This window comes from Epinephelus moara, chromosome 20, assembly GCF_006386435.1.
Source record: "Epinephelus moara isolate mb chromosome 20, YSFRI_EMoa_1.0, whole genome shotgun sequence".
Lineage (NCBI taxonomy): Eukaryota > Metazoa > Chordata > Actinopteri > Perciformes > Serranidae > Epinephelus > Epinephelus moara.
This window is the reverse complement of record NC_065525.1, coordinates 12033128-12105216: the sequence shown is the minus strand read 5'-3', so window position 1 is coordinate 12105216 and position 72089 is coordinate 12033128. Positions and strand designations below refer to the sequence as shown.

At 39.1% G+C, this 72089-nt stretch overlaps 3 protein-coding genes across 7 annotated transcripts in view; all 3 read left to right on the top strand.

The window, feature by feature from the left end:
• The window catches only part of calb2a (calbindin 2a), a 25032-nt gene extending 3981 nt beyond the window's left edge, over positions 1-21051 (top strand). The window contains exons 2-11 of the mRNA XM_050074190.1: positions 887-963; positions 1055-1144; positions 2820-2900; positions 5929-5985; positions 9106-9183; positions 12263-12318; positions 12445-12484; positions 12691-12744; positions 17024-17095; positions 20242-21051. Coding sequence (XP_049930147.1) covers positions 887-963; positions 1055-1144; positions 2820-2900; positions 5929-5985; positions 9106-9183; positions 12263-12318; positions 12445-12484; positions 12691-12744; positions 17024-17095; positions 20242-20355 — 719 coding nt within the window. The 3' untranslated portion in view covers positions 20356-21051. The remainder of the gene's footprint in view (positions 1-886; positions 964-1054; positions 1145-2819; positions 2901-5928; positions 5986-9105; positions 9184-12262; positions 12319-12444; positions 12485-12690; positions 12745-17023; positions 17096-20241) is intronic.
• A 17758-nt stretch (positions 21052-38809) lies between these two features.
• On the top strand, positions 38810-46456 carry si:dkey-12e7.4 (uncharacterized protein LOC558132 homolog). Its single transcript, XM_050074179.1, has 6 exons — positions 38810-39060; positions 39707-39758; positions 41142-41329; positions 44138-44311; positions 44645-44755; positions 45812-46456. The coding sequence occupies exons 1-6, from the start codon at positions 38908-38910 to the stop codon at positions 45923-45925; spliced, it is 792 nt and encodes a 263-aa protein (XP_049930136.1). The 5' UTR covers positions 38810-38907; the 3' UTR covers positions 45926-46456.
• Positions 46457-47937: 1481 nt separating this feature from the next.
• On the top strand, positions 47938-66107 carry syt19 (synaptotagmin XIX). Of its 5 annotated transcripts, none has more exons than XM_050074124.1 (10): positions 47938-48004; positions 51203-51437; positions 51549-51622; positions 53186-53305; positions 59298-59483; positions 59722-59871; positions 60036-60155; positions 64274-64385; positions 64487-64736; positions 64890-66107. In XM_050074124.1, exons 2-10 carry the CDS (start codon positions 51236-51238, stop codon positions 64990-64992), a joined length of 1317 nt encoding a protein of 438 aa, XP_049930081.1. In that variant the 5' UTR covers positions 47938-48004; positions 51203-51235; the 3' UTR covers positions 64993-66107. The 5 variants fall into 5 exon arrangements, with proteins under 5 accessions (XP_049930081.1, XP_049930082.1, XP_049930079.1 ...); XM_050074125.1 differs by lacking the exon at positions 47938-48004 and adding an exon at positions 48469-48660 and having other exon boundaries at positions 51573-51622; XM_050074122.1 differs by lacking the exon at positions 47938-48004 and adding an exon at positions 48469-48660.
• The last annotated feature ends 5982 nt before the right edge of the window (positions 66108-72089 follow it).

Genomic DNA, 72089 nt, shown 5'->3' with positions numbered 1-72089 from the left:
ATGGCATAATAATCTTTGTTAGTGTTTAATGAGGCAGCTCTGCCTTCCAGGGTTTTATTGAAGCAGCTAGTCACATCGTTTGGAGCCATCTGTCCAGCCATTCAGCGTGCTTGTTGATAGAATATTGGCACGCGTTCACAGACTACCTGGGTGAAGCGCGCATACTCGCTTGTCTTCTGAATAGGTACTGTCAGGGCAACAGAACACCGGGGGTCACAATGAAATAACATCAGAGGAAAATCAACTTTATTGTCCCCAAGCTAAATTTGTCATGACAGAATCCAAAAAAAATGTGACAGACATCATCTCAGTTAAGGCAAAATTTGACAAAAGTGACTCTCAGTCTGTCAAAATGACTGACAGCATTCAGTAAAAGACATTTTTAAAAAGTTAAGCTTTTTAGTTTTTCATGACAAAATTTCATCAGTCTCACAAGTGTAGATCAGGTAGAAATTGTCACAGTAGTGTTATCCATATTGATTTGTCCCATTTGCTTAACTCCCTGCTGAAAGCAGTATTGATCTCCGTGGAATAAAAGAAGCTGCCGGTGGATCATCACCTTCAAAAGCCCAGAAAAGCATTTTTCCATATATAGCCTCTCCTTGCGTACAACCCTGTGAACACAGTCTTTGAGGAGTGATCAGTTTGCATTGTGTCAGTCAATAGTCTAATCTATTGAGCCAGAGGGGAAGGAAGAGAGTTACTGGTAAAAGGCTCATGTTTGAATCAATACTTGGGGCTAAACCGAGCCATGCTGGGATCTGTTTGACACTGTGACAGTGTGACCACATCTGTGCTGATGAGGTTTTTGCATGTCAGCAATACTGAAATAAGCCCTTTGTGGTATGTTACAATGACATAGGTTTATGGTCTGTCTGTCTCTCAGGTAATGGCTACATCGAGGGGAAGGAGCTGGAGAACTTCTTCAGGGAGTTGGAAATGGCCCGGAGAGGAGCAGGGGTGGTGAGTTCAAGAACTAGAGATTAAACATCAGATACACGTAGGCTACTAAGCACTCAGATTTCACTTGTATTGAATACAAAATGTTTTCTAGGACCCTTCAAACCCCACATTCAGAGAAAAGATGAAGGAGTTCATGCAGAAGTTCGACAAGAACAAAGATGGACGAATTGAGATGTCTGAGGTAAGACCTTGAAGGTGCTCCTTCATTAAGGGAATAGACTGACATTTAAAGCATTATTGCCTTCTTGCAAAAAAATAGATGAAAACATTGATAACACTTTCCAGGGGTGGAGTCAAATGTTGTAAACATTTGGGGTTCAGCGAAACCTAGGGGGGTCTGGGCCATGCTCCCTCTGGGAGATTTCTTTCCCATTTCCTGCAGCTATATGCACCATTTTCAAGCCATTTGAGATATTAGAATGTCTAAAAATCAGTAGGTCATTTGGGGGAAAAACACGAGAGTTGCCAAGGTTAAAAAAAAAAAATCCTCTCAAGCCTACTAGTGTTGTCACTGCACTATAATTTCTAAGTTTAATACAATACCTTGAAAAATATTGATATTTGATCACCCTTTTCAAAAAATATCATTAAAGGAATAAAAATCTAATTTGAAAAGCAGAATGACTGTAGAGAATAAGAGAGCAACTGATATCGCTCACTGACATTGCGAAAAATGAGTACTGATACCTTTTCAAATATTCAGAATGGATACGTATTGATAAATCAGTATTTTTGACAACACTAGAGCCTATCCTATTTTGCATGTAATTGTTCTCAAACTATTTTCATCATTCTGAAACCATAACTAATGCCCTGTAAAAGAGGCAAAAATTCTCTGATGTTTCTTTTTTTTACGTCACATAACATAGGTAGGGTAGGAATTGGGCATGAAGACCAATTTTAATCTTGAAACCTGTATTGTTTATACCATGTTGGAGTAGAGTTCTCAGAATGAATGTTTAATTGACGAATCTCCTACATTTGAATCTATCCCATAATAATCTGGGCTGCTCTATGCAAATCAAGCTTTCTAAACAACGTCAAGTAAATGTGTTAATCAATACTCCTTGACTGAATTTTAGCCCAACAAAACATTCACTCAATTATATTACATTTCTTGAGGGGATAACATAATAGAATAAACAACATGACACAAAGTTAAAGGCATTTTAAACACCTAAAAGATTGGGGCCTTTTGAGAAAATATTTGGGTTCAGAGCCCCAAAGGCCCCCACCCACTCCGCCCCTGCCACTTTCATATTTGTGGCTGGCTATCTTAGCTTAGCATAAAGACTGGAAACAGGGGAAAACAGCTTTCTGTCTGATTTCCACGGAGGGTGAGAAAAAGTTGTTTAGAAGAAAAGCCTAAGATAATTCAAGGAGCGAGAGGAATACAGTACAAGTGAGAGGCTTCAGAGGCTTGGTCAATACTCAGATCGATTGCATAAATACAGTCTTTATGATAGTCTGAGTGGAGCGTTAGTTTGGGATATTGCTTTCCCTCGATTTTACCATTGTCAGAGCCTGTTTTGAAAGAGATGCAAGATGGAGGACTTCTGCAATATCAATAATCTGCTGGCTGCATGGAAAATCTGCAAATGAGTTTTAGGTTCAGTTGTTGGTCAAGAGTCAGGTGCAAAGATTTTGTCTGATCCAAAAACATGATTTAAAAAAATATTTATAACTTAGGCATAGCCCGGCTTCTGAGGTTACGGCTCTCTATTATTTATGTCCGAGTTGCCCATTTGAGGCTTTACAGACAAAAAGCTCCCCAGTCTCCATCCTCTTCTGTCCCGGCGTATCAACACCACCATCTTGTGTTCTCACTCCCATTTTCCTGTCATTTCTCTCTCTAGCTGGCCCAGATTCTCCCAACTGAAGAGAACTTCCTGCTCTGCTTCAGACAGTTTGTCAGCTCCAGTGCTGAATTTATGGCGGTAAGAGTGTGTTTCTGAGTGTGTGTGGATGGGCTGGTATGTTTTTGATGTGCAAAACTACTGTCCCCCCTTGCTGATCTCTGTCATTAGATCAGTTCTTCGCAATACTTACAAATCCTTCTTGTTCACTAAGCAGTGCCATTAGTCAGGTAACACTTACTCTAACCAACCATACATTATTGACCAGAGTCAGTCAAACATGGAGGGGAGACAGCCTGCATGTTCTCATTCCTGCCTACTAGCTAATTTCACGGATTAATTCCCTGTCTATGGTAGAAGGTGTACTAATTAGTGAAATAGACTGGAGTAGTCTGGAAAGAAAACCGCAGACTCCCTGCCTCCATTGCACATGGCTGCCCATTTCTGCCTTTGAGATCTAGCAGTTGGATTACAAATGGAGTGACCACACCTGGCTCATCATGAACATCGACTGTAGAATTAGCAGAGCACTAATAAGGGCTAAGTGAGCAGGCAGAGGTCTTGAGAAGACAGATGTGGTGTAAATCCCTTCAGCAGAGTTAAAAGGAGGTGTGAATAGTTTGAAATGGCTCCCATTTTATTCAATGTTTTGGTTACTGGGATACAGTAAACCTTTCTGATCTTTGTTGTGTCAGCCGCAAAACACTGGTTTGGCATAGGAAGAAGGAACTAATTTAATGTGAACCATTAGCTTTGGTATTTTATGCTCAGTAACTGTGTGTGACAGTGTTAATTACTTATGCTGGAAATGGCTCTCTAAAGATGCATGGGAATGTCTCCGCTGCTGGTCTGCAGAGAAGTTATGGGTTGTTATGGGAAACCACAGGTCACAGAGGTTTGAGGACGAGCTGATATGTACAACTCCCAAATCTCAACGCGCAGTGTGGGTCTGAACTTCAAACATGATTGATTCAGTTCAGAAAAACAAAAAAACATGTAAACTTCATCTCTAAAGTCTGAAAAAGTGGAAAATTAACAGCTACATGAATGTATCTGATTATGCCTGGAGAAGCAGGTGTAAAATCACCTTCGGCTGTGGCTCAGAGGTAGAGCGGGTTGTCCACCAATCAGAAGATCAGTGGTTCGATCTCTGGCTCCTCCAGTCTGCATGTCGAAGTATCCTTGAGCAAGATACTGAACCCCAAATTGCTCCCGATGATGCTTCTTGTATGAGTGTGCTTAAAAACTGAGTCGCAGGTGGCACCTTAATGGTAGCCTTGGCCATCAGTGTGTATGTGAATGGGTAAATATGACTCGTAGTGTAAAAAAACGCGCTTTGAGTGGTCGGATGACTAGAAAGGCACTATACAAATGCAGGTCCATTTACCTTCGGTAATCACCAATCACCTTTGGTGCCCCCAGTGGCATTGCTTGAAGATAGCTGAAGGATCCAAGTAGGCACTTAGCGGTACTTTTGAACCAGCTGTACTGAAGCCAGTCTGAGAACCTATTGGCTATTGGTCTGGCAACCAGTGGTGTACTGTTCAGCAAGATAATCTTCACAAATGAACACCACTTTTACAATTTTTGAAGCATAAATGCAATGACCAGCAGTAAAAAGCTAACATTAGGCTACAAATGAACAACACTGTGCTTACATAACTCATACTCATATATAACTGCTGTAAAGCTGTGTTTGGTGGGATGACATTCTGTAGTCCGATTTAGCCACTTGTTAGCAACCACCTTTTTTAAAACAGGTAAAGACTTACAACACTTTTATGTTGTAGAGCAAAACATGAAAGTCTCTTAAGCTTGTGTTAACCACAACCCAAAAACCAATTCAAAAAGCACGTCTTCAAAATGAGAAAACCAAAAGTGTTGACAGACTCACTAATTTCTTTAACTAACCTGAGTCCATTATCACAGTCTTTCACGTGTTTATTTCGCAAGATGACTATATCGATATATTGCACAGTCCTATGAGCAATCAGACACACACACACAAAGCAAATATGTGTCACTCTTCTGTTGCTGTATAGCAGCCAGGTTGTGTGTTTAAGAAACCATTTATGTTCAAAGAACAGTATAAACAAGTTTAGTGCTGCTGTGAATTATGAATAATGAATGATTGTAGGAATAACAAAAAGCCTTCAGCGGAGCAAGATGTGTGTTGAAAGGTACCAGAAAAAGGAAATCATTTATTCCACAAAATACCTTTAGGAGATAAGAAAATGGCAGATTTCATGTTAGATCTGCCGCAATGAAAGATTGGAGCCAATTAGAAACCAATTACATGTGGGGAAGAGGCTGTCCTTGTCTCCTGTGTCATATTGGAAAAGGAATAATGAAATGAGAGAAGGAGGATGAGTGAAAGAAGGTGAGGAGAGAGAAGGATACAAAGGGCAAACCAGAGAAAGTGGGAACAGAGAGGACGTAAATGAAATGTTGATGGGAAGTTGAGAGCTGGAGTTTGAGAACATAAAACAAGAGAGGGGGATTAATCAGTCTTTGTTGAAGGGTGCGGGGAGGAGGAAGTGGGCAGAGAGGTTTTTAAAGGGTTAGAATGAGGAAGCAGAACCTTCTATTTTCAGAGTCATATATAATGGATAACACCACTGTAGCTCCTCTCTGCAGAGCCCAGAGGAGGAGCAGAGGGGGAGGAGGAGCAGAGTGGAAAAGAGGAGAAGGAGAAGGAGAAAGGCCATCCATCTTTGATAAGGAGCCCTTCTTTGGACAGGGACAGCTGCTAGATTAAAACATTCATTAAAATGACTTTCTCTCCCTCCCTCATTTCTCTCTCTGTCTCTGGTTGCCCTCTGCTCTGTATGCGGGCGACTTGGATTGTATTGAAGACTGTGTGATTACAGTGATGGCCCAGCCTTTTGTGGTCGTCCCCTCTGGAACGATTTCTGCTGTGCACCAGAGAAAAATCAAACCCTTAGCGCAGTTAAAGAGCAAACTGGGGCTCGATCAGAGAGGATTTATGAAGGTGGGGGGGGAGAGAAATGTAAATCACTCTAGGGAAGAGTGTCTTTGTGCTTTGTGCATCAGGGCTGGAAAACTGCTTTCGATCCAATATTCCTTTTGTCTCGTTGATTTCTTGTAGGCATGGAGGCGATATGATACAGACCGCAGTGGCTACATTGAAGCAAATGAACTGAAGGTATGTTGTGAATCAATGACTCTCAATGACAAAACATATACAACTCATTCATGGCTCTTATGTAATATTGCATCCCAAAGGCTTGCTTACTTGGTCATACTTATTTTTATTTTGTTGTGTTTCTCCCCCCCCCCCCCCCCCCCCCCACACACACACACACACACACGCACATCGCACATTTAAATGCACTTTCCCATGCTCACCATAGAGCACTTACCCTAAACTGTAATTATCAGTTTGTAGTGGCAAGTAGCCATTTAAGTAGCTACTTAAACCACCACATTCCCCGCTCTAATCATTTACATTTTAATTACACATTAACATATATTTATACCACTGTAATTTGAAGTGTAAAAGTGTAGACAAAATGTCTCAACATGTATGTTTATTTCTATTTATCACCTCCTAGATTTTCTGTTGTGTTGTACCAATAAAAAGAAAGACAAAAATAATCTTTTACATTTTCTGTGTTATGATCAGCAACTATCCTACTATCATACTGATTCTAGTAATTACTTGCTGGCACCATAGAGTCTTTATATAAAGAGGATAACGTGTCTCCACCGACCTCTATGGAGCAAAAATTTAGCCAAAATATCCTGGATACAGGCTCTGCCATCTTGTACTGTTGATGTCTTTGGAGCAACCCAGCTGGCACCAGTCACAAATAATTATGATGTCAGAAATATTTTGGACGCTGACATTAGATCGATGTTAAATTTTGGTTGGAATGAAAATTAGATTGACGATATTTTAAATGTCTAACGACATTAGAATTTTACGTCGTGTAGACGTAAATAGTATGCCGTTTTGCAGATGTTGTGTTTTGTTCTACATACTTTAAGACTAAAATTAAGTAATTATTCTATGTCAAAATGATGTTGGCATAAGACATTTGGAAGATTTTGAATATTGGTTACTTAGCAACATAACTTGAAACCAAGCAGCAACTTCTGGTGCTCAAAAATGAAGGCATCACAGAAGTGCCAATTCTCCACAGACTCCCATGTTACAATGCCCAAATTTACAGCAGAAATAATCATGTTTACAGCCAGGTTCAAAAAATGGTTTTGGTCTTTATAACTAATTTCCACGTTCACGCAACTGTAGGGTGATACATTTTTATGTAACTCACCCATTTATTTTTTATTAAGGCTTCAAGTTACTCACAATTCCTCATTTTTTGCGGTGTCAGCCTCTCACCTTAATATGTTCCTTCTGGCTTCAGAAAACCAGGATGGCAACAACTGAAATGCCGAGCACGAAGCTCCAAATGGGAGTCTAGAAAACCCATTGGTGATATCATAGTAGCTATGTGCATTGTGTTTACAGTCTATGCTCAAAACCAACAAAATATCAGTGTCATCTGTCGTAGTATTCTACATGAAATTGACATTGGCATTAGATGTCCTGACATTGAATTTTGGTCACAATATAAATTCTACCAAACAACATCTAACGTGGACATTGGTGTCCAGCTTGGGGAATCTGTGTAGCAGAAATCAGGAAGTGGAGCCACGCTATTGAGTTCCCGCCCATACACCTGCCCGATTCAATTGCGAATAGCGCTATTGTCGCCGAACACACTGATTGACACACACAGCTGTCGATCATGACATTACATTCCCTTTTTATGGAATCACATAACTCATTAAAACCAAACTTAACAGAAAAATTAACATAAACATACATCAGTATTATAAGAACTACCTAAAATGACAGCAACCATCTTTGGGGAAAATCATTAATAATAATTCGTTAGAATTATTTGACATGTGCCCATATCCCATTTACTAACTTTGAATGGGGTTTATGGCCTGTACTGCAGCCAGCTACTATGGTCTGATAGAGATGTGTGACTTGACTATTGGAGAGCTGTCATTTCATCTATCATTATGTACAGACATTGGTTGGCAGTCACTTGATATTCAGAGTTGTATCAATGTTCTCTGCTAATTCTCAGCAAGGCGGCGAATAAGCTTATCTCCAGAGGTCAAACTTTTCTTTGAAACGATTCAAACATCTGTTAAAAAAATGATCACGCCTGGCTTTGAAGAAACCGCTAAGTAAAGATAAGTAACTGATATAGTGAATATGATTTAAAATAATAGTCTTTGCGCTGTTAGGGCCATCAAGTGACATATTAGCTAAAATGTTAATGGATAATCAATATTTCAAAAATATTTGTCACTGGGTGTTTCGATGTGATTCACCTTTTTTTTTCCCAATACATGTTAGCATATGAGTCAGTAAAGCCAGGCAGCAGCTTTGACAGAGAAGAGTTATGTGGCTGCTCCACAGGAAAAACCCCAGTGACCATGAATGTTTTTTTCAGGTGAGGATTCAGATGCAAAAAAGCTTTTCAGTTTGCACAAATGTTATTCACTCCAACACCTCTAGGAAATTATATAAATGAAAGAGCTCCACACTGGGGAGTTAAACATAACTGGGGTCAGTGATTACATGTCATGTAGAGATTAGGCTGCTTGGGTTGTTGTGGGATCACATTTCTTCCAGCTGACCAGGTGCAGATGAGTTACTCAGGTGTGGCCTTTTGAAAGTGTTGGGAAAATGCAGATGAGATCGCAGGCAGCAGACATGTGTTTCACCTCATTTGACTGTGAGCAGACGTGGTAAATCTGAGATAACCACTGCACTACATTTACTGTACCTAATGGCTGTAGTTACCCTTTACTTTGGAGAGTAGATTTTACATGCAGAACAAAAGATCAGGTCATGAATTAACACTGATATCATCTCCATCCTTCTTTTCCTTCTTCAGTCTTAATGTTCTTCCTTCCTACCCTCCTCATGTCCTTGTTTCTTTTATCTTTCCTCTTCTCCATCTTTCATTATGTCAACCTTTCCTTTATTTTCCATCTTTATTTGTTCAAGTTTTTTATAGGCCTACAACTAATCTGAAAACATGGAAATCCCCAAAACTAAATAAACCAAACTGCGCAGTATTTTAAGTTCACAAGAGAAAAGATTAAATAAAGCATATTTGCAATTTTTAAATGGTGAAAATTGAAGACCCTGTATTTGCCAGACTTCTGCATGCTCTTCCTCTTCTTCTTCTTCTTTTTTTTTTTTTTAAACTGTGTGTGTCTCTGTCCTCAGGGCTTTCTGTCAGACCTGCTGGAGAAGGCTAACAGACATTACGATGACCAGAAGCTCCAGGAGTACACACAGACCATAGTAAGACTCTTGCTCTCTCTCACACGCACACACACACACACACACACACACACACACACACACACACACACTCAACCTCATACTTCTATCTTTGTGAGGTCCCTCACTGACATAGTGCATTCCTTAGCCTTTTACCTGAATCTTACCCAACAAAAAGTCATATGTAACCCCAAACCTTACCCTTATCTAAACGTATTACTAACCTGTACCTTAAAACCAAGTTTTTTACTCCCAAACAGGCCCTCAAAGACATAGTAACCTATTAAATTGTCCTCACTTTCCAAAAATGTCCTCACTCTGTCGGTTAAAAATATGTTTCGGTCCTCACTATGTAGGAAGTACAAGAACACACTCATACACACACACATAATGTGGAATCCTAGATGCATAGTGTAGTTGAACAGTTATCACAATTCTGTTGGGCTAAACTTTATCTTCAGTATCAGGGACATTGGACTGATTATTTTCATTTTTATTGATTTTCACCTAAATTCACAGATTTTTGGCTTAAAGTTTGTTTTGCCCAGATTTTAAGTCCCAATCCAAAGGTTATTGTGTTCAAAGTTGTAGTAAGCAAGGTTCAATCAGTTAAAAAACTAACAAAAAAGACAATTGGGAGAAAACACAAATTAGATGACTAAACTTAGGGCTGGGCAATGTGTCAATATTTCATCGATATTGTGATATGAGACTAGATATCATCTTAGACTATATATATAGGATATTGTACTATTGTAGGTATTTTCTTTTTCTAGTTTTAAGGGCTGCATTGCAGTAAAGTGATGTCATTTTCTGGACTTACCAGACTGTTCTCCACATTACTGATAATATTTATCAAAAACCTCATTGTGTAAATATTTTGTGAAAGTACCAATAGTCAACCAAACACTATGGTCACAATGTTGTTATTGGATGTTTGGTCAAAAACATCATGATATTTGGTTTTCTCTATGTTGTTCAGTGGCTGAAATAAAAATAGAATAAAATAAAGTAACATAAGATAAAAAGTAAAATCTTAGAAACACTAATGAATCCTGCAGAGACTCTGTAAGCCATATGCAATCTCAAAGTTTTATGTTGAGTGTCCATCTGGCCTGGAGGGCCTGAGAGGCCTATCGTGTTGGTGGCAGTGGTGCTCCGCTGCTGAATGGTCGTGGCCCATTGTGCCCTGCAGGTTGTGTGTTTACAGCACAGATGTCCTATTATCCTAACATCTGCTTCTTCCTGGAAGCCCCAGAGCTGACCTGACCTGATTTTTGAAGCAGTTAAAGCAACAAACTCATAGATACACTTGGTCATTATTGTTTCTTTATGCCTTTATTACATAACATATTTTTTTCACATATAATCAAGGGACTGCAGCAAGTTAGTAGAGATTTGGCCAGTTATTATAAATAAATAATCATTAATACATAGGCATCAATATCTCTCAAGTGTTGCCTGTCGTGAATTATATTAGTACTTACACACAACACCTGGAATATCCTATGCTAATAGGAATACTCTGGTGAAAATTAGAATCTGCAGCAAAGATAAATAATGAGTAATTTTAATTCACATGCAGCTAAAAAAAAGGCAGTTTACTTTAGGGGATGTAGACTGTGAAATGTAAAACACTCAAAACAAATATTACTTGGGAAATTGGGGTGGTGGTGGGGGGGGATAAACAAGAAAGAAACAAGAAACAAATAAACAAGACAAAGCCATCTGTTTCATCTTTCAGTAAAATATTTATTCACCTTTCCGGTGGAAAACACGGTGATCCTCATTGTCGACTTTATGCTTCTTTGCTGCAATGTCTGCTACCTAGCAGGAAATGTATGCTGTTATCTAACTGTTCTGTTTCCTTGTTTCTGTCTGTTAATGAAAACACATTAGTTCCGCTTGTGTAGTTCCTACTTAGTGCATGTCTACAAACTGTATGATAGTCCTGCCATCGTGAGGTGATCGGAGAAAACGCTGAGTGATTTTGCTTTGACTAACCAATTTTGTGTGGCGGGCCACATGTAATAAATTTGACTGTCAGGCTGACTGCCATTGGAAATTGGCCCCCAGGACAAGATTTTGGACATGCCTGACCTAAAGCATACATTAATCCTAACCTCGCCGTACAAGCTTGACAAGAAAAGGGCTAAACAATGTTCCAAAGTTGAGAAGGCCTGTTCTCAGTAAATGTTTTGTTTCTTACAATGAATATACTCCTTTAAATTAAAGCTGAATGTTTATCTTTCTAAGGAAACGGACAACCAGCCTATTTGAAGAACAATGAATCTTCTAACACGTAGATTCATGACACATTAAAACAGGACTGTTGTGGAACTCAAAATGTTAACTATGCATATTAGATAATTAGTAATATTACCTGAGAAATGACAATTCAACGTATGTAAGTGTATGATTCCTTAACCTTCTATACTGACATAGTATTCAGCCAGCCTGTATACTTCAACAGCATAATCGAATCCCTGAAATTCAGTTATGGCTTTCAGTTTTAATGTGCCACCCCAAGATTATCAGCGGCCCCATCTGGCCACCCCATGAACATTTTCTGGGGGCACCACTGTCCTTGGGCTTTGGTGAGAGGCATAACACTCAACACATCTGATAATCATGAATATATACTTTTTATAGGACATAACAAATGTAAATACTGTGTCACAGTATGAATGGTTTTATACCAAATATATGTTAAAAAAAAAACCTTTAGCTTTTCTTAAAGGGAAATGTAATAATAAGAAAATATAATTTTGCAACTCTTTTGTTTTCTTTTGTCCTAATTCTTCTGTTAAAAAAGGAAACTTTTAGGTTATTATTCTGTAAAATACCACCATCAACTGCTTTGGCTGAAATAGTTGAAGCATGTTTTATGGACAGTCCCTTTACTGGTCCTCTGTTAAACATCTAGCACTATGAAAAAAAAAGTTGTGGATGTATAATAAAGGTAGGAACTTTATGGCTGTCCATTGTATTTCTCAGTCACATATCTGCCTTCATCTTGACAGCATATACCTATAAAAAGCTTTCCTTTCAGTCTCTCTCCTCTGTCTCTTCCTATCTCTGTTCTGTCTTCACTTTGTAGCTTAGGATGTTTGATCTGAATGGAGATGGAAAGTTGGGCCTGTCAGAGATGGCAAGGTAATGTGCCTCTGTTCACTGTGTAAATGTTGAAACACACTGCCTGCTGATGTTCATTCACTGTCAATGGATTTGAATGATTTAACTAACTATTGTGTCTGCTAATGAAGTCCTTCTCTCTGGCAGGCTCCTCCCTGTTCAGGAGAATTTCTTACTCAAATTCCAGGTATGAAAAAAAAAAACATGGGGCAGAGAAAATGTTCATTTAAAACAAGATGGCTACATTCAACACAATTAATGTCACTGAAACACTTACTATGATGCAGCTGCTATTTTTGAATATTTATGATATGCTTGGTTAAGTTTGTCTTACTTTGGCGTCTGCTATTTGGTCATTTGTAGTCTGATCAAAGTCAAACCTTGCTGTTATAGGGTGTCAAGTTGACCACTGACCAGTTCAATGCCATCTTCACATACTATGACAAGGTAGGTGACATTTTATTCAAGGTGTCAATGAATACAGTTGTCAGCTACTTTCCACACACTCCCTCACACACAGCTTAAGAAGCCTGGCCCTGCTTCCAGGTTAGCTTCTCTTCCACTGGCATTTTGGTATAGATGATTTTATTCATCTGTAGTACTGAACACTGGGGTGCTCTTGGGAAATTCTGTCCATGTATTCTGTGCTAAATTGGTATAACACTCATATTTAAAACAATTCACAAAGTTAGCAACTAAGTGAACAACTTATTTTGTTAGCAACAACTACATTCCCCATTAGTCTTATCCATGAACCATAACCTATGGACCTGTTGGTGTTAAATGCTAATATAATATAGTTTTTAGCTGAGGGTAGTGGACTAAGTAAGGCTGTATGATATAAGGAAAATATGCTTTAACAATACTGAATATCACTGTATTGATATTAGTTGTGTGAATATTAAAGAGTACTCAGGTTTGCCTTTCTGCTGCACTCAGTATACTGCTAAAATACCACTATAAATTGCTTGTTGAATTTTTAAAAAATTAAAGGAAATTATTTCCAAAATTCTTTCCACAGCAAAAAAAAAAATCACATAAGAAGATAAAACTCATTTTCCCTGCTGTTCAATGATAGTTTTATATGCAGCCAGCAGGAGTTTATAAATGCTAATGCAAACACGATACGGACTCAATGTTTGTGGAGACCAGTCCATGTGCCTCTATATATTTGTCTGAACACCGCCCTGTAGTGAGACTACAACATTTACAACATAATATTAGTTAATTCCAATACATGAAAACATTACTGCCACATATACTGATGAAAGGAAATAAAATAATCTTAATAAGTTATATAAAAAGGATAGGCTGTCTTATAAAAGTGTCTTGTACCAGTATGAAAGGGAATACTTCAAATACAATTTTTTTTTTTTTACATTTTAAATTGCATTTTTTTTTCTGATTAAAAAAAACTCTAAGTGCAATAATGCAGTCTTTGCTGATATGTTTATCTTGCCCACTGACACTGTGATAATGATGAAAAACTAAAATAAAATAAAAATAAATAAATAAATAATAATAATAATAATATTGTGCAGCCCAAACTAAAAGCTAGCTTGAAAAGGATTGAACAGCAAAGCTGATGTGCTAGCATGGTGAGACGACTTGGGGAATGTACTGTATATTTACACTGTAAAACAAGAACAAATTGCAACAGAGCTAGATAAAAAAAAAGAGTCTAGACTCTTGAGGCAAGTTGTCTGGATGACTCATCAATGTTTGTTTTGGAGTTTCCTTTTCCTTAAAACCATGAATATGCAAATTCCATGTTTCGTGCCTAGGGCGCTCCCCAACTACCTAGGGAAATAAGTTAAGCTTGGCACACCTGTCCCTTTGTAAACAGCTCAGGGTGGTTGAGCAGTGGTTCAGTTAATGGACACATTTTCCACATTAGCAGTAGATTGGTGGGGAGGGACTACAGGGAGCGATATGATACAAGACAGACGGGAACAGAGCAGAGTTACAGGAGAGAGCTGTACATCTGCTAAATCATTTTTCATGTTTATGATATCTTGTGAGTTTTTGTCAGCCTGAGGGACCGGCCATAATCTAGGTAGCTATGAGTGGGCTGACTCAATTTTTTGAGGAAATAAACAACTCAGCTTTCTGTGATGCAGCACCAGTGCTCCAGTTAGCTTAGTCTTTAGTCTCTAGTTGTTAGCTCAGTTCTTGTATCCCAAATGCTATAGCCCACAGCTATTATAAGTGGTACTGTACATGTAAGAAAAAAAAAGAAAAGAAAATCTATTCCTTAATGCTGTTTTGTAGCAGTGATTCAGCTACTTTATGACACGTTTACTATCTTAAACATTCATTTTGTGTGGCAAATTTGGATAATACAACCATCTTTTCAATATGTATGTTCACAACAAACTACCAAATATACTATACTGAAATCTAGCATGGATACTACAATTGCTGCATTTTGGGTCAACAAAACATTGAACAAAACTGTGCCATGCATTTAGCACTGTGCCATTGCGTACTGTCATCATTAAAGTGAATGTTGTATTTGCTATTGAAGGGGTGTGATGTAGGTAGAATTTTTTTAATTAAAAAACGAATAGAGGAGAAAAATTTTATGCGCACAGCTCTCAACATGAAAGTGGCTGAGTTGGCAGCTAGCAGCTAATGTTGCCAACAGCGCTAACAGTGCTAACAAAGGCAACAGTGCTGACAGAGCTAACAGAGTTAGGGGGGAAATGGAGGTTGGGCACTATGCTTTCAGGATGACACGGTTCCAATATTAGTACTTGGAAAACTTATGGAATGTCACAATCTAATTTTCCAGGCCTGGAAAAATCATGGAATTAGTGAAAATCATAAAACGTTTTGAAAAAGTCATGGAATTTTGTTGTGTGTAAAGAAATGAATTGTTACAGTAATCTTTGGTGGATAATCTTCCACGTAATGTCAAAAACATAGCCAACTAGATTAGAAAAGGTTGCTGTTAATTTTCATACAATATCTAATATTTGGAGTCAAGTGAACTATACAGTTCTGTTGGTGTTATACGTTGTGAATTGTCATTAAATTTTGTTATAGGTCCTTGAAAAGTCATGGAGAAGTTTTGAAATTTTGTCCATGAAAATGTGTGGCACAGTGCAGAATGGTGGTGATTAGCTTACCACAGCAAAGAACAGAGAAGCTCAGATTACAACACACACAGAAATAACGTGACTTAATTCCCTGCTCAGGACGCCATTAATCCACTGTATAGCAAATAGTTGGTTGCTTCTATATTAATGCTCTGAATATCGTAGAGCTCATTTAACAATAAAAATCGTAATAATTGTTAGTCTGAATATTCGGTTTGGTGCTCACAATCAAATAATCTCACATTTAAGTTCCACGGCTACAAAACACTGACAAAACATTAGTATTATTTAAATGTATTTATTTAATTGCTTCTGTTTTTATGATTGTCAACATTATTAAGGTCCAAATTTTCAGAACTTCAGCCACATGTATTTTCTTTAATTTATTTGATTCTCCAATTAAGGTCATGCAATATGGCTTAATGCTCCAGAAAATTTGTAGTACTCAAATTTGTATTTCCAAGGTCAGTAATAAACCATTAAGATTCTTTGTTATATTTTGAGCTATTTCTTGTCACTGTACAGGCCTTAGTTAGCAGGAAAGGCCTCCATAACAGTGGTGGGTGGTTGCGTGCATGTTAATGTCTTGGGTTGGACTAAAGGCAAGCACTCTCTCCAGCTCACTTGCAGAGGACAGGGTTGAATGTTCAATTATAGATGAGCCACTGCGGTCCATTCATGAGGACTATCTGTGCGAATGGAACCCTACCATTTATGGGTGTAATTAGTTATATCATTTTGTCATGGGCTCAGTCCCTGCAGCTGAAACACAGGCAGCTGCTGTCACTGGTAGGGCAGAGTGTGGCCGGTCATCTGAATGCTAACATGGCTCACAGTGCCACAGCCCCAAACTGTGCGAGGCCTTGAAAATGTCTGAAAATCCAAGATGCCACACAACTTTGACAGACCAGTTGATACCTGATGTTGCTCTGCTTTCCTATAAATCTGCAGAGTTGTGGCTCTTTCATCCTTAAAGTGAAAATAAACAGAATTCACACTTTATTCCCAAGATCTGGGACACTTCAGTCTAGCTTTGTAAACATCAAAGAGCATCTCCCAAAGTAAAAAATAAGACTGGCAAGCTGCTCAGCTCTGAAGTCATCTTGAGACCGAGCCTAGATGAACAGAACATGGTTTTGTTTCACTTGCCAAGGGAACGTTTCCAACAATTTGGACTTATTTTTTGGCCCCAAACTCTAAACACTACTGTGAGACATAACTCATTAATTAGCAAAGTGGCTCCATATTGACTTTACAGCTAACCCCCTTTACAGAGTTGTGAATGGGAAGTCTTTTTTAAATCATCATTCATGAAAGGCCATTTGGCTGGTGCAGTCATGATGGCTGCCATAAAATATTGAGTAACGCTGAGCAGCAGAGCAGGGCTCAGAAACCAGGAAGCTCAGAATCTAAATATAGCTGGCGTATACTGTTTCGGAAGGCATGCAGGATTTTTAATGAAAACTGAAAAAAAAAAATCCTGCGTAATAGGCAGCTATATGGTTGAACTGTTGTGTAAATAGCTGCAGCCGAATTATGTTTTTAAGTCTTGTCCTTTCTTCCAGTCCTTTTTGAACGTGTGGCGACATATATAACATTTGTGGTGTGTTTCTGTCTTCTTTCAGGATGGGAATGGCTATATTGATGAGCAGGAGTTGGATGCCCTGCTACGAGACCTTTACCAGAAAAACAAGAAGGTGAGATGGGGGCTTTAGTAAAAGCTCAGTTTACCCATATCCTGTATACCCATTGGAATTTCCTGTACAACATGAATTTTTCATATACCGCCATGTGCATAGCTAAAATAATTGCAGCTACTCTTCAACAGGGAGCACACTATATTAAAGTGTTCGACAAGAACAGCAATAGGGTCCAGACAAACTGCATCTATTGTCTATAGAGTCTATTGTGAGGAGATTTTAACTGTGTACCCTTCTCACTTACGGTTAACTTTGTAACACAATTAAAAACCTTCGACTAACTCTCAAGCAGGGCAAAAAACTGTGGGACACAACAATGTGTGCCATGAACAACAGTAATATTTGTACACTTATAAAACTACACCGCAGAACGGCATGCTGAGTACAGCTCATGAGCACCAATTAGCATAACAGTCTGTTAACAGAAAATGTGTCTGCTGTTTGGAAGCTTTTTTGGTTTAAAAAGAATCCGACTAGTGTGGCAACATTTTGCCTTCTCCATGAATTATGTAAACATTGGATGCGTTGTTGACAGAAGAACTGCAATCCACAGGCTTTGCTAGTAAGTCCAAGTGAAAGTGACTTTTAGCTGATGAGAGAACTCAAGCTGTCGTTGTAAAGTACCTCTCTGCCATCTAGTAGCTGTTGTTTTACATTTAACAGTTTGTTCAGTTGACTTAATACTCCCACAGTGGCATAGCCGTCAGTACTGAAAAAAAATGTTTAAATAAAAAAAATCGAATTGAATCATGACCATAAAATCAAAACTCTAAACAAATCATAGATTTAGAGAACCGTCACAACCCTAGTATGATGACATGAAAATGTTTTTGTATTCTTTGTACTCCTGACAATCAAATAAGCCACTATAAACCTATATAAAGGGGAAAAATAATGTGATATACTGTGTGAGAATCCTAAAAAATGCCAATATTGTCACTCAGTTTTGGTCATATCGCCCAGCACAAGTTCAATGCCCTGTGGCATACTACACAATGTACTTTTTGGAACCTTAGACATGGCTTGTGACTTCTGGTGCCTTATAGCATTTCTCTCTGATCATTTATGCTCCTCTCAGCTGTTTACTCCCTTTGCATTCTGTGTATTACTACCATGTCTCAGAACAGAAACCAACAAATTGAAATACAACCCAAAAGCCTGTATTTTAAACATATCTCTTTAATGCTATACTTGAACGGCAGTTACAATAATACAAGTAAGAAGCTGCATGTGATAAGTAGTGTTAACTGCTGTGGTTCTTAGTGCTGCACAAGCTCAAATCAATAGCTTTATTGATCCCATCAAATGATTTGAGTGTATTAACCGCTTTATTATCTGCATTCAGGATGTGTATATTGGTACAAGCCCTGACTGAAAGGTTTTCAAGCCAGGGGCACAATCTTACGATGAGTTCAAGTTGCATTTTTCTGAGGTTGGCATGACATCACCTCCTTCTTGTTGTCAGGACTTGAGGCCAGAAAAGTAATACAGGACGAGAAGCGGCACGTTAGCAGGGACTGAAATTAGAAACATAAAAACCAAATTGACAAAGGACAAATTCCTAGTCACATCATCTTGAATTTCAAGATGTCTAGGTCTCACATTTAGTTTAGTTGACATTGTGAGGATGATACTGAATTACACACTACAATGCCAAGACACAAGAAATTCCACTTGTTTTCAATGTGGTCCTTAGCAAAGAATATCTAAACATTAATAATAGTGAAAAACATAAATGTTATAATGAAAAAACATTCTAGTTATATTTTTATTTGTAATGCTGTCCTAGCTCTGCACTTCATTATAATATCAGTGCTGCTTAATAAACACATCTAGCCTGTAACAGTGCATCTATATGGATCATTAACTGAAGAGGATGCTGACTTTGTCCCTGAAATGTGTAGCAATCTCACAGGCGAATTCACAAACAATGGAGTGTGGCTGCTGATAGCACCATGAATTGTACATCACATGCAACCTATCTGCCCTTTATCAATGTCAGATTCACGAAAGATACAGTTTTGCTGCTGGGTGCAAATGACCCTTTTTGCATCTGATTACAATTTTCTATTTGGCGAAGTATAAATGTTGCCTCTCTGACAAAAACACAGTTGGCAGAAAAAAAAGAAAATAGAAAAAGAAAATTGTAATCTTCCAGCTGTTAGTTACAGGTCCTCACTGAAGAGGTGCAGAGGCATGCCTGGTATGATGATGGCTTTGTGTGGCTACTATCACTACTAATACCTGTGTACATGGCTTTTGTTTTAAAACAACTGGAAACATAAAAAGCTAGAGATGGAATTCCTTAGCCAGCTGACAGTTAGCATAGCAAGCTAGCTAAAGCTAATAAAACCTGCTAGCCACAGTTTTCACTTCTGATCGTAAAAATCAGTAGTTGTCGGCTAAAAATGAGATGCCTTCTTTGGTCTACCTCTGTCTGACATCAAGCAACCATGCAAACTACATATGTTGTGCAGTAACAGAAAGCTTAAAGGGTGTAGCAACAAATAATCTAAGTATATAGAACAATACTGTTTGAATTAAGCTCAAAGCATCTTCATCTGAATTAAGAGATAGTTTGGATCTTTTGAGATGGGTTTGTAGGGGGTACTCATCCATAGTTGGTGTATAACATGCACTAGATGTCTGAGAGCATGCCTCCAGTTTGAGAGGTAAACTGGAGTCTTACACAGAAGCAAGGCAATGCTCTGTTGTGGAGGGGTCAGCAGCAAAACACATTACAGTCACATTAATAAAAGTCCCACCTAAAAAACTGATATCAAAGTCACACAGTATCACAAACAACTAACTGACTGAGGCAGTGTTAGATTGGCAGCTGCTGTTTTCAGCCAGCTTACTGTTTTTCTCAATGGAGTCTGGTGGCTTTTATGAGAGCATGGATGGGGAGCTAAAATACATATTGCTGCTGCCCCTTGTCTACAGCAATTTATCAGTTAGCTTCTGGTGTAGCGCTCTTGCTGCTTCTCCAAACCGGGGCCGACATGTAGGTGCTGTATGTAATTCACTGACTGTGGATAAGCACCTCATACAACCCCACTTCAATTATCCGTATTGTCCTCAAAATCTCACTAGTGCCCCTTCAGTTATACTGACTCAATCATACCCTCCTTTCTCTCCTTCAGGAGGTGGACGCGAAGAGCCTGACCGGCTACAAGCAGAGCATCATGAGCCTGTCTGACGGAGGGAAGCTCTACCGTGGCGAGCTGGAAATTGTCCTCTGCAGGGAGCCAATGTGACTTTTCCTCCTCTCTTGTTGTGTATCATCATTCTCTCTACCTGCCCTGCTCTCCCGAGACCACACCCACAGCCAGCTGCCTGGCAACATATACCAGGTGCATGTGCCAGACACCCCTTATCCTTTCCCCAACCCTTCCTAAAGTTACAACATCAGAACGAGTAAGTGCACTGTCAGCACGCAACGGCTCTTCCTTCTTGAATCCCATTTTCTGCAACCTGACCTTTCAGCCCTAACCATGACCTGTCTGAAACCTCTACAGTAGCTTTTCACCTTCTCAGCTCTCCCTCATGTCCTTTACTGTACCATTCTGACCTCATAAACGTCCCTGCCATCCATGCTGTGCCTGACTTGCAACTCCTGACCAAAAGCCCAAACCAGTTATTCCACAGAAATGACCTTTTGACCTGTTTAAACCCCCCTGAACCTTGACCCCGGCTTCAATGACCCCTCCATTCCCTTGCTCTTTAAACTTTGCATTAGATACAATATATAGTCAAACAAAACTGCAGACAGCTGTGTTTGAATTGATCTAATTATAGTCTGTGATGGAATTGGCATTGATTTTTCCACCTTTGTTTGTCCTGAAGCCCTCTTGTTCCATTGCCATGATATGATTTTCATTTTCAATGTTTTTGGCTGATACTGTCAATTGAAAATATTAATAAAATGTCTTAAGATAAAATCAGTTCTGACATTGTATGAACATAATTTTGTTAAGGAGTATGCAACCTGTGGTTATGCAGCGTTGCCAGATGGGAAATGATAAACCAGGTACAAGAGGCTCAAAATTGGTGTCCAAAACCAAAGTCAACCCCTAAAAAGTGTCGGGTTAGCTCGCTAGCTAGTTAGACACTAAAGGTGTAGCCTACTGAATGCACACATGCTGCTTTTGCTTTTTAATGATCATAAAGACCTACCCTGCTTTGCAGGGTATAACAGAGAAACTTTGCAGATATTCAACCAGCTATGTGTCATCGCAGTGTGCACAGGCTAACTGTGTTTTGCTTTCCCCGGAGCTCCCTGCCTGTCCGCTAGCGGAGGTCTGGGTGCTGGCGGCAGTGGGTGGGAAGCCAAATACTGCTCACCTGCACAAACTGTGATGACACATAGCTGGTTGAAAAAAAAATGTTTCCCTTTATTTTCATTGTCTTCTGTCTTGATCACCAGTGATGTGATGGTTCACTTTTACACCATGATGTGTATGGTTAGGCTTTAGCTTCTAACTATCTTTACTTTTTTAACCTGTCCTTGCTGCTGAGTGAGTTTGACATCCTGAATATATCCTTTAAATACATATTGTAGACTCATCTGTCTGCACATCTCTTTTTCATTTTTCCCAAAAATTTGATAATATTTCTTCAGGGAGTGCAGTTAGTGTAAGTGTGGGCTCCATGCTTCTTCCGACAGCTTGAAGGACCATCACAAGGGTGTGGGGATTAATGAAGGGTCAATTAAGGCCCTAAGCTATGGTAATTAAGAAAGTAACTGATCTTACTAGTGCATTCCAAACAACTCTACTTGAATGCAGCATAGCTTTGTGAGAAAGTTCAAACTCCAGAACGAGAGCCGTGCTCATGAGTCACGTTCATCATGGCCTACTCCAACCACGATTGGCTGGAAAGAGGTCACATGAAAAGAGATGTGTAAACATGAACACAGGATCCATATTTTGCTATCCTGATCCTGAAATGAGTAAAACCAACCACTAATTATAAGCATCACAAAATGGTCAAAGTATCTACATTATGGCACACTTTGGCATATTGATTGTTCATTGTACAGAGGGCAAAATTATCATGCAATGTGGTAATTATTGTACATCTGGCAACGCTGTGGTTATGCCTAAATGAAAAGGATTCAACCTGGACTTCCTTGTGCCTGACAGAATAATTCAGAGCTATGCAATACTGTGTCATTCTCTTAAAGTTACATTTCCTTATTACTTTCTGTGGTGCTGACCTTCTGCATACCAACTTCATTATTTTTGTCAAGGCCTCCGGGCTCTAAACTGCTCCCTCGCCTTCAATACACTGGCGTAAGCATAAAAAGGATTAACGATGGATGCAATCACAACAAGAGCAAGATGGTGCACAATTTAAAGCTATAGTAAAGTAAGTTTAGAAAAACAGTAAAACTGGACTCTGATGTCGATGCTGGTTGTCCTTGTTGAGCAGCTTAACAGCAGCAAGTACAACTTCCAATGCTTTCCCTGGGAATGTATTGCTTAGTGTGCACTGGAAATCAAGAAGGTGCTTGGAATAATGATTGTGTCGCTGTAGCACGGACTCAGACAGCTTTATTTGCAGCATGATGTCTTTTTCCCAGTTGCATAATGAAAATGACTGAAACAAGTAGAGTGATATTGCTGAGTCGGCACTGCGAGGCATTGCCTGTGTTTTCCCCTCGTGTGAATGAAATGAGGCAGCATAACAAAACACTTCTCTCCTCCCTTGGAGTCGCTGAAGCAAACCTCAACTGCTGCACAAAGCAAAAGCTGACCTGAAGTTCCAGTTTACATAAATTTAAAATCAGTTTCTAATGGATTTACAATTTAGCTCCTGTCATTGACTTAGTCCCTAGGAAGTGAATTTAATTAAAGGGCATCAGGCTTAAAATGTTTAATAAGATGAAACATTAAACTTAAATAGGCCCAAATATGGAAATTAATTTAGATAGAATTCAAATGCAAATTCAAAAACACTATAACTGACTGAGGCTGGAATTTTGAAACTCGTAAATGACCAACGTAAATCTCGAAGATAATCTGATCTGACATCACCCAAAAGAAAAGTTTCTCAGGAGCTTTAAATGTCAATAGAAACATGAATGCAGAGCCTATTACATAAAACTTGCAAAAAAATATAACCACAAAACTTAGCCTTCACAATGATCCAAACTGACAACCTAAAAAAAAAAAAAAAAAAAGGCTGAAATTCCAGCGGTGCACTGGAAACATCCATCTTTTCCAGTTGAAGCCAGGGTGGGAGGTGTTCCCTACTCCCAAGCTGAGATGTTGCTCCTGACATACCAGGACAGGACATGGTATTTCTCGTAAAACCCCTGTAATTGAGTTGACATGCTTTTAAAGCCATCTGAATAATACAGCAAGCACACAAGCTCCCATCTCAATGTGGAGCTGGTGCAAACCTGCATCAATTAATCAGAAGCATTTAAATCTTTATATGACATGTAGCTGCTCCAGAAAAAATGTGCATGTCACTAAAACTGCAATAAGAATTTGGCTGATCAGATGTCCTATGTACTTATATTGGTTAAAGTGAGACTGTAACTTTTACTGAGCACTGTGGACACAAGTGAAGTCAGTCAGTGAGCTGCCTAAATAATGTCAGGTACACAGAAATATATCTTTTATTTGTTTGCCAACATTAGTCACCTTAGGCTCAGCTCAGTGGTGTAGTGGTAGTTGATGAGGTAGGTATATACCTGCGTATACCCTCCACTACACCACTGGCTAAGCTAATCATTCAAGCAAGAAAGGCTGTAGCAGCAAAACCCTGGATTATAGTAGGCTACAGTAATTGAGCAAGGGTGTTTTATAACAATATGGCAATAATAGAATAAGAAGCACATAGGATGTTAAAAAAAAAACCATAATGTAACAGTAGTACAAGTAAAGATGAGTCATACAGTTATCAAGCTGGCTGAATAAAGTTTGCCAACATTAGCCAATATAAGCTACCAGACCAACTTGGTGTGTAGCAGCAAAACCCTGACCTGGAGTGGATCATCCCTGTGTTCTCAGAGTCCTATGTCTCTTAATATGAAATAACATTGTAAGAAACTGGTAAGGGCTAGCTTCACAGTTCAGATTGCAAATATGGCAGTTTCCATTGCAGTTTGATTAGTAAACATCTTTTCAGATATCAATGTCTAATGTCAAGAAAACAGTCTATAGATTTAAAGGACTACAACGTAAGGCCATAAATGGTTGGTGGATGATTTCAACATACTGACCCAGGGAAACATACATTGACCAACGGAAACACTGAGAACAAAAAACCCTTTTAAAGGGTCTCCTTGAAGCTTTAGTTAAATTTTATAAAATTAAGTTTGTGTCATATTTGCTGATACCGTGACTTTATCCTGACAGTAGTATACGAGAAAAATAATTTGTAAAAACAAAAAAAAGAAAAGAAATTCCTCTGCCTCCTGGTAGTGCTTCTAATGGCACTTGCTGGAGTCCACTGCACTACCAATGACCAATTAGAGCCAAGCAGTTTTGTGGAGGTTCTGATGCTCAAAAAAAATGTGTCTACAAATTTACAGATGTCTCTTTCCCAATGTAAGTCCATGGGGAAGAGTCTTCTTGGGCTCAATGGCATCATGTGATGGACTTGGGACATGTCATTCCAATGTTTGGCCGCTATAAAAATTCCTCGCACTTCCTGGGGGCTTGGGTTTGCCTACTTTAGTCGACCTTTTCCAAAATGGCAGCTGGGTACCAAACTTTTACAGCTAAACAGTGCACTAAAATATGTTTCTGAAAACATCTGAGGTGAGAAATAGGCAATGCAGTAACGGAATCTTAATTCATATTTAGTCAGCACTGTCGAGTTTGACTGCAGTTCATGAGCAGTGACATGACCGACAGCTGCGTTAGTCTCCTTGGCTCTGGTTGTTTTCCTTCAGCTGCAATAGTTTCTAGCAAATCCCATTAGAAGCACTACAAAGTGGAAGAGGAACGTTATTTTTTTCACAGACTATCTGTCTCATGTACTGTTGTGTAGATGTAGTGACAGTTTCAGCAAATATGATAAAAACTTCTTTTTTTTTCATAAAAGTTACAAACTGTAGCTGTACTGAGTCATATTAAATATTGAGCTGAGGAACATTGGGCCCACAAGCAGGGCCGCCCCTCCCTAAACGCAGAACACGCACTGTGCGTAGGGCCTCATCTTCCATGGGGGGCCACATTTTGCGCGAGGGGACGCAATGGATGCGCACATGCGCTACTGTGAGGCGCGCGTAGAATCAGCTCAAGGAAGGAGAGAAGGGACCTGACCGCCCATGCGTCGCTGCACTGACTGACAGCACTCGACATCTGAACAATAAGAGGGGTGCGCTGGCAGGCACTTGCAGAGCTGCAGCAGGTGAAGAGTTGTCGACATGTCGTCCAAAAGAGCCTCAGGAGTATGGGCGGGGACAGGAGGGTGGGCGGGCTCCACGGAGAGGGAGACCCGAGCCTCGGGGGTATGTGCGGGGCCGGGAGGTCGGATGCTCCCAGAGAGGGGAGAGGCGAGCCTCGGGGGTATGTGCGGGGCCGGGAGGTCGGATGCTCCCAGAGAGGGGAGAGGGAGAAATATAGCTTAATAAGATGAAAATAGAAAAGAATGTCTCTGTATTTTATTTCTGTTTTCAGTGTTTAATTAAGGTGGGAGAGGCGGAGGGCTGAGGGAGATCGGACGCCTCCAGAGAGGGGAAAGGGAGAAACAAAATAAGATTAAATAGGAAAAACCTGTCTCCCTCTTTTATTTTATTTTCAGTGTTTAATCAAGGGTGGGGGATTGAGGTGGTGGAAGTTACTTTCTTTTGATGAGTAATTGATGGCTGTTTGTGACTCAGATTTGTTTATTTATTTATTTCAGGTTGAATTTTTTATTTTATTTGACTCATACAGCCAAACTACTGTATCTACAGTACATTTGTTATTGCCGGTAAAGGTTGTCAAGTTAAATCATTTTGTACCTATGATACATTTGAGATGGGGGCCTCCAAATAAAATTTCGCTTAGGGCCCCAGTTTGGTCAGGGGCAGCCCTGCCCACAAGTGCCCAATTGTAGTGATTAAGCAAGGTTGTGTTTTATTAAATGAGTGGCGATTACTGTATAATCATGAATGCTAAAACATAATGTAACTTAGCACAGAGGAGACGCAAAGTTAGCACACTGGCTAAATTATGGCACTTACACAGCAATACAAATCTGAAGCTTGCTAACTTGAGCTAACATTAGCCACCATAAGCTAATGGCAGCCTACTGTAACAGCTAAACTCCTGAGTGCAATGAGTTGAGCAGGGGAGCATCTTATTATTTATGAAAAATACTTTGTTACAAGAATGAGGTTTCTTTCAGAAGTTACATAGTCTCACTTTAAAGCACAATTAATATGCAGTAGTTTTAGGAATTGATGTCTTACATGCTATCAGAGCTATAGGAATTGTATCATTTCTACATGAAATGGTTTATTATTTAGGTTAACCATCCTTAAAACTGCACACAATTATTTCAGTGCAGGTTTATAATCTTTCCAGTTGCCGCATGTACATCCTGCAGCCTGTCGGCAGCTCTTCGAGAAAGTCTCTAGCCTCCTACAGGTGGGTCTCTGCGTTCCTAATGTAAACTTACAACAGAACACTTCTCCCTCTCAAACGTATATCCACAACTATCTCGCTGTTTTTGACAAAGTGGGATCTTTAATTACTGTTTGGTAGTGAACTATACAGATGACTCAGACATCCAAACAGGGGAGAGTCCTTTGAAAAAATGCTTGAGGGAATGGGTGCATTGGTGTGGGAATCATTTCTTACAACTCCACATCATTAAAAAAAAAAGTAGCTGCTGATAGAGTTTGGAAAGGAGGTAGATCTAATTAAACATTTTGCTGAAGATGCAGTCGTTGAAAGATTGGACAACTGTAGATACCTCAGTGGCACACTTGATAAATCTCTCTCGAACAATATTGTGTCTTTGAGAAATAAAGAAACCATCTCCACATGTTCTGTACCATCTGCATCAGCAGGAAAACGTACACTTCCTTCTTAAGTTACTCTATTGCCACTGCAGATTGTTCATAAAGAATTCTCACTTTGTTCCAGTCTTGTAGGAAGACCATCACTTATGAGTGATAACCTGCATGGGATTTGTGGGAACAGTCTTAACTGAAGGAACCGCAGATGGCAAGAAGCATCTACAATCCCAAGTCTTACTAAGCACTGCCTTCTGCTACCATCTGTGAGCAGATTTAAAATCAGATTGATCTCAAACAGATGCAGGATGAACTCTGTTCTTTAGCTGTAAATCTGCTCAAAAAGGAAAATCACAAACTACTATACTAGAGTATTATTTCACTAAATAAGTATGTATTTGTTATTACATACTTATTTGACCAAAAGGTCAATCTAAATTCTATTTTTATGTTGAAGATGTGATTACTGGTGATGTTTATTGTCATATATTTTCTCTGCCCACTGTTTTATGTTCTATAATATACTGCATGTACAAGTTAGACTAACAATAAGCAAAAGGATCAATACTAATAGCAAATGCAATATCAAGGAAAAAAGCAAAGTATTATGTTGCATTAAACTGTGCTATGAAATCTCATCCTCTTACTTTTCAACATGTGTTTTTAGCCACACTATGGCCTTGGGTCTAGGAATGTCAGTCGGTCAGTCTGCCCCCAGCCCCTGCATAACCACCCAAATCTACAACCATGTCGTAAGTGTACTATATCTGTACTTGAACATAGACTTGAGATGTCTAGCTTCGCAAGATAACAACAAGACAATAAGGCCAAATGACACTAGTCCTATGACCAACAGCTGCTTGTCACTCATTTTAAGAATTCACATTATTCATGAAGCAGAATGGTTCAGTTTACTACTGATGATCAGGTAGAAACTAGATGCTAACCACTGAACTTGCCAAACAAGACAGATGATTGTGCAGATGAGAGGACAACATACAACCCTAGACTGTATAAAAATAATAGACGTTGCCAACATGATGTCTCTCATTGGTTTATGGAGTCTGGTTTTGAAGCCTTGAATTTGGCATTTTGGCCTTCGTCATCTTTGGAGCCAGAAGTGACCATATTTGAAGAGGGTGGAGCTGTGAAAAAGTGAGGGGTGGATCTGACTCACTGACTATGATGGCTCCTCTCCACAGATTTACAAAGACAACTGGATGCAGCATTGGAGGCAGGCCCCATTCACTCCTGTGAAATTTGTTCTGTGGCACATGAAGCCAAAAAAGCGTGATTTCTACAGTATGAAATTACCTGTGGGGCCCCTAGAGCAAGTGCACAGTGGCCGAGCAGCAAACTTATGCCAACTTACTGTTTAGTCCTTTGCGAAAAAATTATAGAATTGTGCAACTCTTCTAGACTTTATAAATATAATTGGACCAAATCCTAATTGTAAAGCAAGTCATTTTGTGGGGGCTGAGATGCTCAAAATAAATAAAAAAATAAAAAATAATAATAACTAAATAAATAAATAAATTTAAAAAAATAAATAAATTACCTGCTGATTTACAGACATCTCTTTCACAGTGTAAGTCTTTCAAATAAAGTCTTTTTGGGTCCAATGGTATCACATGAAGCACCCAGAAATTGTAATTCTATGTTTTGCTACTATCTAAAATTTGCTTGAAATCCCAGCTCTGCTCCTGGGGGCTTGCTCCTTGCAGACAGCCTGTCAAAGCAGGCACAGCCTTAATTAATCAGAACTTTAAGCCTTAATAAAATGTGAACATGTGAGTTACGTACAGTAAAAATGTACTTCCTGTACAACTGTCATAAATAAGGAAATAAGCTATAGAGACCAAAACCTTGTTTTGTATCAGGCAGTAAACATGTTTCATCCTGCTGTAAAGTTGACCATTTGAACTTGAACTTAATAATTTAACTGACTCGTATTTGGAGCCAGTCTCAAGTGCCGATTCGGGGAACTGCACTTTTTGGCACTTCTGCGTTGGCCTAATTTTTCAGCCCCGTGGTTTGCAACTTGCATTTAGCACATTTAAGGAAAAGTATACCCTCAAATTCTTAGAGTAACTCAAGGTCAGCTTACTATCAACTCCATGTCTTGGTCTACAAACTCATCTGATGTTTGAAAGCTATGAAAAAAGGCTTGTATTTGGACCATTTGCATTATATTTCTGCAAGGGAGTACAAAGAATCATTGCTGACTCAGGTGTTTTTTTAAAACATGGTCTGTTGAAATGATAATTCTGAATTACAAATTCAAGAGCAGATTTTTTTAGATTCCCAATTTAGTAAAGATGTTAAAAGCACTCTGGTGTACAGCTGACATGAATTCTTGAAATGGAAGGCATTCTCCAATAACTGTTTGAGGGGGATTTCTTTTCTGCTGATATGGTTTTTACTGATTTGTACTATTTTCTGCTCTCTTCTGACAGACTGAATTTTCCTCGGGACATTAAATAGTATTGCATCTTAAATCATTTTCAGGGTTCCACATGATGGGGTTATTGTAAACAGCATTTACACAAGTAAGCTCAATCAGCGAATAGCTGAGTAGACTGAATAACCAAAGGATGCTGTTGTGCGTGTAAACACATTTAATCATACATCTAGCCCGCTGTGATAAAACAATGTGATAAAGACTGGTGGCAGCGTACTACACTGTGCACAGGGGAGAAAGGGAGAATATGAATACAAGAGGATAATGTCCATGATTTATTCATTGATGAAAGGTATTTTATTTATGATCTCTTTAAATATAGCTCATGTGAATTAAATAAGTGATTGAAAATAGGTGTTCCAACCTAGATTCTTGTGTATTTCACACACCCGGGAGCATGCATACACTGAACACAGGCATGTGCACGCATATAGACAAATGCACACCACAGCACAATATATGCACACATTCACAAACAATTACAAGTTAATAAATAAAGGCACACACACTGACTTTGTTCTTCAGTGTTGCTCCTGACTGACAACTTTATCTCTCTTGGCTGTAGCACTGTAACACAAAAGCAAACTCATAATGCAGCTGGACTGACTTCTAATGAAAAAACACTTATTAACGGCAGTTTGGCCAAATGATGTCTGCATGCCACCAGGAGAAATGCCTCTTTCAGCTCATTTCTCACTTCCTTACAATTAGTCTTTTTTTATATGAGCTGACATGGCTCACTGAGAGTCACAGTTAGCTTTTTTATGGTTGTGCCAAACAAAGCTATTTAAAGGAATATGTTTGGGAATTTGAGAAATAGGGGAGAATTCACAAACAATGGTTTGATATCCTACAAATTAGCGCCCTTCAAATGGCGTTACGTACGTAACATAAAATAATGTGCTTAACACTAAGTTACGTAGATTAGGTTTAGGCAAGTAAAGTTACTTTGGTTAGGTTTAGGAAGAGAATCATTTATGTAGCAATTATGTAGCTTAAAATGCCTCAAAGGTCACTCAGAGATCACATGGTTCCAAACACTGATGTCCTGATGGAAAGTCCAGGGGTAATGTTTGGTGTTTTGTGACCCATCCACCACCCCCAACCCACCTTCTTAAGGAACTGCTTCGTTCTTTTGTCCCATCAGCACATTGGTCATGTGATCACTGTCTTCCCAATTGCGTGGGTTATCCACAAATTACTGGTAGGATATGTACGAATTTTGGTGCATTACATTTCATAGGAAAATGTGCAAACAGTCCTTAAAAACAATCTGGGTTGCAACACTTTTGTCTCAACATCTATAACTCACTGAATTGTTATATTAAAGCTCTCAAACTTTGACACAAAGTTACCTTTTTTGTCTCTTACAAATAATGTTTCTTCACCAACTACATCGTAGAATTCATTTATTAATGCCAAATGCAATTTCACGTGTTAAAACCTGCCTCACTACCAGGGTAGTTGTAGTTGTAGCAATAAGAGTGAAGAATTAAAATCAATCGATTCATTGATTAATCAATCATTTATTTGTCACATGGAATTATACAAGGTACAGCTCCGGTGAAATGTGATCCCATCTGCTCCTTAAACTTTTGCACTGTAATTTAGCCCTTTTCCTTTTTTTTTTTTTTTTTTTTTTGCATCTTCTTACATTGTTAGCTGCTGCTTTATAATTGTCCATGTTTCCAGATGGTTCTGGTAATCCATGGTTTCTGGGTGTGGACTGATTTAACTGTCCACAAATCCCAACCCTAACAAGTTGGTCACATGGTCGTTCCTCCCAATCATACACAGCCCTACACCACCGTCCAAAGCCAACCACAAAAAACACCACCAACACTTGCAACATAGACATAAGAGCATACATTTAGCACAAATTTAGCAGAGCTGACAGAGAGGTGTCTGGAATTGCTGTACCGCATGACACATGATACAGCCAGCTGCAACTTTTAATTACAAAATGACCGAAAAATAGGCTATGCAAAAAAACTAATACATGCAGTGATAACCAATTCCTACTAAGATCTAACTTGCTAACCCATCAGGTACCTCAGGTACTGCTTTAGACAAGTAACCAGTCTAAACATCTTCTTTCTGTGCATTGGAGACCTTCTGCTGCTTTGACAGCCCACACAGGGCAGCTGTGTTGATCCTCTTTCTCTCACGTTTTGTAATTTCTTGCAGTATCTGCTTAATGTCACATGGCAGATAGAGTATTCTTTGGGGACAGACCTTATGTCTTTCCAAGTCTCACCTCGTCTGATGCAGACCTATGTGTGCAAGCACACCCTTATCAGTTTTTCTTGACAACTCTCTTGGCATGCCGATGAAGATAGTAAGATAGATTGATAAAATGTGTTTAGTAATCATTGGGGTTAACTAACCACCATCCCTGTTAGCAATTGTTTAGCTAACTGTAGCAGCATGGTGGTTGAAATGAGATGAAGGGACTAATGTCTAATCTAATACCAATTACCTAATTCTAACAACAATATTGATAGGGTACTAATCAAAATACAGGCTTCTTTAAAAAACAAATCACTTTCAAACCTGAAAATAAGTATTTTGGCTGCGAAATCGGCACACTTAATTACAAAGCTATGGAATTTTACATGCAAGGTCAAGAAGGAAGTGGTCATATATGAAATTAATCTCTCAGGTCATCCCCTCTTGGTTTAAGTGGTGTTGTTCCAACCTCCATGTTGGTACAACCATACCTGCTCTCCCCTATGTTTATTTGTGCTCTTTCTTGGAATTAGATGAAAACATCACTCATATCTGTTTTTAAATGAAGCTACAGCTCAGAGATGTTTAGCTTAGCTTAACTTGGTGTAAAGTGTTGGCACTGTACGATTTTGAATATATATATGTATATATATATATTACATATTATATAAATATATTATATTTGCATGTTACTATTAACCCGAATATGTTGAAATGTTACATTGTGTTTCATTTTTCAATCTTATGTTGTGACAAAAACATGTTTAAAACACGGCTGGTCTTGAACAGTGGACTGTTGGTGAATGCTGCTTGGCAACCAAATGGCCAAGGTATCACACCATCCACTGTCCCCTCCTCATCCTGATGAGAGACTCAGCTCGTAATGTGTAATCCAAACTAGTTCACTTTGGAAATGTTGATATGATATGTAACATACAAATGTAATGTATCTGTGGTTTGAAGAAACATACAGTGTCAACATTTTATTCTGGCAATTCTGGCAAAAATTCGACTCCAAATGCATTATCGCATTTGGTGTCGAATTTTTGGCTACTTCATGAATGTATTTTTGGTCTCTACCAACTGTTGAGGGAAATATCTGACTCTTAAGCTGCTAAATGTTCCACTGTGTTGACAAACTAGGTGCTAACTGTGTCCATCTGCTGGGCAGATGGTGTATGGTAGGTTTTTAGAGAATTTCACTGAAAGCAGTTGCCTGTTGTGGCTGGAAAAGCGCTATGAGGGCAGTGAGAGTAAACTCAAACAGTACAGTTGAGATGAAACTTGTTTTAAATCTCTGTAAAGCCAAGGGAAGCTGCAGATAATTCTCTGTAGGTTCATCAGGTGACTGTTTTCACATTGTCACATTCGCCCTTTTTAAACAAAGATCACGCCATAAGGCTACAAAGTCCCTTGTTTGTGCTGCCTTTGCATTTTTACACAGAACCAAACATCTGCGCTGCTGAAGTGTGTGATTTTTAGACAGCATGCCGGCATCCCACAATCAAAAGAGGCGTGACAGGCGTAACATGTAACACAACAGTGTTGGCTCCTAGTGTGTCATATAACATACACGTCAACAGCAACAATGGCATTAACATGGCACTAACAATGATTTACCATCCCTGTTACATGGCAGCTGATCTCTTCCTTTGCTTGGAGGGTAACAAGCTCCTGGATCTCATTGTTTTCCCAATTTGGAGACATATTTGGTCACTTTTCTTCTTTTTTAAGTTAGCTGCTAACTGCTATCAGCTTTTTAGACATCCAGTTGTGGGTCACACGCATAAAATGGCTAAACATCACACCTGGGCCACCCATGATCCCGTCCTGCCAGCTGTCCCAAAATACAGAAGTCGTTTTGGTGCTGTTACTACCTCCGATGCTGCCTTACAGGCAAGACAACTCTGTTCCCCCATTCTACAATTGTACCTTATATAGAGGAGGCAGTGTAAAAGGGGCTATTGTTTCCACAGTGTCATTTGATAGATTGTTACTCTTAAAAGACAAACAGACAGACAGAAAGAAGAGTCGTATCAATCTCCACCTCTAACTCTTGGAATGAAATCAAATGAGAGTATATCCCAAGATGTGGAACTATTTCTTTAAAAAGAACTACTATTTTCCCCATGTTCAACCTGAATTTATAGCCATTCTTAAGTATGAAAATTTCTTATGACAAGGATGTAACTGATTAAACCCAATAAAGCATATACTTAATGTCTTTTGACTGATTCAATCTTCTATACAAAATGGCAGTGACCTAGAGTCATATCAGCTTAACCCAGCTTTCCCACATCAGCCAGGGTACCTAAGTTTTCTGTGAGATGAAATCCAAAACACTGAGGTAGTTACCTTTCCCCTTGGTTTGCATTAAGATTGTCAATTATATTGTCTTTATCATGCTTTATCTTTTCATCTTGACATAGTCCCAGTGGCCCATTAGTGTTCATTCCTTACCACCAAGCCAATATAGAATGATTCAGGAAGAACATATGAAAGAGGATCCTTGAGGGATGCAGGAAAAGGAAGTACTATAAAAATGATCAATACTGCCCTTTTCAGTTGCAGAGAATGCTCCTGGATTGACTTGAGCAGTCTTTCCTTTTGGTTGAATGTTACACAGCCACAGAGAGTGTGTTCTGCTTAATACGTTATATCTTCAGTCTGCTGATTTGGCTTGACCTTGGTTATATTGTTCAAGCGGAAAGGCACACATGCGAAAAGATGTGACAAACAGCCACCAGGAAAATCTATGGTCGAGTAAATTGCACATTCAATTGTAATTGTACTACTCTAAGTGAATGCCACTGTACCCTCTAATCTTGATGAATCACGTTGTAATCAGTGCTTAACGCAGGGATCTTCAACATTTTTCAGGCCAAGGACCCCAAAGCTGAAAGAGAGATGAAGCAGGGACCCCCTACTTCATTGTACAACAGGATTGCACTTAAAATGATTCTCTGAATATTAAATATTTTTGGGTCTTCTCTGATTTGTACTTACCTGTAGCTGCTAAGTCAGCAGCAGTTGTAGCAAGGCTGGGTGCGTTAGCTTCACCCTCTGTATTTTTGCCAGTGGTTTCTGAGGTGGATGGTGTAAGGGTATCTTGCTCGAAACGTTACAAAACAATCCACTGTAGCTCACAAGAATGTCCGAACACGTGGAATAATAATACAGCTAACTGGCCAATATGTTTCAAGAGTAAGTAACTGCTAGCTAACTAGTTCACCTTGCTATTATGGATAGTTGCTGTGCAGTGAAACAAAAAGGTGCTGCACACTGATTTAGAGTTAGCTAGCTCAAATGATGACAATGACTCATGGGTAACAGTTTGACTATCATTAATGTTGTGTGCTATAAATTAAATGGGAATAATGAGTAGGCTGATTTATCTCTGCTAATAAAGTGGAGCAGGAATGAGTCCTAAAACACGAAAATGAGTTAGCATTTTAGCACTTCTGGTTAGATGCCTGAAATAAGGTCTGTTGTTAATATAACCTTAAGAGACTTCCGTGTTTTGTTCTGCAACATAAAATATGTCTGTAAATGTCCTATTTATGAATTTTGAAGCTTTTGTGTGTCTTGCTAACAAGTGGCTAAATGAGACTGCAGAACGTCATCATGCAGAACACAGTTTTACATCCTTTATGCAGTGGCAGAGTTAAGTCATGTGACTGTAGTGTAGTTTGTTTATAGCCTAACATAGCTTCTAACTTATGGCAATTTCATTTACTCTTCAAAAATCATTCAAGTGGTATTCATTTGTGAAGATTTTGTGGCTGAAGAAAAATGCTTAAGTATAATAAACATTTGTTTGCTATAAGAGTTTTTTTCTGCAATAATCCAAACTCTAATGGTAAAACTTCATCGTTTTTACATTCATGTTAATGTGTATTTTATCACACATTATAATATTTGAAAATAAATAAATGAATAAATAAAAACTTATATTATCAAAAAGTCATTTGGCAACGCTCCCTGCAGTAACTTAAACTGAAATAGACATCATTTAGGGTCCCTTCACTGTACAATGAAGTTAGAACAGTAACTGTAACACAGCTCAAAAATATCTTCAGCTGAGAAAATCTGATAGTGGTCCCTGGTTTTTCATGTTTCAAAATTTGGAGTTCACTAACTTTATTCAGTGTATTGTTTGGTCAGTCATAGAGTCACTATAGCTCTGGGGCAACTGTTTAAAGTAATACCAGTGTTAAATTAACTCTGGTGGATGTGGACTGTATATTACAGACATAAGTGATTTTGTTGTGTAGACAAATGTCTAAAGTAGCAGCAGTAGTGGCAAAATGGAAACATCACACTCCGTGCTGTCCCTCTGCACTGCTTACTGGACAGACCAACTGTAATCTGAGCCATTAACTGATTGCGGATTCCTCTGTGGAGACAATACCTCGCTGTTGTATACGCTTAGGAGAGCCAGTTAACACCCTCCAGCTTCAGGAGCACTGCTCTGCACCACACATTGTACCACGACCAACCCATCATTTGCAATGTGTGCTCCATGCCAAAGTAATGTGTCTGTAAATGGAGGCATTGAAGCCAAATTCCAAATTAACTGACCTGAAGCAGACCAGGGGTATCTGCTGCTCCCAAACACCAGAAGCTTTAAGAAAATCTGGACTTAAGAGGCTGCCAGAGAAACCATCTGTGTGCTGTGACTGCATAAGCTCTGTCAGCTGTGTTGTCACCCTTATCTCTGCACCTCCATCTTAGCTTCAATATTTAAAACTAACTGAATGCACAAGGAAACAGCGGATGCCTCTCTCATTTACAAGATTAGCATTCATGAAAGCCAGACTGTTTAATCATAAATAATAAATGAATCCGGAAAATCTAGCTCATCTAATGTGGTCAAAATTTAATTCTTGGAAAGTATCCTTTTTAATTTTGTCAAGAAACCTAATATAGAAAAAAACAATGGAAGCAAAGACCTCATGCAAACCATATGAAGATAACAGCCATTTATTTTACTATTTCAATAAGCACTGTCACATGTTAAAGACAACATTTATCACCTATGAAACTGAAGGTATACTAACAGGTAAGTTAGTGCAGTGTTACAGTAGCTGCTGTATGTCACTGCCATAATGGCTGATTATTATATTTTGTGGATGTAGATAACGCCTCATAAAACTCACCATTTAAAAAAAAAAAGTTTGATGTGGTAATTTGGTATGACCTTGATAAATATCATTATGCCAAGCTGTTATAAAATTTAGATTTTTGTTAATTAAATTGCCCCATTTATATTATTAAGAAAAATATGCATTTTTTTAAGTTATAAGACAGCTATACCTTAAACCAGTGGTTCCCAAATGGTCCAGCCATGGAGTCCGGATTTCTCCTTAGTCATTAGTTCAAGGTACCACAGCTTAATACATTTCAGTGTCATACTTGTGTTTGGCCATGTCTTTGAGCTAGTTTGCTGTCTCTGTCAAGTAGCTGTCCATTAGTCACTCACTCTACAGCAGAAAATAGCATTTCAAACTAAAAGCTTTGTGCTGAAAATTTACTGTACTTAAAAAAAAAAAAGTGTTTTTTTTTTTTAATTCTTTATTTATTTTAATTTTCTTAAAAACTTGACACGTTTGCGAGTCAGTCATTCAGAATGGGCCTGCGACCCACTTTTGGACTGCAACCCACCACTTGGGAATCACTGTGTTACACTAAGTATGTGAATATTGTAGTAGCTACTCATGGGAGGTTTTCCTCACCCTGCACCTTGATTTCCATTGTTAATTGCATATCACCTGATGAATCTAACCTAAATTAACAAAACCTAAACAAAGATATTTGTTGTTAGTCAACAATTCATGATCCAATTTAAGACCAATATATAATTATCTCTTTTAAATGGGACTTGTACATCACTCTAACCAACAACACAGGTTCTAACCATACAGTCTGCAGTTGTTCTAACCAATAAGTCTTATTACAGAGAATTTGAAGGTACATGCAGTGTGGGATGAGGTACCATCTCATGAGGTACAATGTCTGGGTATGTGAGTGAAGGTAGTGCACCAGGATCTGTATTCCAGCCTTGGGCTGACAAGTCATATGGATCTATGTTGTTTATCTTTAGTTTGTCCAAATAGTGTTGCTTGACCACTGCAGCTGACACAGATAACACAGTGCAATCCTCAAAAGATGGCGGCAACATCCAAAAAATTCTATACATAATTACATACATACATGAACTGAGTTGTTGAACAAGACACACCCAGGACATCCCTGACTCCCTGTTTCTCCAAAAATACTGAGCATTTGTTCTGCTGTTTTTTTCCCCCATTTTAAAAAATATACTGATTTATTTATCATGTGTTTTTTTTTGTTACATTGTGACAATGCAACATCAATGTTATTTAACGGGACTGTCAAATTATAAAATGTAATCATTATAGCCTAATCTGAATGAAAGAAGATGGAAAATAAAGTAAAATATAAAATACACAAGTAGAGCAAGAAAAGATAAACACAACAATGTAAAATGCAGGGGTTCATGTATCTAATGTATTTATTATTTTTGTCAATATGAGAGATGTTTTCAATGCTTTTTATTTTTAGAAGTCATTGTATTGAGGGAGTTTTAAAAAAAGAGAATTTATGAATGTGAAATGGACCAAACCCTAGACTTTTTGAGATCATTATCTGTAAGAAATGAACCCGTAGCCTATTTCAATCAAGAACCAAGACCAAACCTTCTTTTGTGCTAAACAAAACTTAAAAATGAGTAATGCAATATCTGTCCAGACCATATTGGAATAAAGACAATAATGACCTCTTATTTTGATCCCTAACAAAACAATGTTTTAACTTCCCACTGACCTCACCAGAATCTTCCATCCATTGGAAAAAGCGAATTCCCACTGACTTCTCTGTGTGACGGTTTAATAACTCTGCTAAAACTTTCCAAATGTTTCTTGCCTCTGTCGTCGAATCTGTACTCCACTGAGCTATCTCCCTCGTGTAAAAGCTCTGGCTTGGTTTGATCAAGTGGAACAATCTCCCCATCTACCGGAGGAAGCACGCGACACTGCAGATTTAACAAAGCCCTGTCACGAGCGATATCCATCAGGACAGAGAGCTCAGCCACCAGGCTGCTGAGTCCAGCATTTGTTACAGGGGACATTAGCAATGAGTGGCGTCATGAATTTTAAAAACTGCGGCTCTGTGCTGGTTACGGGAGCCAGCCGAGGTCTCGGGCTGCAGATAGTCGACAGCCTGGCGAGCGGAAGTTTCTCACCCGGCAAGATTATAGCGACGACCAGAGACTCCACGCGCTCGCAGGTCAACATTAGCACCTACAGACAGTAGCATTTCAGTGTATTTTGAAATTGGAAAAAAACGGCATGGGACGCGGAAACTGTAACGGCCATTCAATTTCAAGTCTAAAACCCGGGCGACATCCGCCAAGTCTGAGTTCGCTCTATTTGACAGAACACCGGCATAAACAAACCTGACGTCACATCAACATGGCGACGCACACTGTGAGCTGTACGCAGAGTGACCCTTTCGTTTTTTTAATTTATATTAGGCTATATGGTGTTATTATGTTGAATTTGTTATATGAACGCGCGGATATTGTGATGAGCACAGACAGTTGACGTATGCAGCAGTGGTGCTTGTGAAGCTCACTTGCTATGCAAACACCGCCTCCACGTTTTCCCGAAGAGATGCACCGGGACGTATTAAAGTCCACTCGTAGATTACAGCAATCCTGTAACCACACCACCTGTAGTGCTTTGAGTGTCCTTGTTGTAGAGCAATTATTTCTGCTCGACGCTGAATTGACTGAAGAAAAAGGGTGTAGGTACATACATTACTACTAACAGTTGGAGAAATACAGTCAAACGACACAGAGCCCATCATTGTTTCCCCACTGAATAGGCCTATCTGCGAATGAACAATGATGTGATGTGGTTTTGACTTACAGAAGCTTCAGGAACTGGCAGAGAAACATCCCAACATCCACGTCATCACTTTGGGTAAGACAGAGGTAAACAATGGTTGTGGGTGTGTAAACAAACAATATGTGAAAAGTACTAGAATAGGTTATGTGTGCAAAACTAACAAGCACACAGCCCTCACTTTACAACACCAGTGCCTGTATAGTTTAGATGTGAATAAATCATTTTAAATTAATGCCTCAATGTAATTACTTATGGGATAATTTAGATACATAACCACAGAGAAACTAAACATTTTACATCTTTGTTTTCTCATATTGTATGGTATTGTACAGTAAAGCACTTTGTAACTCTGGTTTAGAAAAGCTCTATTAAAATAAAGTTTATATTATTATAATTATTATTATTATCATTTACTCTGGTGACACTGGGAACATACCTCCATCACTTTTTGAGATGGCCAGTTTTGCCCCCATCACCGTTTAATAGCATAATTTGCTTAAAAATGTTCTGAAAACTTGTTGAAAAAGGCTTATTTTGAGCAAGGAGAAAAAAAATACAACGCAATGCAAGCACTGAAGATACAAATGTGCACTGTCCAAGAGCAGTAACATAAGATTAAAAAAAACCCAAACAAACAAAACAAAACAAAAAAACATAGCCTTTTCCATTCTGTCTGTGAACATGACAACACACATGAGCTACAAGAGTCCAGGGGTTTCTGAATTTATGAAAATAAATTGATGTGCATTCACATGAATAGGTGCCACATACGTATTTAAAGAGGTTACTCCCCCTGAAGAGTTATTCATGCGTAGTTGAGTAAGCAGGGATATCATTAAATGAGAAAAGTTGATCTACAGGAGAATCAGTATTTCAAAGCAATTCAGAATTTCTGAGCCTCACGGAATTATATTCCATTTCAGTTTTGATTTTTAAATGTAAACTGTCTGCAGAGTTTTGTGTTTTTACTTTACGTAAACAAAGACATTTCCCTCATAAATTGGTGCAAAAAAGTAAACCAGAACACAGGAAATGAGGTTTTTGATGCTCAGAATTTCCTGGGAGAGGACCCCCAAACATCCTATCTAATATGTGTCCCCCCACCCAATGCTGAAGCAAAACCCTCAGAAGAAGCCTAGGCTATGCCCTCTTGATGCGCTGTTTTCCCCCTCCCACTGTAATTACCTATTCTGACCTCCTATCCATCCCCTCCATTAAGTTGCCTAAATTGCATAAAGACCATTTAAAAACATGTTTTTTCATCTGAGCCCTTATGTTCCCAGCACTTTCAACACAAAGTGATGCCCTTGAAAAAGCATATATCCTATACACACTGACGATATGACGTTATGGTCAAAACATTGATTTATTTATTAATTTATGTTCAGCTTGCATTTTATTTCTTCCATTTTGATTGGCTCTTTTTTGTAATTTGCAGTGTTGATGTGTCTCTTCTAGACGTAGTGAACCAGGACAGTATAAAGAAGTCTGTGGAAGAGGTGGGCCAGCTGGTACAAGAAGACGGTCTGAACTGCCTGATCAACAATGCAGGGATCAACGTGGTGGCCGACTTTCATACCGTTACTGCTGAGAAGATGATAGAAAACTTTCACACTAATGCTGTGGCTCCTCTAATGATTACCAAGGTAATGTGTACTACGCTATTATTTTTTCTGTATACATTTTGTGCTTCCTGTCGACTTGGATGTTGCTGATCGGCTAGTGACAAGAAATGTTTTGTTTGGAACGTCTTCAGCTCTCACCTCCCCAGATGGTGAAATAAAAAAGAAAAGAAGTGAAGCTACACCTCTTTTTTCTTTAGACACCAGGAGCAGGACCTGTGAGTTTTTCATTTCCCGAACACTGCAAACTAAAACAAAAGGATGACCTTGATGGACAGAAGTAACAAAAGCCCCCTCGCCCAGGGCAGACTGTATTTCATAAATATTAATTGAAAGTCTGGTTTCAGTTGGCCCCAGAGTACAGGGCGGACTTCAGAGCAGCACGCTGCGCTGGTAAAAATTCAGGCGCTGATCGAGAACATGTCAGCAGGGCATATGCGTGCTGACACACAATTTGCTCCAACTGAAGGACAGTCTCTGTGACTACAAGGCCACGCTGCTGCTTAAATGTCTAACGGTAGGGGGATGTCTGCAATGCACTGCACTCCACTCTCAGTGGGCTGATAACTTTGAAACATGCTTTACTCCCATTTTAAGGTGAAAGAATTAGTTGATTGTTAAATTAGATGATTAGCAGAAAAACATTTGAGCCAAATCATTGATGTTTCTAGCCTCTCACATTTGAGGTTTTGCTGCATTTTGTAACAGAACAGCAATTATCTTTGGCTTTATTAATAAACATTGTGGATCTTCCTCACTGCCCATTCAGATGGGAGAGGTGGCACAGATTCAGACTAGAATCTATTAAGCTGTATCGTAACAGCACGATGCTGCAACCACCAGGCTTCATTGTTGAGATTGTATTGGGCAGGTGATGAGTGGTGTTTGGTTTCCTCCAGACATGATGCTTGGAATTGTGGCCAAACAGTTCAATATTGGTTTTATCAGACCAGAGAATCTTGTTTTTCACAGTCTGGGAGCCTTTCAGATGCTTTTTTTTTTTGCAAACTCCAAGAGGGCTTTCTGGTATCTTGCACTGAGTAGAGACTTCCATCTGGCAACTCTGCCATAAAGCTTAGATCAGTGGATTGTTGCAGTGATCTTTGTCCTGGAAGTTTCTCTCATCTCCACACAGGATCTCTTTAGCTCAGTCAGAGTTATCATTGTCACCTCTCTTACCAGGGCCCTCCTCCTCTGATTGCTCAGTTTCTCTACGAAGAGTCCTGGTTTTTCCAAACTTCTTCCATTTAGGAATTATAGAGGCCTCTGTGCTTCTGGGAACCGTCAATGCAGCAGATTTTATGTAGCTGTCCGGCAGTTCCTTTGACTGCATTGCCAGTTTTTTGCTTTGATATGCATTGTCAGTTGTAAGAACTTATATAGCCAGGTGTGTGCCATTCCAAATCATGTCCAATCAATTGAATTAACCACAGGTGGACTCTATTCAAGGAAGAAACATCTGAAAGAGGATCAAGAGAAGTAGAATGTACCTGAGATACATATCAAAGCAAAGGATCTGAATACTTATGTCAGTGTGATGTTTCAGTTTTTACTTCCCTTTTTAATGAATATGTGGGTTGTCGGGTTGTCCCTCTGCCCATTCATACAGTTGTATGTCCGTCTGTCCATCTGTCTGTCCATCCTATTCTTGTGAACGTGATATCTCAAGAATGCCTTGAGGGAATTTCTTCACATTTTGCACAAACATCCATTTAGATGTAATGATGAGCTGATTCAATTTTGTAGTCATGGGTCAAAGTCACTGTGACCTTGTCTGTCTTATTGACTTGAACTGATATGATGTTGGCGGTCAAAGGTCAAGGTCACTGTGACCTTGCATCCATCTAATCCTTGTGAACATGATATCTCAAGAACTCCTTAAGGGAATTTCCTCAGATTTCACAAAAATGCACTTGGACTCAATGAGGAATGATTAGATTTTGAAGGTCAAAGGTCAAGATCACTTTGACCTTGCATCAGTCTCATTGTCCTGAACGCAATATCCAAAGAAGGCCTTAAGGGAGTTTCCTCAACTTTGGCCCAAAAATCCGCTTGGACTCAAGAATGGACTGATTAGAATTTGGTGTTCAAAACATAATCCTGGTTTAAACTGTTTAAGAGAGGTGTTGATTAAATTGTTTGATTATTTTGGAGGATGTAGTTTGGGTTGCTATAGAACTGTATCACGTTATAGTTCAGTTCAGTTCAATTTTATTTATAAAGCCCAATGACACAAATCAAAATTTGCCTCAGAGGGCTTGACAGTTGTTTCTTTTATTCAGTTTACCTTCACTGATATAAAGGGTTTGGACAAGAAACACAATACAGTGTGTATCTATATAGTTCTTTTTAGAAAAATAAATGAATAGTTTTAAACAATTTCTCTGTAAGCTGGACATGCTACCACCAGAGGGCTCTATTGTTATTCCTACTCACAGACTGTACAGTGAGAATATGTTATAATCTGACTGGAAATGCTCCTGAGTTTGCCCAAAATGCAAGATTTGATACTGAAATAGTTTCTTACATGTGTGTCTTAAGTAGTGGGCTCTGTGTTGTACATATGTAACATGTTGCATTCAGATGTAGTTTTGTTATGAATATTAGATATTATTTGCAGTGACAACTGCATTATTATCATGAAATAAATACTGAATCCTTTCTCTAACCTATCACTAACTATGATAATTGATATTCAGATTCAAGAAGTTCTGACGAAACATTGGTTACATCCTCCTCCTCTGCTCCATCTCATGAAAGCCCTGTACAGTAAGTTGATTTCAGCTTCAGCTGTGATGTATGTGGTTTATTTTTTTTTTGTGTCCCTGCAAGGCCTTCCTGCCTCTGTTGAAGCAAGCTGCGTCTAGAGGAGGAGTGGGTGGCACAGGGAGCATGGGCATCCAGAGGGCAGCAGTCATTAACATGACCTCTTCGTTGGGCTCTGTGGAGCTCAACTGGGGGGAACGGGCCAAGAACTTCAAATGGTACCCCTACAGGACGTCCAAGGTATTGTTACCACGGCCGAATATATTTGCTTGATACCAATTCATACAAGACTGTCAAGGCATGTAAGGTAAGTTAACTAGCTTAGATATGGCTGCAGAAATGGTGCTGCTACATGATTGGGTATTGCAATTCTGTTCTGGTAAATGAAAGAAAGTCATAAGCGCTCTTCTGATTAAACATATAGCAACAATAGATTCTAGGATAAATGAGAAATGTCAACTCCACCTTTTAACATCCCTCCACAGATCCCCTGCTGCAGTGCTGTGCAAAACTGTACTGTAGTGGGTTGAGGTTTGTGTTGTGTTGAATAGTAACTTGTTCCTGCCTTTTCAGAGTGCCCTAAACATGGTGAGTCGCTGTATGGCTGTTGACCTGGAGCCTGATGGGATTCTGTGTATGGCTATACACCCTGGCTGGGTCCGCACTGACATGGGGGGGTCTGAGGTAAGGGCCTGGCAAACATACAATAAAAGACATGCATGCAGGTACATGAAGGCAGACTGACAATAGCAAGATAGCGACAGGTGACAGCAGACAGCAAGGGAAGTTCAGCACAGACAAACTGAGAACAAAAAGGTGGAGCTGAGTTTTAGTGCTGACAGATCTGAGTAAATATCTTTTCATATTCTTGAGCCCTTTTGAAATTTACATTAGTGTGAAAAAAATGTTTGTGTATTTGACTAAAATATATGAGCTCTTAGGCCCAATTCCAATCCGGCCCCTAAAGACTCAAGCCCTGAACCCTCACTGACTTAACTGACGTCAGCTGTAAGTGATTGAGTGTGAGAGTCTGAAAGGGCTCCGGATGCTACAAATAGGAATGGGACAGCACTTATCCCCCTCTCTACAAAATATTGTTGACACTGGCGCCTCTGGGCGTGATCATTTATCGGTTATTGTCAGCATATATTCCACACACAAAGAATATATATCTAAGAATATATATCTATATATATCTATAGATAGATAGATAGATAGATAGATAGATAGATAGATAGATATGACTTCATATGTGTTTATGTACCATCTTAAATCCTTGTTAATGTAATGTTTCTTTGTTTATCTATCTGTTTTTTCGCTCTCCTTCCATAACGTTACCGTTTGCATATCTGCCGACCGTGTTTTCGTTTTTTTTTATAACACTTCCGGTGTTCCGAGGGCAACCCCTGTATTTGACGTCACAACGCTATGAACTGTGGGTAATTTCCTTACCGTAAGTCCACATCGATGCTGAGTACGGTAAGGGGGCATAAAGGGCTCAGTCACTGACTCTCTGACTTGACGATTTGACAATGGGACAGCCCTCACACACTCACGCACTTCACATGAATGCGCCTCTAAGTCAGTGAGTCTGTAAGGGATCGGATTGGAATTGGGCCTTACAGTTTTTATATTTATATTGTATTTGAGTGCCATGGGGGATGTTTTTAGGGATAATTGTATTAACATTTCCAAGAAGTGTCTGGATATCATTTTTTGTGCTAATTCGTTTCTTTTCAGGCTCCACTGAGTCCAGAGGAGAGCATTTCTTCCGTCTTGTCTGTGATTGGTGGACTGACTGAAAAGGATCATGGGTCATTTCTGAACTTTACAGGAGAGGTGTTGCCATGGTAACCCTGATTATAAGCACTACTAATGGATCATAATGGCTATTGATTCAGTTTATGAGCAGCTTCAACTATGCAAAGAAACATATCAATGACTCAGAGTGCACAGTGTTAAATCTTAGTCAGGCTCTACCTTTTAATAGAAATGGTGTGTATTTCACCTTAAGACAACTTCACTGTATAAAGAACGACAGTATTTGCTTCCTTATAGAGATTACTTGATTATTCATAAGTATTGTAGATTGTGTGGTGTGTGTCATTTAAGCAATATCACACGAGAGGGAGTGATGTTATATTCCTATATCGTCACGGCTGTGATTCGGTCATAGGCACGAGGCCGCAGGCCGAGTGCCGAAGACAATCAAACAAGACTTTGTTAAAGTTTTAACGGGAGTGAGGGTGTGTGTGTTTGAAAAGGTCTGTAATACAAAAATGTGTTAAAAATGCTATTTTGACATGTTTATTGTTTAGAGCATTAACTTTGGCACAGTTGCCGTGAAACAGTAATAAAAGTTTGAATTTCCACAAGTGTGTCTCCTAGTAGAGGTCTTTAATGAGATAGGGCTCAACACTAACTTTTAAATGTGGTGGTCGGGCTTGAAATCTGAAGTGTTACCAGTTAACGAGTGCACCCTCAATTTCTTGTATAGAAAATACCAGTAGTGCAGATGTTTTTCTTTGTACTTCTCAGAAGCGTTGAAAAAGAAGCAAAAAGGTCACTGCAAAACTTGACAGGTTTCCTTTTCATTTTTTGTTCCAGTTCATCTGCTTATTTGTCAGTTGAATAAGTTTACACATTTGTTTGTGATGTTGATGGGTTAGTTGAAATTTTGTCCCCCTGGTCAATTTGCTTCGTCACTGTCTCTGAAACAGATGCTGTGTGCACACCAATGACACACCAATGCACGTGCAGCATCACCCAGTTCCAATTCTGACTTTAACAGCATTATTTAAATATCCATAATGCAACAAATATTACAAATATATTCATTTGGGGGTGCATGTTTTGATGTCCCTATTTTTATTTGTTAAAAAGAGGTTGCCACTGATGGTGACTAAAGGCCAAGAATTGGGCACAAATTTCCAAAATGGTTGCCAATGGCATCCGTTATCATCGAACCCTGTGAGATAATGCATTTCCAGCTGTGTAGTTGCTTTTGTCATGAACTGTATAATTATCAGAAAATGCTGCAACATGCAATTTGTGAAATGAACACAACCTATTAACAACGCATTATGTTATGGTTGGCACAAAATGTGTTATAATTACATGCTGGCAACACAAAAACAATGCCAATACAAAGATTAATATGAACAGTTACAGTTTCATTGTGTAATGGTCACCATTTGCTTAAGTTTAGGGGGAATAAAGCACTTGGTTACTATATGTTCAGGGAACAAAAAAAACTTGGTTAAGGTTAGGAAAGTTTTTGGATTTGGTTAAAATAACTATGTACGGGACGTAAATGATGTAAACTTATGTACTTAGTTACATATCTACGTAAAATACTTGGTGTAATAATGTAAAGTCATGTAACTGTGTTTACTTTGGTTTCACATGAGACAAGAACAGCAGTCTTGTGGTTGACAGTCCATGTTTGTTTGACCTGCCCGCGGACTTTCTCTCTCAATACTTAATTTGTGTGTCCACAACAGCAAAAGATCCTCATTGACTTTGCATTGACATTGCTTTCGTGCTTTCATGCCCACCACCACATAATGCATTAAGATGTCGTGTCCATTTCACAAATGTAAAAAAAAAAAAGAAGGGGAAAAAAAAAAAGAAATAACATTTAAGTGTTTCTATGAAACCAAGCTGGAAGATATTCATCCTTGAAGGATTTAAGAAAACCAGGAAGTTTGGTCAAAATGTTTTTCTTCCTCATTCCTGGAAGGACAAGCTTGAGTTATGTAACGTAAAACAACTTTACCTTCCAGCAGGGTGACTTGACATGTTCTCATTGTTAAAGGTCTATTTTAAGGTAAATTTCCTGTTTTCTATTGTGTGTCTGTCTTTCAGCAGGCAGTCCTGCAAAATACTAGGTGACAAGTCCACAAGATAATAACTACAATGAAAGGCTATAAGGTAAATGCCATTTACAATGATGATGCTGTCTTGCTGCCACTTCAGCTGTTACAACTGTAACAGAGCTGAGCGTGTCTTATCATTGTCCATTTACAGCACCTGCAGCTTCAGCTGTTTTGGGTACAGCTGGATGATAAAGCAGAGCTGATGCTGAACATGCAACATATTGAATGTATCAAACTTCCAAACAGCTTATGATCTAAACTTAATGTATTAAAGTATTACTTTCAAGTGCTATAGGAATGTTGACCATGATATGCAGAGAAAAACATAAAAAGCTTAGGCATTCAACATTTGGTAAGCAGGCCTGCAGGGGGATATTTAAAAGGAGAGCTGAAGATCAGGTCATGTTAGGCTCCCTGAAATGTCATTTAAATCCAATCCAACCAGTTTGCCCAGTAAGGTGTACAGGAAGTCATGTGCTGGGCGTGTGTGTGTGTGGAGAGTAAGAGGAGAGAGGGAGTGTGACCAGAGAGACAAAACCAGAAGGAACAGTTAGATGATAAGGTGCTGCTTTAAATTTCTCCAGCTAAGAAGTTATTTTGTTCCTGTGAAATTTGAAGAGCTCTGCATGGATTTATAACACAAGAAGATACTTGCATCCCCGAGGGAAAAGATGAGCTGAATTTTTATTCAATTTTTATTACTTACTACAGGTAAGTGTCCTGCATGTGATTGTGTTTAGTTGAAGTGCCAAACTGCAACAGAAGGGCTAACTTTTGTGTTTAATACTTATCAGTCTTTCAAAAACAACAACAAAATAAGGTTCTGAGCTCATTTGTGCAACATGTATGGTAGCTTGAAGTACTTTCTTTGTTTAAATACAAATACTACTAGCAGCTTTTGTAGGTTTTTCCTTGCAACGTTCATCTTGTTTTGCATGCAGTGTGAGCAGGACAAGTGCAATTTGACTAAACAGCTTCTGATAGGAGCTAATCATGTCTTTCTGACTACACCACAGTTGCACCAGTTTTCTTTACCTCGAATAATCAGGCTATTAAAGTATGTTCCAGAATTTAGCAGGCACAAGGACATTTTGACCTGATCATCTGTGCAAATTGTGCACAGTTGGGGATACAGGTCATCTTATGATACCAACTCAATCTTGTAGCTTTTATGATATAAAAAATGTAAGATGTTTGTGCAACTGAAAATGGCCCATAGATATGTTTTTTTTTGTTGTTGTTTTTTTGCCAAAGGAAGAATTAACATTTCTTGAAGTTTATCTGCTGACTGGTCAATCCAGGAATGATCTGGTGCTGTTTGGTTTTACATTAAAGATGGCTCTGTTATATTCAAGTGTCCCAGTAACTTGTGACAGTTTGATCACGATCAATACCAGGACCCTGAAAATGGAGCAGCTAAATTGAATTCACTTATTCCATTTTAATATCTGCATCTGTGCTTTTCTTACTGTGATATGTTCCTTTTTTTTTTAACTCATGCTAAGCTAGTATTTAAGACTTTGGAAATCCTGTGATCTTGATCCACTTTGCTAGTGTGCCACGATATCTTTGTCCAAACAGTTTCTTCAAATATCTTTTATTCTTTCTTCTGTCTATCAGTATCACCACTCATATTTCCTGGGAACTGCGAGTTCACATAGGTCCTAAATGAACAACAACAACAAAAGTCTCAACTCCTATTAGGGCTGCAACTAACAGTTAATCTATTCACTGTTTTTAATTAATCATTGAATTTAATCTATTAAAACAAGTCAGGATATAGTCAAAAATATCCATCACACTTTTGCAAAGCCAAAGTTGACATTTTTGAATAGTTTTCGAACAACAGTACAAACCCAAAGGTATTCAATTTTCAGTGATATAAAAACAAAAAGGCAGCAAGTCTTTACATCAGAAAAATGTAAAACGCATACGCATAAAATGACCAATCCATTTTCAGTAGTAACTCCTTTACCGTCTTTTCTTCACAAATTTCATACATGTTCTGCTGAACATCAGTTTGTTCAGAGAAAGCAGGTGCACCACAACTCACTGAGTCTTCTCCTCGTTTGTCCTTTTAGCATGAAATCTGTCCAGGTAAGCTGGTTGGTAAACATGAGCATGATCCACATGTGTTCTTTCATGATTACTTGGGTATTGAAGAGAATCAGTCACACAAATGCCCTGCATGACTTTTTTTCTGACTGTCCTGAGTCAGGGGTATACATGAATCTGACGAACGCTTTGTGTTCCGCCATCTTGCACTGCCACCATTACTCTGGTGGCAGCACATTATTGTTGTCTTCCAAATTTGGTTTTCCATGGTTAAAAAAAGAATCACTCCTGTCAAGCATAGAGCTGCCATTTATTCGGTTTAATGACTGTGTTGACAGGTGACCCTCGGCTGAAAGCGCCCATGGTTTCCTGTAGAAACTCACGTACTGGATAATGAAATGAGTATACTTATAATTGATCAAGCAAAATGGAAGGTTTTTACGAGGATATCTACATGTTCTGTTCATTTTTTCAACAGCTATCATCAATATGAGCAACCACAGTGCATTTGCATTATTCACCAGTTGGTTAACTCTCACTCGATAAACCAAAACACTGGACAATATTGAACTTGCTCTGTTTGTGATGCCGACCAAATGATGTGTACTTTGTGGTCATTAGGCTGCCCAATCAACTAACATTATATTTCACATACACCACAGTTAACGTTAGGTGATTAAGTAAATTTATTCTGTGGGACCATTGCAGCTCCAAGACGATAACACTAGCCCAGTAACACGTTAGCTAAGTAGTGTTAGCTTAGCTGATGTTACTTCTTTCACAGTCATTTTTTTCTTAAAATTGAAATTTAACACTCTTGTTGGAGTAGCTGAGAACTGCACAGGTTCTTCCCGATGTCAAAAGTAACGTTACAAAAAAGTAAATGTAAATGTGAAACATTATACATTTCCCAGGACTTCTTGCATTCAATTTTGTGCATATTGTAGGGAAATGCCACCGCAGTAATGGCAACTTGTTTACTTCTGGTACTTCCCAGATTTGTCTGTATGAGAAGTTGTAGTGTGCAGCTTTAATGCCAATATGTAACTGCTAGCCAGTGCGAATTCTGTCATCATTGATAGTGGTGCTGTCCATTGGCTGAACCTCCAATATGGCTTCCAACAGGTCCATGCGTGCACTCAAAGTTCTACAATCTACATTTAAGTCCCCTAACATGATCTTTCTTTTTGGGTTGCAGAGGTATGTATAGGCCACATGGAGCTGGAGGGTCATGGTTATGCTGATAGACTATCCAGCCTCAGCGGGGCTGCTGTCAGCTGCTGGAGAATTAAGTATGCTGCTCTCAGACACAGTCAAGTACTGCATCCTGGGCATCTCAGTCACTCTTCTCCTGCTGGCGCTGGGTATCTTGGCATGGCAGACCTTCAGATGCTGCACACAGAAACACACCACGTACACCTGGGAAGATACCTGTGAGTAGATTAGATTACAATACTAAACACCACAGCACATGTTGCTGATGCTGGATGTCTGACCAAGAAGGTTATTACCAAATCCCACCTCTTATCTGATTTTTATTATAGTGAACAATGATCTGCTGTACACAGATGAAAAGTCAAGGACAGCAGGAAACTACTCAGGAGCTCCAAATACTAGGGTAAGATATAAAAATGGATTTCAGAGGTGTGGAAAGAACAAACTATTTTGTTTAAACCTCCTTTCTTATGATCATGATTATGTCATATAGTATGTGGCCATGCTATTGTATCAGGTTACCCAGAGTTCCAGAGAGGCACCTTTAGCTATGATCAGATTTCTTAATAAATCTATAGATGTTTGAGCTTCTGTGTGGCTATGTTTATAAAAACTTAAGCAGAGCCACTGTTTGAAATCTTTGAAAAAGCTGCTGCAGTTGATACTCCGGGGAGGCCCTTAATGTTCCTGGATGTGCTTCTCAGTGAGGTGAATCTCTTTATGAAAACTGATATATGTAAACCTAGGATTAAGTTAACTGTCACATTCAGTTTCAAGCCAGCGCAATCAATTGTAGCTTTAAAACTTGTCATTGTAACATTCAGCCATGTTGAATGCATGGGAAATCAAATATATTATCTGCAGGTACCTCTTTTTCCATGCATGACTGGCTTGAGTTGCGAATGTGAAATGTGATTGGTTTGTCTGAATGTTTTGACAGCAATTTGATAATGAGAGGTGGTGGTGTAGAATTGCTTTGGTTAAGAATTATGGACAATTTAACAAACAAAAACCTGTATTAAGCATGAAAGAGAGGTTCTGTAGGAACACAAAATCAAGGAACTTTTCTTGGAAAATGCAGCTATACTCAGGGTGTGATCTGTCAGTTCAAGACTTAGAGAATTATAAGTCTGGAATAAGCACAACAAGACTTTAAACACCATAAACTAAGGAATTTTGATGTGATTGGTTCATATAAATGAAAAAAGTCACTCAGCCTGTCAAGTCTAAAGGAAATCTTTAGTGTAGATTTCTATCCTGACATGGACATGTTTAGCAGCTAGATTATTATACCTGCGAGAGGAGTCCGGTTAGGTGCGGTGTCTGTGTTGACCTTATGCTCTGCTTCATGTGAGCTGTGCTTGAGAACTCACATTTTATTTAGATAGCTTACTGTTTCCTTCCATCACCTGATCTGACATGTGTTAGTAAAGGCCCTGCTGACTGTAAAAACAATTTGTAGTTTGTACAGTGTTTGGACAGGGTTAATGTTGAACTTAGGAGCACAACAAAGTTGGATATATACTGGGACAAGGACAACACTGCCATCAGGTTGAGGTTTAGGGCTACATTAAGGGTGGACAAAAATAATAAGAGGACTTTTCAATATAATACAACCATAATCTACAGCCTTATAAATTACGGTGAACACCTCTTTGATGCAGTGGTAATGACATTAAAATTCCTCAAATATTTCATTAGTTTATAGTTCTTAATTTTATGTTGATTGTAAAAGATTACATTATATTATGTTTAATGTCCCTGTTATTGTGTCCAGACCCATTAGTCTGTGGAGATGCTCCAAATAGGCAACATTGTCTATGTACATAAAGATTATGGTGAACTTGTTTAAACAAAGAAGAGCTGGAACTTGTCACAAGTCAAATAAAAGCTGGAGGTGCTGTACTGTAGTTGTTAATAAAAGCACCATGGATAGAAATGGCCCGTATGTCTGCATGATCCCCAGGTGGAGGATGTCGGTACAGAGGTCCGCAGGCTGAGTCACTGTCTGTCTCAGGCCTCTGCTCCCTCCTCAGGATCCAGCCAGGCAGACGCAGACATTGGGGAGCAGGCCAGCATTAAAAAGGTAGTTCATTATTCTGTAATGCTGCTGTCATGTAACAATCAATCAACTATTTTTCATTTTTATTGTCTTCAGCTAATGGCTATTGCACATCCTGTCTTCAAAAACAACTCAAAGCTCCCTTGCAACTGTACTTAACTTAATGAGTATGGAATAGGTCTCATTAGGGCTGGGGGATATGGAAAAAAAATCAAATATCATGATATTTCTGACTACATACCTTGATGTTGATATTGCGACAATATTGTTGGGCTGACTCTTGCTGCTTTCACAAAATATTCACTTAAAATATTACAATGCCCAAATTCTCAGACGATATTGACTCTCACATCACAATATCAATATGGATGTATTGCCCAGCCCTAGGTCTCATACATTAAATGACCTTTGTGCATCTTAGGTGGCCATGGAAATGTGTGAGACCTAAATTCATAGTGCTGTAAGGGAGGCTTATTTAAAGGGACAGTTAACACCAAAATCAGAAAATACATATTATTCCTCTGACTTGTAGCGCTATTTATCAACCTAGATTGTTTTGGTGTGAGTTGCTGAGTGCTGGAGATATCAGCCGCAGTGACATCTGCCTTCTCTTGAATATAATGTAACTAGATGGCTCGGATGGTGGTGCTCACAATAAACAACATAAATCCATATGACTTGGTAGCCCAAAGATGGATTACAGACCTTGATGCACTACCTTCTTTCACAGAGATAATTGAGCACGTACCTAACAAGATGGTGCCACTGTCTCACAAAGCGTGATGTACCTTCACATTCTCTATTTTTAATATTAGCATGCTAACATGCTCACATTGACAGTACTAACATTCTGATGTTTAGGTAGTAATATTTACCAGGTTTGCCACTGTAGTTTAGATTGTTAGTGTGCTAACATTTACTAATAAGCACAAACAAAAAATATGCCTGAGGCTGAAGGGAAAATGTCATTGGTTTTGTATTAGTAGCTGTATTAGTATTTGGTCATAAACCAAAGTGTTAGACAAATTAAAAATTTGAAATTTAAATAATGATGATGCTAGAGGAAATGTAGGGATCACCAAAGTCTATCTTGTATGGACCTTAAAGGGGAACTAATGTTTTTTTCAACCTGGGCCCTATTTTCCGATCTACTTTTGTCTAAATGAGTGATAGGATGTTCAATATTTGACATTTCTCCAGTACAAAGCTCGGGCTGATCTGCTTGCTGCCCGTGAGCTTGTGCTATATTAAATAATAGGGCACTTAGACAGCGTCAAACAACGTCAAAATACGTCTACTAAAAGTGCATTTTTTTCACACAGATAGGCTCGGATTGTTAGTATAATTATTCGACAACATAACGGAAAGGAGAAATGTCTGTGTTAACCTTTAGCTGGATTCGGACATGTTCCTCTGCCTCTTGCTCCTCCCTCTCTCTCCTCGTCCGCTCTTCAGTTTCAATGAGCTCTGTACGTCCGTGTACAACATGTTCAAATAAATACGGGCGGTCATCAAATTCAAATGGCTCATCCAGATCCAGTTGGTCAAAATCGGGTAAAAATTCAGCCATGACTACTCCAAACAGAGTAACTCCTCGGGTTTGTAAGGTCACTCCAGCGGTAACTTCCTGCAACAACTCAAATCTCGCAAGACGTGAGATCTAGAGCCAGACTTTCACTCTCTGAGTGAGTGTTTTGACTTGCCACAACAAACATGTCCGAATTTTTACCGGATTTTGACAAACTGGATCTGGATGAGCCATTTGAATTTGATGACTGCCTGTATTTATTTGAACCAGAGTACATGGACGCAGAGCTCATTGAAATTGAAGAGCGGACGAGGAGAGAGAGGGAGCAGCAACAGGCAGAGGAACATGTCCGACTCTAGCTAAAGGTAAACACAGACGTTCATTTCTCCTTTCCGTTACGTTGTCGGATAATTATACTAACAATCCGAGCCTATCTGTGTGAAAAAAATGCACTTTTAGTGGATGTATTTTGACGTTGTTTGACGCTGTCTGAGTGCCCTATATTATTTAATAACGCGTGCGCTCACGGGCTGCAGGCAGGTCAGCCCTAGCTTCGTACTGGAGAAATGTCAAATATTGAACATCCTATCACTCATTTAGGCAAAAGTAGATCGGATGTTAAAATGTAAAAAAGGAAAAATTATGGCATGAAATAGCAGAGGCACTTAATCAACCTGGTCAGTACTGCCATTAGCATCAAGCTAGCAAAAAAATGTAATTCTTCATAATGGAGACACAAATGTACAGATGTAAAAATTTGTACAAATAGTGACTGGGCCTTTACTTAGCACAACTGCAGAGGGTACCAGCTTTATTTGAAAAAGACTACATGGAAATGGGCCTTTATTTTTAGACAGGCCTTTACTTCTCTTTCCCTCTGTATTTTTCATTTTTTAACTTTAAAGCCTCAGTGTGTAAAAATGGTGAGTAACAGTGACATCAGCGGTCAAATTCTAGATTGCAGGGTTCACTCGCGCTCACTCACTCACCCCTCCCATTGGGTAAGTGACGGTGGCCTCGTAGGACAGAAAGCCTTGCGCAGACAGAGATGGCAACATCCACGAGTTTTTCAAGTTTTTCAGGAGTAGGCCTATCTAGCAATGAGGTGAATATTTATTTAGGAATCTAAACCATGTTACGATATTGTAGCGACCCTGCAGTAAATGTTCTATTATAATGTAGGGCTGTACCCAAATATTCGGATATTCGAATATTCGTTTCGAATATATATTATTATATATATTCGTTTTTTATTATTATTATTTATTTATTTATTTTTTACATATTTTTTAGTGCTAAATGTAGTCTTTTTGTTGTTGGTAAATGTAGGTTATCAATAAAAATCAAAACTTTTAAATTGCATTGTTAAAAATGTGAAAATATAGTATCGCCTACCAACGGAGCTTGTGCACACGGCAGGCTTGAGTGCATCCGTCTGAGGCTGTGGATCATTGCCAAGTTTTACCACTTTATCACTATTCCCTCTAACTTGTAGCTGTTTTTTCGTTATCTTTTGAATTTAATATGAATTATGGAACCGTTTTTGTCAACGTTTGTTTCCCCCGTTTTGTACAATAAATTATTGTTTAAAGTTTCAACAAGTTTCTTTTGGAGTGCGTGACACAAGTGTGTTTTGAAAACGACCGCGGACTGTCACCTGCTCAACGCATCAGTACCTTCGGATGCCATGACAGTAATAGCCAATAATGTCAAAATATCATTTACAGACCGATTTAACAGACGATCACTGCTGCCCGACCCGCAGGTCCATTTGCGGGTCCCGCGGGTTACGGGTCGACCCGCGCATCACTACTCAGCTCAGTCTATAAATGCTGTACACAACAGTAGACATTATATTCTATTCAGGCCGGCAGAACCAGCAGCGCATCGGCTCTACAGTGCACGGCACTGCTGATTAACCATTTTATTGCAGCACAGAGTGTCTGCCACCAACCAATTACTTGCAGAGGCTTCCTACAACTTGTTTCAACGGTTCCGATTTAATCAGAAGACAAATTAAACAGGATGACTAGCCAATATGAATTATGGAACCGTTTTTGTCAACGTTTGTTTCCCCCGTTTTGTACAATAAATTATTGTTTAAAGTTTCAACAAGTTTCTTTTGGAGTGCGCGACACACGTGTGTTTTGAAAACGACCGCGGACTGTCACCTGCTCAGAGCATCAGTACCTTCGGATGCCATGACAATAATAGCCAATAATGTCAAAATATCATTTACAGACCGATTTAACAGACGATCACTGCTGCCCAACTCGCAGGTCCATTTGCGGGTCCTGCGGGTTACGGGTTGACCCGCGCATCACTACTCAGCTCAGTCTATAAATGCTGTACACAACAGTAAGGCTATAGACATTATATTCTATTCAGGCCGGCAGAACCAGCAGCGCATCGGCTCTACAGTGCACGGCACTGCTGATTAACCATTTTATTGCAGCACAGAGTGTCTGCCACCAACCAATTACTTGCAGAGGCTTCCTACAACTTGTTTCAACGGTTCCGATTTAATCAGAAGACAAATTAAACAGGATGACTAGCCAATGTGAAAATCAAAAGAAAGCATAAAATAATGTACTGAAGGAGACTGTTGTACCATCACATCTTTTTGTGGTTTGAGAGCAAAGATCCGGTCGCCGCTGTGCAAAACTCCGCAATACAATTAGGTCCAAAAAAAACCCGGAGGAGTGCTTCGCAAGGAGTCTTTGAAAGGAGCCGAGCCTGGCGTAAAACCGGAGAGAGCAGGCAGCACGGCCACAGCTACAGCTACAGACTACAATATGTTACAGCTTACCAGTGACATATAGGTTATCTGTGAGATATAACGTTATGTTAGGAGTGTTTTATCTCTAATTGTTTTGGTAACACGAGCAAACATTAGCACAGTAATGCTAAAATAACACGTTTTATGTGATAGTCACAGCACAGTGCGGCAAATATAGGTTGGTACGATTATAATATATGCGTTTCCAGAGTGTTCTTCCACAGGAGTTCTTTCCACCTGGAATGAGCAACGCTGATATTCACTCGCGTTTTGTCTCGTCCTCGCTTATCTGATCTTTTTCTTTTAGTTGGTGGCGTGGTTTCCCTCTTACGGGGCAAAACATGTGTGTGGTCCTCCATTTAACGTGTGACAGAATCATAAAAGTACAAAGCAGGTTCACGCAGAAGCGCCCCGGATTGAGCTTCAACTTCTCTGTCTCCAGTGACAGCAAGTTCTAGGTAAACGCGAAAGGCGAAGCGCGTGTATCTCTTTCGGCCACTGTATTCAAATATGGCAACACAAGAAGGCAGCCTCCAGCTTACCGCCCCCTGCCTGTGTATATATAGAGAAATCATTCTAAGCCTACGAGAAAGCTTCCATTTGTATGTGAATTGCGTTACACTTTAGTAAATATATATTTATGAAAGCAATAGTTGATATTTGCTAATAAACAACCACGTAAATTACACATTGTAACTTTAAATCCGCTTCAGTTTGCCTTGTAAAATTTGAATGCATAATGCCTTAATTTAAAATGCAACACTTTCTGTACGAGTTTCGGTTGAGAGAATCCCTTCATTTTTAAAAAGGCTTTTATTGTCAAACATTTGCGGGAACTTCTTATGGACGATTCAGTAACTTGCATAGTTTTCATGCGGTACTTCAATTATAGTTCCTGCCATCTGCTGGCACTTTATACACTACTACATTAACAGTTCAGCTGGGACATCAACAGACACATTGACTGAAATAATAATAATGGTAGTAATAATAATAAAAGCAGGACAAGAATATTTCGATACTATCATGCGAAAGATGACTAGTCATGGACCAATGTGTAGTCTGTCATGTCTGCCAGCCAAGTCAAGGCAAGATTTTATGACTCCACAATCATGTAATCCAACACAGTTTGAGGGGGGATGAGAGGGGATGCCATCCCCCTTTTTGGTAAAATGACCAACATATGTCCCCCTTGTTAACCTGCCATCCCTGTCCATACCCCGGGTCCTGACCTAGACCTTTAATTCATGAATGATTGAGATTTAATAAATTTCAACAAAGTGTTTCTGCTTTAATCGGTGCAGCATTTGTAGCATGGTCAGCGGCTCAGAAACTCACAGACAAATTGCATGCAAAGAAATCATGCTACTCAACCAATCACCTACTGGCTTGTCTCCATTCATACCCCTGCTTGTAACCCAGCCCATACTTTAGTGCATCACCGAAGACATTAGGATTAACCCTCTGGGGACCGTGGATGTCTGTTCAAAATCTGATGCTTATCCATCAAATAGTGGTTGAGATATTTCAGTCTGGACAAAAGTGAAGAATGACTGGCAGACCGACAGATTGATTTTAGTTTTCCATTGTCTGGCTGTTGGCACCTGCTCTGAATTTGTTTAGATGTGTGGACTATTTTTTTATTTATTTATTTATTTTTTACAGCATTATGTACTTGGTGTCTTTCCTAACAAACACTCTTTTACCAGGTCGATGGATCGCTACGTTTTTCCATCTATTATGACCAGCTGCAGTCCCAGCTGGTGGTCACCGTCTTGCAGGTGGAGGGGCTTCTGGAGGACAGCCAGATGCACAGCTTCCAGCCATTTGTTAAGCTAAGACTCATGTGGGCAAGTTCAAGTTCATTGGAGATGGGGGACAGTACCGATGAGGAGGTAATTTTGTCTTTGTTAGTTACCACATACAATATATCACTCAACAAAGGGCATCATTAAATTAAGTGTCAGGCACAGAGGAAGAAGAAGAAGAGCTTGTCTTTTCTTCTTTTATGCTTTTTAGTCCCACTTTGTAAAAAATATGTCAACACTGTCCTTCAGGCTCTCATTTAAAGCATTGGAGCAGTTTCTCTGCACTGTATAAAAGTGTGATCAATTACTGCTGTGACCCTCTTAGGGCGAAGGGACTGTACCTGTCTTGTGGACAGTGATGAGGGAGTGGCGGACTCGCGTTGTGAAAGGCAGCTGTGACCCTTTATTTGGAGACCAGTTCAGCTGTATTCTGCAAGAGGATAAAGAGCTTCATCACATCAGTCTCCGGATGGAGGTCCTGTAGCACACAGACCCATCTCTCACTCCCAGTATCTGTTGATGACAGTAATTTATTTTATCAGTTGAAGAAATCAGATCTGAGCAGAGGATAAGGGATGCTTTTTATGTGCAATTCTGTAAGTAAACTGTCCATCTGTCTTGTGTCTGTGTTCATCTCAGGTGAGGGACTTTGATAAATTCTCCAGACACACAGTGTTAGGAGAGGTAAGGGTTCCTCTAAGACAGCTCAACATCTCCTACCCTCTGGAGCTACAAGAAGATCTGAAGATGCCCCAGAAGGTATAGTAAGACATAATGTATACCATGCCTTTGCCGGGGTAAGGGGCCATTACATACATAAACATTAATGATAATAATGATATAGAAATAATTAGCCTGGATCTTTGTTGAGGGCTGTATTTACATTCAAAGTACAAAAAAGAGAGTTCCAGTGTGAATCACTTTCTTTTTATGGAGTGTCTTTTTGCAACTGGGTGGGAATAGTCAGACTGCAGCTGCAAAGCAACACAGTTCATGGAGGGAGTAAGACATGGTGGGTGAACAGGTGTAGCACAGGACTGGGGATCAGGTATTGTTTGAGTTAGTGTTGTCTTATTATTTTTAGACTTTGTTGACTTGGTATTATCAGTTTTTGAAGCTGCTGAATGCACAGTATGTAAAAACTTTAGCTGAATAGACCTGTTCATGTTAACGTCATATTTCGACCTTGCTAGGAAGCCCAGGAATATACACCCGGGTGTAATAGCATTGTTTGATATGGACACCTGGATGCGAATAGCCTCTGCCTTATTTCTTTTGTGAATTAGAAAATGGTTGGCGGGCCACCGGCCACCTATCTGAGGCCACATCTGGCCTGCGGGCCGTAAATTTAGTATCACGGATGTATACAAACACACACATATGCAAATAAATGGGGATTTTTTTTCAATACTTCAGTTAAGGTGAATTAAAGAATGGCATTCTTACATACATTAATGAGTCATCTCAAGCAGTGGTTCTCAAACTTTCTTCAATAATTTTTTCCAGTCAATACCCCCTGACCAGTGCAAAATATTCATGTAGAAACACACAGCGAACAAACATAAATGTGATTGCATTAGTTGCAGCAGCTGATGCAGCAATTAAGTCTTGCATTGAAAACAGAAACATGAATATAAAATGTGGTTTATCAAGTCATAGATTTAAAAATGGTATTATTGAATTTATTATAGTATCATTTTTTTAGGAATTAAACATAACTGCTACTTTTTTTTAGTGAGTATTAAAAAAACAAAAAAACAAACAAACAAAAAAAAACTATACAAAACAAAACAAAAAAACCTTTTACCCCCTGCAGTACTCCAGAGTACCTCTAGGGGTACCCATACCCTTATTTAAAAACATTGGTGTAGAGTGAATAAACATGATTATGAAACTTAAAACAAATCAACAGCAACACCAAATGGTAATAATAATAATAATAATAACAGAAAGCTTTTATTCCCTCTACTCTTGATTTTCCAAACATATGTCAGTTCAGAACGGGGTTGTATGTTAGTAGTAGTGATTTTAATTCCGAACATGCAAATGATATATAACGTATATATGAACAAGTAAAACAGAAATAATAATACAAAAATGGACAATCAAGACAATTTTAGAAAAGAAAACAGCACAATAATTTCACTTACATGTCTGAAAAGGGGTGGGAAGAAGTACATCTCCCTCTTCCTTTAACATTACTCTTTTCTTATTTATATATATATGTATATATATATATATATATGTATATATGTGTGTGTATATATGTGTATATATGTGTGTGTATGTATATATATGCATATATACATACACACACACATATGTATACACATACATACTGTATGTACATATATACATATACACACAAGGTGACAATCAATAACCCTCATCCCTGTATCTTGTGAAAAAGTTTGATTTTGACATTTGACATCACACACAGATATACTAAAACTTCTTCTAGTAGTGCGCACCCTCTGAATTTTGAAATTAAATCTACTCCTTAAATTATAACCCCCTTCCCTTACAGTGAATAATTTCTGAATATTTCCTGGTAGTAGATTGTTTTTGGCTTTGAATATTATTTTTGTTGTTTGCAGTTCTATGATGTCTTTGAGTTTTAGTAACTTTGATTGTAAGAATAATGAGTTTGTGTGATCTTTGTAACCTGCCTTATGAATGATCCTTATTGCTTTCTTTTGCAGAATGATTAGTGGATGTATTGAACTGATGTAATTACTGCCCCAAACCGCTGCACAGTAACTTATATATGGAAGAACTATTGAACAGTAGAGAATGCGGAGTGATTTATGATCCAGGACCTGTTTTGCTTTATTTAATACTGCTATGCTTCTTGATATTTTGGATTGTATAAGTTTGATATGTGGTTTCCAGTTGATTTGGTCATCTATTGTCACCCCTAGGAATTTGATTTCAGTAACTCTGTCAATGTTCACCCCATCCAGTTGAATCTGCAATATCATTTCTGCAATTCCCAAACAGGATTATTTTTGTTTTACCCAAATTTAATGCTAATTTATTTATATCAAACCACAGTTTTAATTTCATCAATTCAGTGTTAATGTCATGTATTAGGAGTTGTAGATCACTGCCAGAACAAAAAAATATTGGTATCATTTGCAAATGAAACCAGTTTTAACATATTTGACACCTTGCATAAATCATTAATATACAGAATGAATAATTTGGGGCCCAGCACTGACCCCTGGGGGACGCCACAAGGAATGCCCAAACATGTTGAATACAAATCACCCAACTTCACAAACTGTCTCCTGTCAGTCAGATAACTCCTCATTCAGTCCAATACCCTTCCCCTGATACCATACCGCTCTAATTTCATGAGTAAGATGTCGTGGTTTATTGTGTCAAAAGCTTTTTATATATCTATGAATATTCCAATTGTATACAGTTTTTGGGCCAATGAATTAGTGATTTCCTCTATTGACTCTATTAATGCCAGTGATGTTGATCTGTTTGATCTGAATCCGTATTGACTTTCATTGAGTAATTTGTGTTTGTCCAAGAATTTATCCAGCCGGTTATTGAACAGTTTTTCTAATATTTTGGAGAATTTTGGGAGTAATGAGACAGGTCTGTAGTTTGTGAAGATGCGTTTGTTCCCAGACTAATGCAATGGAATTACCTTGGCTATTTTCATTGTATTTGGAAATGTACCAGTTTGAAATGATAAATTACAGATTTACGTTAGTGGTTTCGAAATTCCCTCAATTACATTTTTCACAATAGTCATGTCAGTATCGTCACAGTCGGTTGATTTTTTGTTTTTGCATTTTAAGACAGTTTCAACAATCTCTCTTTCCTCTACTGCTGTAAGGAACATGGAGCTAAGATTTCTTTCTATAAGACCACCACTCAGTTCGTCTGATGTTCCTCAATCAGGGATACTTTTAGCCACATCAGACCCAACATTAACAAAGAATTTATTAAAACAATTAACCACCTAGTTCATGTCATATTTCTCAGTATTGTCTATCATAAAATATTTCGGGTAACCCTCCTGTCTTGAACCATTTTTTATAATGCTATTTAGAATTTTCCACATACCTTTAACATTGTCTTTATTATCATCTAATATTTTATGATAGTATTCTTTCTTAGATGTTCTTATAATAGTTGTTAGCTTGTTTTTATATTTTTTATATATTTTTTTCTGCCTCTTTGGGTCTCTGTTTTATAAATTCTCTATAAAATGTGTTTTTCTTTTTGCAAGCATTTTTTAATCCCTTTGTGATCCAAGGGTGATCTTGTTTTGGTTTATCGTTAAACAATTTTATAGGACAGTTTTTATTATATAATATTTTGAATATTCTCATGAATTCATCATATGCACCATTTATGTTGTCGTTATTGTATACTACATCCCAGTTCTGTGTCATTAAGTCATTTTTAAATGCATTTATTGAATCTTTTGTTCTCACTCTTCTATATTCGTTTTTTCTGTCAGGATGTTTGGACTTGTAGCTGTTGTCATGAACTGTAAATACTGGTAGATTGTCACTGATGTTGCTGATTAATAGTCCGCTTATTGTGTTCACTGATGTTGCTGATTAATAGTCCGCTTATTGTGTTATTGAAGATGTCATTTGTGAAGATATTGTCGATTAGAGTGGCGCCGTGGGAAGTTATTCTGCTGGGTCTGGTGATTTTTGGATACAAGTTCATACTGTATATTGTATTGATGAATTCAACTGTTAATTTGTGTCTGTTTGGATTCAGCAGATCAATATTGAAGTCCCCACAGATAAAAATTGTTTTGTGAGTTATTTTGGAAAACATTTCTTCCATCCAATCTTTGAAGAGTTAAATATTAAGTGTTTGTCCTCCCACCTTCTGTACAGGATCTTGTAGGAGAGGTGCTTCTGTCTTTAAAGTTTCTTCCCACTTCTCAGAGGCTTGAGGTTGGACTGCTAAAGGTCAGAACGGCCCTCACTGAAATACGCTCAGATGCAGGTAAATAACAAACCTTAATAAAAACAAACCAACAAACATATTGTAGTACACATACAGTTGTATAACATACAGATCCCGAATTGCCCTCTTTTTTTGCACAGCCCTGTATGCCAGGATCAGTGTGCAGTGTAACCAGTGCAAGTTGAGGTACCAAAAAACCTCTGCGGTGGCCCGCTGCCTGATGACTGTCTTCAATGAGGTCCTCATGTTCTCCCTGCCAGAGTTTCCCCTGGAGCAGTGCAAAATATTGGTTTATGTGTATGAGACTCACACAACCAGGAAATCAACCAAACATCTGATTGGACAGTTGACTGTGGGAAAGGAGAGGAGCTCAGAAGACGAGCACTGGAGGTTAATGATGCGCTCAGTCCGCCAGCCAATAGCAAAGTGGCATGGCCTACTGATCTGACTTACATCTCATAAATACTCATCTGCACTTCTTGGATGTCCATACTTGCATCTATGTAACTGAAAGCCGTGGTGCTTTTCTATCACGCTGTTTAGGGACCTGCACCTGCTGAGCTACAGACTGAAATATGGACTCCTCTCTCTCCTGACACCTCAGTGGGAGACAGATCTTTCTGTTCCAATCACAATGATGGAGTGACTGCCCAGCTGGAACCTTAGGTTACTCAGTCTACATGTTCACTGACATCTCATGTATCTCCTTTTAGCTCCAAATCTCACCATACTGAAAGAGCTCTAAAGATCTGACATTTGCACTCCTTGTTTCTGATGACTGCTCTCATTCAGTGCAGCTGTGTTGTTTGTGTTACTGTTACATTCATCTTTAATATGTGCTGTTCTTTTGTGCTTGTTTTAAAATCTCAGTTAATTATGCATTTATTAAATGTTAATATTGCAACTCTGAATGTTCAGTAAATTCAGCAGGTCACTGTAAATTAATGTTATCTACGGGCTTTTATGTAAGAGAATCAAAAATGTATTAAATATCTTAAAAAGAAATTACTTTCTTTTTGATCTTACATGCAGCACACTGTGGAAAAAAATTTAACATAATTTAGTGAGCAATTTTAAAATGTCTTTGGTAGCAAAGCCTTCTCATTCAGGAACACCCTGCTCACACTTACGCTGTTAAACACATAACACTCAATTTCAGGTGTTAAGTCTAGCAGGGAATTTATACTTCTGCGCTGAATCGATGCCCTAGCATTGAAAGGTGTTTTTGGCTTATGATACTCCACTGGGTGCACCACAGTGATTTCCTGCATTGATTTTATGACAGACCTTTGCCACCATCTGCTGGTTTAACAGTTTAAATTGTTTGTAAAAGCAGAAAAGTACTGTACTGCTGAACTCATCTAAGTTACCTTTCAATCTGTAAGTAGCCAGTAACTGAGTCAGGGTTCAATTAAGGCCGAAACTAAAAATGATGATGACTTTTACTGTAGATAACTGTTTTTTAGTTTCCTAATTTCGCAATGTAGATCATTTTTATTAACAAATTTATCATTTGGTTTATAAAAAGTAAACATATCAAACAATACATTCTCATTATAAGATAGAGCCAATGTGTTTAAATTTTAAATTGAATAGATACTTATTCCATGATTGCATGATTGTAACCTAACTGAAACTTTGGTGTTGATTAAAAGCAGTTATAGACAACTTATTTCAATGCAATGTTTTATGATGACATCCATAAGAAATGGAGAGAGCTGGACGTGTAGCTTATATGCAGAAATAAAAAGATGATATTTGGTTTGTGTTAATTAACTGTAGGCCATTGTGGGGCAAATGATTTTTCAGTTGAGCAAGGACAATACCATTATATAATTTCAGACCTCTGATGATGCTGAGGAATAGCAGGCTGCAACAGTTCCACACTGTCTCTATATATATGGGTAGTGTATGAGTGTTCATACAAGCACAAAAGGAAATAAATCACAAGATAAATGTGCATAAAAATAACGAAGTCAGCTGATAGATCACATGATTCCTTTCTATGCAACCAATTGGTGAATGTCATTCAGGGCGCCCTATTGAAACTGCTCTGGCCTGCCTACTGTTGCTGCTTCCTCTGCAAGCCCCTTTGCAACCTGCCTCCATCCAACTCCTCATTTTCATGTTGTGTCTGACTTATCAACGTCATTTCTGTTTGCCATTGATGCTACTCTGTTCTGTTCCCACAGGGGTCTTTGCCGCTGCTTTCCCTGACTTTGGCTTTTGATGCAGGTGCAGGAAGGTTTGCTCTCTCTGCCTTAGACTTTCCATGTAGGCATGCAAGGGCAGGGAGGTGTGCTCTCTCCACCTTAGGCTTTCTGTGTAGGCCCGAGGAAAACAGAGAGGCCCTAGAACAGAGCCATACTGCCAATGGATAAGTTTTCTCTGACTAAAGTGATCCTGACTGAAGTATGTTTGTGTGGGACAATGTGGGACATGTTACCAATGCTGTGAGGTGGTCTGATCGGAAAGTCACTTTGGTAAGGGTAACATGTCTGTTTTATAGTATTTAAAGAAAAAAAAAAGTGGTCCCTGTACTAAACAGATTATAAAACTATGCTGGATAGCGATATTGTTACTTCTAGGTAACTGACATAGGAATCAGCTACATTTGTTCTATAGGCTGTGAGAGTGTGATAATGATGGTAGCCTAGCTATTGTAATGTTAGATGAACTACCCAATAAGTATCTCTCTGCATTTTCATTATTAACTTTTTAATCAACAGCTGCATAATGGATGCTAAATAAAATTGTGTTTGTCTGTTTTTATTTTGTTGTAAAGCACTTTGAGCTACACATCCCTATATGAAAGGTGCTATATAAATAAAGTTTATTTTTATTATTATTATTATTATTATTATCAAAACACAGGACACAGAGTGGTAAATGTTGTGCACCACAGACACTTCGAGTATGCGTTTTTACCAACAACATATAACCTGCTCACTTCACAGCGACACAGTTCAGTATTATCACCTGATGGTTTAATCTGAGCTCAATACATCATTCATGTTTCTGAATATGTGGCACTGGCTTGTTTTGCGGTTAATAACCCGCCTCTTCCGTGTGTATGTGCGCACATACACACACACTCGTGGGATATCCTCTTTTTTTTGTTTAGTTTGTGGTGCGCCACTTTGCTCAGTACAATACTGACTCCATCTGACTGAGTAAAGAATGAGCTTAAATGGAAAAGCATCTGTCCCTGTGGTTTGACTTTTGAAAACTAGAGACAATCAAAGTGCGAAACACTGTCTCGATATGAGGGACAATTGACCTAAAGTTAGTATTATGTTGTTTATTTTGACCATTTTAAAGCTATTATTTTAATTATTGTCATGAACTTTAGTCGTTCAAGATATATTTTGTTTGAAAAGCAGCATAAAGCTGCCACCACTTTTGTTAATCCAGTCTGATCTAGTGTCAGAGGCAAGACAATATTCACCACACAAGCAAGTATAGAACAGAAAACATAGAACATTAGTTGAAGTTACAAATTCATTACAACTCACCAAAACACACCTTGAACAGGAAGCCCCCTCAGAGGTTAATTACTATGGCCACAGGCAGCCACCCTACCACCCTACAACACAGCACTGCAAATGACTTAAGATAAATCTACACACACCTTGAGAAAAAAACACTGCACAAGATACGAACAGCACCATGGACTAAATCCCTGTGTTATCGCATTAAATAACTTAAAGCAACACTCTCCACTTCTTAACCAAGTTGAAAGATGGTATCAAACACAACCAAGATGGTCATTATGAGATGCCCTTACCTTTTAAACAAGACAGACCAAATCTGCCTAATAATAAGTCACATGCTGTTCAACGTCTAAAGGGCTTAGAACGCAAATTCAAGAGAGACCCGAAGTACTACACAAACTATGTGAACTTCATGGAAGACATCATCGCTCGTGGCGATGCAGAGAGGGTCCCAGATGAGGAACTCAATAATCACCCAGTCTGGTATATTCCCCATCACGGGGTATACCACCCTCAAAAGCCTGGGAAGATACGTGTTGTCTTCGATTGTTCAGCAAGGTTCGAAGACACATCATTAAATGACCACCTTCTTACTGGGCCAGAGCTCACAAACACCTTGGTCGGAGTTCTCTGTAGATTCCGCAAGGGCCCAGTTGCTGTCATGTGCGACGTGGAACGTATGTTTCATCAGTTTCACGTAAGACCTGAAGACCAAGACTACCTGAGGTTCTTATGGTGAGAGAATGGTGACCTAACCTCTCCGCCATTAATTTTTCGGATGAGAATCCATTTGTTTGGGGCAGCCTCCTCACCTGGCTGTGCCAATTTTGCACTTAAACATCTAGCCACCGAAGGTCAGGATCGCTTCAACCAAGACACTGTCACATTCATCCAAAATAATTTTTATGTTGATGATGGACTTGTGAGTGTAACGTCTGATGCTGAGGCAATCCAGCTCGTCAAGGATGCTCGAGAGCTCTGCAGCACAGGCAAGCTAAGACTGCATAAGTTCATTTCCAACAGCGAAAGGGTATTACAATCAATACCAAAAGAAGAGTGTGCAGACAGTGTCAAGGACCTGGATATGGCCTTAGGAGAGCCGCTCATGGAAAGAGCTCTTGGGGTTCAGTGGTGTGTGTCTTCTGACGATTTCCAGTTCAGGGTCACTGTTAAGGAACACCCACTGACCAGAAGAGGAGTGCTATCCATGGTAGCTTCCATGTACGACCCATTGGGGTTCGTAGCACCCTTCATCCTCCAGGGCAAGCAGATCTTGCAACAGATGTGTAGAGACAAGGTTGGTTGGGACGAGCCACTCCCAGAAGAGCTCAGGACACGGTGGGAATTGTGGCTGCAAGATCTTCAAAACCTGTCTAAAGTAAAGATCAGAAGGTGCTACATTCCAGAGAACTTCACGGATGTCAAGCAGTATGAGCTTCATGACTTTTCAGACGCTAGCGTCACAGGTTATGGGGAGTGTACTTACCTCAGGGCAGTCAACAACAACGGAGATGTCCATTGCTCACTTGTCATGGGGAAAGCACGTGTCGCCCCCACCAAGGTAACCACAGTTCCACTGCTTGAGTTATCTGCAGCTGTGGTAGCAGCAAGAACAAGTGTTATGCTCAGAAATGAGCTAGAGATAGATGGCCTTCAAGAATATTTCTGGACAGACTCCAAGGTCGTACTTGGATATATAAACAATGATGCCAAACGGTTTCATGTGTTTGTGGCGAACAGAATCGAAAGGATCAAGTCCACCACGGATCCCAAGCAGTGGCAATTTGTTAAGTCCAAAGACAATCCTGCGGATCATGCTTTGAGGGGCCTGACGGCAGATCAGCTTGTGGCTTCAAATTGGTTTACTGGCCTAGACTTTCTATGGGAAAAGGAGCTGCCCATAGGACATGCGATGGTGGGAGAGGTCATTGACAATGATCCAGAACTTCGAAAGGCCCAGGTGCTTAACACCAGAGCAAAGGAAGACAGGACGTTGCTAGACCGCCTGGCAAAGTTTTCTGACTGGAGAAGGGCTATCAAAGCCATCGCTTGTCTCAAGCACCATGCCAAGCAAATCAGGGGTCTCAAGCCTAAAACAAATGAAACCACAACTGTTGAGGAAAGACAGGAAGCAGAGCTTTTCATAATAAAACAGGTCCAAACAGAAGCATTCAGCAGTGAAATCAAAGATATAACACAATCCAAAGAAGTAAAACCCAAAGACAAAGCAAACAAGCTACACAAACTAAGTCCATTCGTAGATGAGTATGGTGTGCTCAGGGTTGGAGGACGATTGACGAGATCTAGTCTTCACCCACATGTCAAGCATCCTGCCATCTTACCAAAGGCAAGTCATGTGTCCTCTTTACTGATCAAGCACCACCATGAGAAGGTGCATCATCAAGGAAGAGGAATAACTGTGAATGAATTGCGATCCAAAGGAATATGGATCATTGGATGCAGCAGTGCAGTGGCCTCACACATCTTCAGGTGCACGACGTGCAGAAAGTACAGAGGGAGCACACAAGATCCAAAGATGGCAGATTTGCCAGAAGATAGAATGGAAATGACACCGCCTTTTACATACTGTGGCATTGATTGCTTCGGACCGTTCTATGTTAAGGACGCAATAAAGGAACTGAAGAAGTATGGTCTTCTTTTTACTTGTATGTGCTCAAGAGCCATACATATTGAAATGCTTGATGATCTTTCTACTGACGCTTTCATCAATGCACTGCGTGCATTCATTGCTATACGTGGAAATGTAAGACAGTTGAGATGTGATCGAGGCACCAACTTTGTAGTTGCAAAAGGAGAGTTTTTGAACACAATGAAGGATTTGGATCATGAACAGATGAAAGAACATGGATGTGAGTTCATAATGAACACATCATCAAGCCACATGGGAGGAGTATGGGAAAGACAAATAAGGACGATCAGAAGTGTTCTTACAGCAATCCTTGATCAGTCTGCCAAAAGACTTGATAGTGCCTCACTCAGAACCTTTCTGTATGAAGTAATGGCTATTATAAATAGCAGACCTTTGACTACAGAGCACTTGAATGATCCGACAAGTCTGGAACCCCTGACTCCCAACCACATCCTTATGATGAAGTCCAGCATCATATCGCCCCCTCCTGGACAATTTGTGAGTCAGGCTCTGTACATGCGCAAGAGATGGTGCCAGGTGCAGTTCCTGGCAAACGAATTCTGGTCGAGGTGGAAGAAGGAATACCTTCTTAATATGGCAAAAGGATTAGAGAAACACGAAGGTGAACGACATTGTCATCCTTTGTGAAGACTGTTCTCTGCGAAATCAATGGAGATTGGCAAGAGTAACAGAAGTGTATACTAGTACTGATGGTAGAGTCAGAAAGGTGAAACTGTTAATGAGTGACTCGACCTTAGACAACCATGGAAGACGCACCACTAAACCAGTCTATCTTGATAGGCCTGTACAAAAGACTGTTCTACTGCTTGAAGCAGAATAAGTGTCATGGTTGCTCCTTTCAGAGCAAATTTATTGTGTGAAGCTGAACTTTGTGAAGTGAAAGTGAAATTGTGAAGTGAAATCACCATAACTGTGATTTGGTGGGAGTTTAACTGCCATAAATATTATTTATGTCATTATTTGATATGTTTTGTTTACATATATTATTTAAATGATTTATTTTCCTGAATTTCGATTTTGGTTTGTATCAGGACCGCAGAGGTACTGGTTGTGTATTGTGTTGCGCAGGGGATGCTTTTGGGTGTTGCGCATGATGTTTACATGAGGTGCAGAGCAGGTACAGAGATGCTGCGGTTGTAATCTCCTCCAAGAAGGATTTGAGAGCGGAGAAAGTTAAGAGTTTAAGGTAACATTTCATTATCGGACAAAAGAAGAAGCAGTAACTTTTATTGCCGTTTTTTGAAGTTTTTATTTTTATATTTTGCTCAAGTGGACTCATTCCCTCTCGGTTGTGTGCAGCCAGCGAGGTATGTTTCATTTGGGATTTACTGTGTGTTCATTGTGCATTTTTACTGTCATGTTTCTACAGCGTGTAAGCAATATTAATATGTTGTCATTCTGTAAACTGTCATATATTTGAACAGTTTGACGGTGGATTTGATGACGGTGATGAAGGGCGGAGAAATGAGAATAATCCATCAGTAACTGAAAACCAATGGTGTCGTCTAATTCCTGGAGGGAGTGACAGTAACATATGCTCAGTTTGCATCAGTCATTTATTAATTTGAGCGTTGTTGT

What these genes read in the sequence shown, in the direction of transcription:
- si:dkey-12e7.4 (XM_050074179.1), top strand. Translation starts at nt 38,908, where the DNA reads ATGAGTGGCGTCATGAATTTTAAAAACTGCGGCTCTGTGCTGGTTACG. An exon ending in CATCCACGTCATCACTTTGG is followed by an intron (nt 39,759 to 41,141) that starts GTAAGACAGAGG and finishes TGTCTCTTCTAG; the next exon opens with ACGTAGTGAACCAGGACAGT. An exon ending in CTCCTCTAATGATTACCAAG is followed by an intron (nt 41,330 to 44,137) that starts GTAATGTGTACT and finishes TGTCCCTGCAAG; the next exon opens with GCCTTCCTGCCTCTGTTGAA.
- syt19 (XM_050074124.1), top strand. Translation starts at nt 51,236, where the DNA reads ATGGTTATGCTGATAGACTATCCAGCCTCAGCGGGGCTGCTGTCAGCT. An exon ending in CAGGAGCTCCAAATACTAGG is followed by an intron (nt 51,623 to 53,185) that starts GTAAGATATAAA and finishes CATGATCCCCAG; the next exon opens with GTGGAGGATGTCGGTACAGA. An exon ending in TCAGAAGACGAGCACTGGAG is followed by an intron (nt 64,737 to 64,889) that starts GTTAATGATGCG and finishes CACGCTGTTTAG; the next exon opens with GGACCTGCACCTGCTGAGCT.